Source organism: Myxine glutinosa, chromosome 13 (assembly GCF_964187855.1).
Source record: "Myxine glutinosa chromosome 13, kmMyxGlut1.1, whole genome shotgun sequence".
Taxonomy (NCBI): Eukaryota; Metazoa; Chordata; class Myxini; order Myxiniformes; family Myxinidae; genus Myxine; species Myxine glutinosa.
Genome location: NC_136273.1, coordinates 59491371 through 59563459, shown reverse-complemented (window position 1 = coordinate 59563459; position 72089 = coordinate 59491371). Strand labels below are relative to the sequence as shown.

The following is a 72089-nucleotide window of genomic DNA, read 5'->3' as shown; positions in this document are numbered from 1 at the left end:
AGCTTTGTTACCTTGGCTCGCGTGCCTGGCACATGGGGTCAACCACACTAGCAAAGGAGGAATGTGCTCATTTATTGCAAAGCAAGGGTATGCACCAGGTCTTGCACTAATGGCTGAACACTATTATCCAACTTGCCTGATTTGCCAACGACATAATGCAGGAAAGGTTCCAAAGGTGATACAGGCAGCACATCCTCCTCCCTCAGGGCCTTTCAGCCATTTACAAATAGATTTTATCTGGATGCCCAAATGTTGCATATATGAATGGGTGTTCGTAGTAATTGATATGTTCACCAAGTGGATCGAAGCTTATCCGTGTAGGAACGATGATGCAAGGATGGTTGTGAAACTATTAATGAAGGACTTCATATGTAGGTTTGAGATACCCTGCAAAATCTCAAGTGACTAGGGGACACACTTTACCAAACAGGTGGTCCAAGAACTGTGTAAAGCATTACAGATAAAGCAGCATTTTCACTGCCCGCATCATCCTGAGTCTGCAGGAATCGTCGAAAGGCATAACGGCATTTTGAAAAACAAATTAGCTAAGATCTGTGAGCAAACCACAATTAAATGGCCGTATGCTATACCGCTTGCACTGATGGCTATGCGGTCAACACCGAGCCGAAAGACAGGTCCTTCTCCACATGAGATTCTGATGGGGAGGCCTATGAGGGTGCCTTGCTCTGCCCCACTAACGATAAAGGAGATGGATATACATCAGATGGAAGATGCCATGTATGCTTACTGCATTGCATTAAATAACATTGTGAAAACATTTAACTCGCAGGTAAAAGAAGCTCTGCCAGAAGTGGCTGCCCATGATTGCCATGCCTATAAACCTGGAGATTTTGTCTACATCAAATCCAATAAACGGAAGAACGCTCTACAGCCGAGGTGGATTGGGCCATACCAGGTTTTGTTGACCACTCATACTGCGGTTAAATGTCAAAATCGAGAAACATGGACCCATGCCAGCCAGTGCCGAAGAGATTGTGGGCCAGCTGGCCAAAACAAAGGAATTTGAGCTTTTTGTGCACACTTTCATGGCTGATGCTAATTCTCCTGTGCAGCTTCATCATTTTTGGGACACTAAGGTGGGGAAAATGCTATGCCACAAGCAAATTGGAGTAGACATTGGAGTACGAGGTCAAAGCTTTTGGATGCAGCGGTCGGGCTGCTAACGACAATTGAGAACGATATTGAAAACGCAACTCCCGGACATGTCGGACACCTGCATCCACCGTTTCACACCAGTAACGATCATCTCACACATACACGCAACCACACACGCATGCACCAGCATCTTCACTTACACGCAGGTGTCACTCACACTCACCTGTCACATAGATGTAAGAGACAGCTACCTGTCGACCACAAAGTACACCTACATTCATAGGGCTTACATGGGATTAATACCTATTTAGCCATCTACTTCTTACATGCTAGGAACCTCAACAAAAGTAGCTATTGGGTCTGCACTCATGTTCCACATTGTACATGAAGTGGGGTGCAAGTTTTTGGCCTTCCAATCAATGAGGAGGGTACCTGTAACTTCATTGTTAAAAGGGCAGAAACTTGTGGTGGGGTATATAAAAAGGGACATTGTAATTGGATTGATAATGGAGGTTTAACGAGGTTTAACGATAACGAAGGCAATGCAATGGAGGTTTAACGCTGGGGGATATACAGTAATTGTACTAACCTCTCTGAAGGGTACTACCCTCCATGCAACCAATATGAGCAATCTCCACACCTTGAAATGACAAACACAACACGACTCATATGTTTGTTAGACCCCAAAATATGCTCATTCCTAATCGATACTTGGGGAATTCCACCTGTAAATATTATATCACAACGAAGCCAAAAAACATAACCATCTCAGGATTGCCGGGGAAACCGGGGGTCCAGATAGATGCAAGGAGAACCTATCCTAACGAACCACAAGCAGCTTTGAATAGCACGTATTTCATATGTGGGTGTAAAGCTTATCCTTGGCTCCCATTTAATTGGACAGCTAGCTGCTTCGTCGCATACGTCATCTCACACATACGCCTTCTTACTCATCCCCCATTCCAAGCCCCTAGCAGAGGTAAACAAAGTATCTCTGCGACCGAGTGGGTTTTCATGCCTATAATTCCTCACTATGGCACCTGGAAGACGAGTCGTGAACTTCCATTGCATTCAGAAAGTATTGTTATGGATCTCAGAAACGTCGGCTCTCCCTTTATCAAGAGGGGGTTAATCCTCTTGTCCTCTATCTGGCCGACGCGATCCTGGAAGTTATAACGTCCTTCCCGGGCAGCGTTAGGTCAGGTTTTTCAGCCTAGTGATTCGCTACTACCTAAGTACTAACGCTGACCGGAAACGAGGGAATAACTCCCGCCCGAATCATGGATATTGATGGAAGATTGCCGAGCGGATAGCAAGCCGCGATCCGGGCTGTTAACCAAGACTAGACCCGATTCTAAGTGGTTCCTAATCGTGCCACGTTTACCCCATGGAGAAAAGACTAGGACGATCGGATTAAGAGGAAACCAGAAAGAACAAATAATTTATTAACAAATGCACAAAGAAGAAGAGGAAACGAAAGAATGTACAAGAAAAAAGAGGAAGGAAAAGTACACAGGGCAGTCTTAAACAGTCTTATTTTATTCCCTTGGACTTGGGCCCGCTCACTCTCAGATTCGGTCTCAGACTTCAGACTCATGCGGGGATGTAGAAGGTAGGGTGCAAGGTCCGGCGATGGTGTCCAGGCTCAGGTCCGGCTCCGGTCCTCGACCCGTACCAGGCGATGAAACACGGCAGGCAGCTTTCCGTGTAGCATAGCACGAGCGGACAATTATCGTGACGGGGGAAGGTTAGCTGGGCTATTGGCGTACGTAATATGCATACCGGCGCTTTGCCACGCGCTACCGGTCTTACTCGCTCCAAGCGCCCCCTCCCCAATGTCCTGCACGTTGCAGTTCTTGGCAATGCGTGCCGTGCGCTCGCCCGGTCAGCCCTCTCGTAAAGCACAAATCCTTCCAATACCAATCTTTGGCTTCAGTTCTCTCGTAAAGTGCACGTCCCGGGTCAAGGGCCTCTCTCTCCCCGATGTCCTTTCGCAATGAGCGCTGCTCCGTAACTTCGTATCACACTGCACCTTCCTCACGCGTCCTTTGCAATCGCATCGGTCCTTCCAAGTCCTCTTACCAAGCGCGATTCCTTGCAGTCCTCTCAACCTTCCCCAGCAAGTCCTCTCGAAGGGCTTTGCGTTCGCGCTTTTATAAGCCAAGCCAGCGAACGCTCTGGAAGCCCAAAACCATGCCTGTCAGGCGATCTCACTCCAGCCCTGGTTGGCTGGTTATGGCTTACCGGCCTGCCCTGATGGCTGGTTGACGTGGCCGCACCTCCATCCTGGTGCTCCGCCCCCTTTCCGGGCCTTACCTTGTGGGTTTCTGGGCTGGTTTGGGCGGAAGCCCAGCGAGGTTGCGAACGCTGCTGGCAAAGGTGCGTAACAAATTGGGAGGGCCGATGGGGCTCAGACAGGAGAGCGCTTAATGGCGTCGATGAAGGGAGGCTGCCAAAATGAATGTAAGGGGCCTACTCTTATTTGTTTGACGCAATGCAGATGCAACTATTAGGAATGGCATTATCTAAACACAGACTATGAAATAACTGACATCCTATGGTGACCTACGTGTTGCTTGTGGCCTATCTATGGGGTGCTACCTTTGACCTTTAATGATGTTATATTTTCAAGTGTGGGTTCTCAAAACCGCAACAGTGCACCCCTCCTTTTGCCAGGCTCGGCCCTAGCCGAAACCTGGGTCAGGACTACTTTTACATCTGCATGTGACACTTAGGTGTAGTTTCCCTCTACATTTAACCTCACCCTGAGTGCGACAGTTTTAACACTAGATATGTCCCACCTGCTGCGTTGTGTCCTACCTAACTGACTCACACCCACAACTAACTGAATTACGGAATTATTCTCAAACTAAACATTTAAGCCGGTGGGAGGCATGTTATTTACAAGACACTACTATTTAATTATTTACAACTATAACCCAGGACCTGTCTTTTTTGGGAAAAAGAGAAGAATGTTTTTGATAAGAGGAAATGCCAATTGCAATGCACTGCACCGATACACCATACACCATACACCCATATGTACCACAAATAAACAAAATGCACAAAAAGCACCATCATAAAAAATGCACAGTCATTTCAAAAATAATAAAGGATGATGTCTTGTCCTTGCTTGACTGCTGGGCTGATGGATCTTGGTTGCATCTTGCTTCATCTTCTTCTTACTTGATGGATTAATTAATAAAAAAGGGCACAACCTGCGTCCGCTTTTTAAAATTTGGCCAGCAGGGCCAGCGTAGGTGGTCCGCCTGCATGGCATTGATGCCACTTAAAACACAGTGGTCCACAAGCAAGATGCTGCTGGCAGCAATGGTCTGTCCCAGCAAAGGTGCCAGGCCACAGAACGTGTGGTCCATATGGTGTATCAGTGCAGGCAGGCAGGCAGCAGGGTGCAGGCAGCAAGAGTGCAGTTGCACAATTCAGGACACCTGCACACTCCCCTCGCACAAAAGACCATGGTCCATGAGTGGGGAAGGAAGACAAAGCAGAGGTTAGCGGAGGGCAAGGGCACAAGGGTACACATCAAAACAAGGCAATGCGACATGAAGGGCGCGCTGGAGAGCGAGCTGAGAAAGCTGGTCCCTACTCGTACGTCACCCCCCATGTCAGCCTACACTACCCTTGCCCTCCCCCGTATTTACAGTATTTACAAATCCGTCTCTACTGTCTCGTCCCCCATATCTCCCCTAATTCCGAATTCGTCCCCAATCCCTCCCAAGAAGGAAGGGATGGAATAAACACAATGTCTCACTCCGTCATGATGCGTCTTACATTCTCCAAACAATTCGCAAAACCTGGTGTGGAGTCCTATCACCTCGGTGAGTGGATGCGGATGGTGCGAAGAGACTTTCATCCTAGCTATACTTCTAATTTGACATTAACTCTACTCTACCCGGGGTCTTGCCCTGCCAATCCTTGGCCATCTTTACTCTATGCGGTTCTAAAAACCAATTCCCATTGACCATACTGTGGTGCTCTCCCAATTTGGGGTCTCACTCCCCCAATTTTTCAATCTGTGCCCTCGCACAATTTCGGGGCTGGGTCGTGTGGCCCTACCAGCAGGTCTACTTACCTGCGCACCTCCGCCACTGAAGCCGCCTCCCGAGCCTGCCTGCTCCTGATGACTACCTAACCGGGGAAGGCCCTCCCTGGCTCTTACCCCCTCTAATGCCCCCGCTGGCATTGGGCTACCCGGGTCCTCTCCTCAGGATCCTCGGGCCCCGCTGAACACTACTTGAACTCTAACCTGGCTCCCAGAGCCTACCTGCGGCCTCACCTGTCCGACAGACTACCAGTGGCGGAGTGCTCATTTAACCATACGTACCAATGAAGCCACACGCCCAGCCATTCCACAGTCTCATACACCCTACAAAGCACTACTTTGACCTACCTGCACCACAGGTGTCAATATCCAACAAATTTACCTACTCCCTCTACCTAACTTTCAACTACCCTCCCCGGGTATTCGTGAAGGGGTCCATCCTTCCCCCATTCACTCCTTCGCACCATGCACTCCACACCACTCATTACACACACCATTTACTCCACACCATTTATTCCATACCACTCATTGTTCTCACTTGCACACCATACAAGCCATCACTCAATACTCTTACACTTGTCCACAATACTCCACACATACACTTTCACACACACACACATCATTCACGAGCATTGACTCATTTCATCACCAGCACCACCAAGAATCTCATTCACAATGCCTCATTTCAAGCCCATGCACATGGTGGTTCCCACAATTACACACACACAGCATCATCTGACTATCTCCTTCCCTCTAATACTAGTGCTTCCCCTGTCATCATTTTACACGAGCACATCCCTCGTCGTTATCATCCACCTAATCTCTCTACGGCCCCTCTACCTGTACAAAGTCACTACTTAAACCTCAAGTCTCCTAAAGTCATTTCTAGGTCCCTAACCATTATCCTAACCCTCCTTGGCTAATTTATGCTGCCAATCCCCATAAAACTGCTGCTCATGTGCCCAAAAAATGTGAGGAATGATAGAGCTACCATCCCTCTACATCACTATCGCCATTTGTCCACTATCCTTGAGCCTCCCGGTGCGGCAATACATTTTTACTGCTCGGCTTCGAAAAGCCGGCAATGCATGCGGATGGTCAGTCTCCTGTTGGTTGGGTCCGTCCGGCATTTTCGATTCTGGGGAGGAGGCATACTCGGGCCGAGGTTCCAGGGTCCATCCTGGCGCAGAGCCTTCTGGTCTCCGGCCAGATGACCCAACCTCCTCCGGTCAGAACACCACGCCCGCCAGGGGGCGAAGGTCCGACCTGGCCTTTCTCCCCCAGAATCGTGCCGGTCGCCGTGACGACGCAGCACCGACCATACAGGGCAGAGCCCGGCCCGAATCGTGCAAGGAGCGCCGCGGCAACGATCCCCGCCGGCACCCGCAGCACACAAAGAACACCACGCCCCGAGAGCTCGCGTCGGCTATATGTCGGCCTAAGCGCTGCCCCGGTCAGCATCGATGCTCGAATCGCATGCTCACACCACGCGTTCCTTTTCTCACTCGCACATCCCATACACTGCGTTAATTCCACCACCACATGCTCTCGTGCACACTCTTTCGTTCCACACTCACGCACATTCTTGCGCACTCATTCTACTCGCTCACTCCATTATTACACACTCTCGCGCACATCCTTGTGCACTCCTACCATTCGCACACTCCGTTACATCCTCTGTAACTACCATGCGTGTGCACTCCTGCATACACCCACTCAGCGCACACCTACCCACGGGTGTGCAATCTCTTGTTGCACACCCAATCACGCACTCTGGTGTGCATTCTCACACATGCTCCTCATCCATCCCAGGTGTGCATTCTCGCACACTCCACAATCAACTCTGGTGTGCATTCACGCACACTCTCCACAATAAACTCTGGTGTGCATTCATGCACACTCTCCACAATCAACTCTGGTGTGCATTCACCCTCACTTTCACACTCTGTTGTGCACTCACCCTCACTTTCACACTCTGTTGTGCACTCACCCTCACTTTCACACTCTATCACACTCACTCTTAGGCGCACACTTTTCCTCACACTCGCGCCATTTCCATTCACACAGCGCACCACGGACCTTCCACAAGCGCCAGGGTGATGCCGGGATCCCAATCGCGTGAAAAATCCTCTCGCGCCAAACCTTTTCGTGCCATATACAATCCTGCTCACCTTCGGGATCATCCTCTCCACATGCAGCTGCAACTTTCATTTGGGTTAGGAAGTACGGCATCATGATGCGAACACGGACTTTGCACATATTCCATCTTTTCCTCCCGCGATTGCTTTTCTAAGTCCGCCGTTTCCTTAACCCCAATTTCCACTATAATTATTTCATTCTCTATTTCCTCGACGACCGCTGGCGCTAATAAAAATTTCCCTTCTACTTCGGCGGTCGTAGGCTTTTCTATCCCCCGTGTCGCGATTTCTACCCCAGTCCACCCGGCTGTGCCTTGCTCCCCCTCGCTTAACCCGCGCTCCTCAAGCTGCGCTACCCCGTTGCATACCGATGTGCCTTTCCCGCTCGACCTGCGGTCTATGTCTTTCCCCATCTTCTTTATCTGGCCACCCACTCTGTTTCCAAACCCCGTTAAACCCTCATTTATTTCTCTGGCTTGGCCATTCACGTCCTTCAACTGGCCCCCTAATTTGCTTCCGAATCCCCCCAATTTGCTTTCTAATCCCCCCAATTTGCTGTCTAATCCCCCAAATTTGCTTTCTAATCCCCCCAATTTGCTGTCTAATCCCCCAATCTGATTTCCCAATTGCCTACTATCGGCCCTCATTTCTCCCATCTCCATACTCAATCGCCCAATTTGCTCCTGCGTTTTGTCCAACCCCAATTGTATAGCTGCCTGCAGCTGCGCAATGAGGTCCTGCATATTCATCCCTCCCATTTGCGCAGCGGGCGCGGCCCTCGTCGCCATGTGCGAGGTGCCGCCATTTTGTTCGCCTGCCACCCCTCCTGCTGCATCCTCATTAATTTCCTCCTCCATCTCTCCCAATTGTCCCACTTCTTCCCTGGGGTCCTGGGTTGATTCTAACCCTTCCTCTACCCCCTCATTTCCCCCCAACAGCATCCCATCGCCTTGGCTATCCATGGCACGATTTTATTTGGTTTTCTAATAAAATTTCGGCCGCTCATAATTTTGACCAAATCTGTCCAAAGGATAAAAAATTTGGTTCGAGATCCAAGTCCCACTCCCAGACACCAATTGTTACGGATCTTAGAAACGTCGGCTCTCCCCTTATCAAGAGGGGGTTAATCCCCTTGTCCTTCATCTGGCCGACGCAATCCTGGAAGTTATAACGTCCTTCCCGGGCAGCATTAGGTCAGGTTTTTCAGCCTAGGGATTCGCTACTACCTAAGTACTAACGCTGACCGGAAACGAGGGAATAACTCCCGCCCGAATCATGGATATTGATGGAAGATTGCCGAGCGGATAGCAAGCCGCGATCCGAGCTGTTAACCAAGACTAGACCCGATTCTAAGTGGTTCCTAATCGTGCCACGTTTACCCAATGGAGAAAAGACAAGGACGATCGGATTAAGAGGATACCAGAAAGAACAAATAATTTATTAACAAATGTACAAAGAAGAAGAGGAAACGAAAGAATGTACAAGAAAGAAAGAGGAAGGAAAAGTACACAGGGCAGTCTTAAACAGTCTTATTCTATTCCCTTGAACTCGGGCCCGCTCGCTCTCAGATTCGGTCTCAGACTTCAGACTCACGCGGGGATGTAGAAGGTGGGGTGGAAGGTCCGGTGATGGTGTCCAGGCTCCGGTCCGGCTCCGGTCCTTGACCCGTACCAGGCGATGAAACCCGGCAGGCAGCTCTCCATGTAGCGTAGCGCGAGCGGACAATTATCGTGACGGGGGAAGGTAAGCTGGGCTATTGGCGTACGTAATATGCGTACCGGCCCTTTGCCACGTGCTACCGGTCTTACTCGCTCCAAGCGCGCCCTCCCCAATGTCCTGCATGCTGCAGTTCTTGGCAATGCGTGCCGCGTGCTCGCCCGGTCAGCCTTCTCGTAAAGCACAATTCCTTCCAATACCAATCTTTCGCTTCAGTTCTCTCATAAAGCGCACGTCCCAGGTCAAGCGCCTCTCTCCCCCCGACGTCCTTTCGCAATGAGCGCTGCTCCGTAAGTTCTTATCACACTGCACCTTCCTCACACATCCTTTGCAATCGCATCGGTCCTTCCAAGTCCTCTTACCAAGCGCGATTCCTTGCAGTCCTCTCAACCTTCCCCAGCGAGTCCTCTTGAAGGGCTTTGCGTTCGCGCTTTTATAAGCCAAGCCAGCGAACACTCTGGAAGCCCAAAACCACGCCTGTCAGGCGATCTCACTCCAGCCCTGGTTGGCTCGTTATGGCTTACCGGCCCCGCCCTGACGGCTGGTTGACGTGGCCGCACATCCATCCTGGCGCTCCGCCCCCTTTTCGGGCCTTACCTCGTGGGTTTCTGGGCTGGTTTGGGTGGAAGCCCAGTGAGGTTGCGAACGCTGCTGGCAAAGGCGCGTAACAAATTGGGTGGGCCGATGGGGCTCAGACAGGAGAGTGCTTAATGGCGTCGATGAAGGGAGGCTGCCAAAATGAATGAGAGGGGCCTACTCTTATTTGTTTGACGCAACACAGATGCAACTATTGGGAATGGCCTTATCTAAACACAGACTATGAAATAACTGACGTCCTTTGGTGACCTACGTGTTGCTTGTGGCCTATATATGGGCTGCTACCTTTAACCTTTAATGATGTTATATTTACAAGTGTGGGTTCTCAAAACCGCAACAGTATTCAGACCCCTTCACTTTTTCACATTTGGTTATGTTGCAGCCTTATGCTGAAATCGTTGAAATTCATTTTTTCCCTCATCAATCTACACTAAATACCACATAATGACAAAGACAAAACAGTATTTTAGAAAGTTTTGCAAATTCATTAAAAAGAAAAAACTGAAATATCACATTGACAAAAGTATTCATACCCTTTGCTATGACAGTTGAAATTTAGCTCAGGTGCCTCCCATTTCTCTTGGTCATATTTGAGATGTTTCTACACCTTGATTGGAGTCCACCTGTGGTAAATTCAATTGATTGGACATGATTTGGAAAGGCACACACCTATCGATATAAGGTCCCACAGCTGGCAATGCATATCAGAGCAAAAAGCAAGCCATGAGGTCGAAGGAACTGCCTGCACAGCTCAGAGACAGGATTTTGTCGAGGCACACATCTGGGGAAGCCTACAAAAAAAATTCTGCTGCATTGAACGTTCCCAAGAGCACAGTGGCCTCCATAATTCTTAAATGGAAGAAGTTTGGAACAACCAGGACTCTTCCTAGAGCTGGCCGCCCGGCCAAACTGAGCAATTGTGGGAGAAGGGTCTTGGTAAGAGAGGTGACCAAGAACCCGATGGTCACTATGGCTGAGCTCCAGAGATCCTGTGTGGAGGTGGGAGAAACTTCCAGAAGGGCAACCATCACTGCAACACTCCACCGATCTGGGCTTATTGGCAGAGTGGCCAGACGGAAGCCTCTCCTCAGTGAAAGACACAATAAAGCCCGCTTGGAGTTTGCAAAAAAGCACCTAAAGGACTCTCAGACTTTGAGAAACAAGATTCTGTGGTCTGATGAAACCAAGATTGAACTACCCATTAATATTATTAAGCCCTTGCTAAAATAAAGAAATCCAACTACATTTAAGACCCGATCAATACAACAACAATAACAACAACATGCATTTAAAGGCCATTTTCCCTGCTAGAGCAGGGGTTAGCCTTGTGGTCCCCATGACAATCTTCTCCATTTTGCCCTATTTTCTGCATCTCTCTTTGTTAACCCCCTTGCCCACATTTCTTCTTCCACCATCTTTAGCCAAGTCTTTCTCGGTCTTCCCCATCCTCTACTTCCTTCTACATTCATTTCCATCACTCTTCTCAACCAGTCACTTTCATCCTTCCTCAACACATGACCAAACCATCTCAACCTGTTCCTCTTCACAGCATCAATCACAGGCTCTATTCCCATCATCTTTCGCATTTCATCATTTGTCTTCCTCTCTCTCAACGATACTCCGCACATCCACCGAACCATTCACATTTCCACCCTTTCCAGCCTTCGTTGCTGCTCTATGTTCATTTCCCATGTCTCGCTCCCATAAATCATAACACATCTCACACATGCAGCATACACCTTTCCCTTCAGTTTCAACGACACTCCCCTTCTCATCAGCACGCCACTCAGTTCCCGAAACTTCTTCCATGCACATCTCACTCGAGCAACCGTTGCCGAGTCTGATCCACCTTCTCCATTCAGCATGTCTCCGAGGTAACAAAACGTTTTCACACCTTCCAGGTTCACGCCGTCTCCAAGATCCAACTCAACATTTCCTCCATCTGCAGATCCCTCTGTGCACACCTTACATTTGAATGTAGCTGCCACACTGGTTAATGACCCTCTCAGACCACTACATTTTTGATGAACCCACTCAGCGCACATTGTACATTGAATGGAGTTCACTCCAACACCCTTCCTGCACACAGCACATGGCCACTTCCCATTTCTTTCCACCTCACCACATGCTTTACCACTTGCCATCACCTTCGTTTTTCTGATATTCACCTCCAGACCTTTTGTCTCCATACATTCCTTCCACTTGTTCATCTTTTCCTTCAGTCCATCCATACTTTCCGCAATCAACACCAGATCATCTGCATACAACAACTACTATGGTAAACCCTCATTTACGTTCTGAGCCAGCACCGCCATCACAGCTACAAATAGTAGTGGACTTAGTACCGACCCCCTGATGCACCCCCACCTTCACCTCAAACTCACTACTGTTCCCGTCCTTTGTCCTTACAGCTTTGCGCGCTCTTTTGTACATACAGTCACGTGAAAACGTAAGTACACCCCATGTAAAGTTTTGACTTTTTCAACATATTTCAACATACAGCTATTTGATCTTCATTTCAACAATATTGACAGATAAAGGTGATATAATATAACAAATATCATGAAACATTTACATCTTGTAGTCGATTGTATAATTTAAATAAACATAAATGCAAATTTCGCATGTGGAAAAAGTAAGTACACCTCCACATTTATCACGACTTCAAATACCTAAAATTAGAATCAGGTGCACCAGCTCAGGTGCAAATGATTAGAACATCGTTAGAGAGAAACTTGGAGAACCTGTCTTATTTAAACCTCAGACATTTAGTTTGGTTTGATCTTTGTTGTTGAAGTGTGCGGCATCACCATGCCTAGATCAAAAGAGCTCTCTGAGGCCTTCAGAAAGAAGGTTATAGATGCCTATGAGTCTGGGAAGGGATTTAAAAAGATCTCCAAACAATTTGAAATCAATCATTCGACTGTCCGGAAGATCATCGACAAGTGCAGAAGATTCCAAACAACAGCCAACTTGTTCAGGCGAGGTCGCCCCAGCAAGTTCAGCCCGAGAGCAGACCACAAGATGCTAAAAGAAGTCTCGAAGAACCCCAGAATGTCATCACGGGACCTACAGGTAGCTCTTGCCACTGTTGATGTCAAAGTGCCCGAGTCTACCATTAGAAAGAGGCTGCACAAATTTGATCTACATGGGAGGTGTGCCAGGAGGAAACCTTTGCTGTCCAGAAAGAACATCAGGGCAAGACTAAAGTTTGCCAATGAACACCTAGGCAAAGACCAGCACTTCTGGAACAATGTGGTCTGGACAGATGAGTCAAAGGTAGAGCTATTTGGCCACAGCACCAAAAGACATGTTTGGCGAAAACCAAAGATAGCATTTGACCACAAGAACCTGATACCAACTGTAAAGCATGGTGGTGGAAATATTATGGTTTGGGGCAGCTTTGCTGCATCAGGGCCTGGGCAGCTCACCATCATAGAATCCACTATGAATTCTTCATTGTACCAGAGGGTGCTTGAGGATAATGTGAGGCCATCTGTCTGACCATGTGTCACAATTTCACAGAAGTGGCGTAAATACCTTCCTTTTAACAGTGTTTTGAACATCCAAAATGTTTGCGGAGGAATGATGAAAGCCTATGGGTACAGGTTCATTGTCAAAAAAGAACAGCTTATGAACATGGAGTTTGATGTTGTTGACAACCTCCCTGAAAATGTTTAGCTCGCACACACAGCCATGAAGAGGTGGAAATGTTACACTGTCATTCTGAAAATACCCTTGCTTCAAATGGTTGGTTGGTGGTAAAACAATTATCTTGGAGAAGAGCAACTGCTGTAAAGTTTGACAGATGCTAAATGAAGAAAAGGCAGACCAACATTAACAGACCAACACAAATAAGTCGTAAATTCGGAAGAATACAATAGGGATATTGATTCAATGGTAGGTTGGCCAGAGTAACAATGATTACTGTGAGTGTTGGAAAAGGCACAATGTGACAATGGACAATATGCTTCGAAGACTGAAGGGAAGAGCCTGAGGCTTGTTTTCATTGGTCTGATTCCACGGAAGAGAATAGAGATGAAACCGAGCATCCAGCATAGACATGGGGACGTGAGTGTCACAAACAGTTTGCCATATGGGTCATCACAGTGTGCATCTCACCAATTCGGAATACAAGATGGTTTAAGGCTGGTGCTTTGTGCATCTGCAATTTTACAGCTCTCTCATACAATTGTAGGTCGAAGGTAATAACAGTCTTGCGCCCTTCGCCCATAACAACTGCTGTGATCTGTGCCTGCTTGAGGATAGTGAGCAGTGTACTCCACTCGTGAGCAGGCGCAGCAAGCAATGGCATCATAGCAACAGTTGTTAATCTACGTTGTGGTAAGCCTTTCGCAGAATTGTACGCTGACCATGTAGGTATGCTTTGCTTCTCTGTCCCTGATCGGATAAGTGATTGCCCAACTGCCCATGTCAAATCATCTTTCGACGCAGAGTCCGTTATGTCAGCTGCAGGACTGGTGACAACTGTATCATACTTGATACACGGAGGTTGTGCATTAGCAGGTACATGACATGTCAACATATCAGTAGTCAGTTGTGGGCCAAGTTTCAGCGATTTTGCTGCAGCGGTCTCGCTCATATTCACTGTTACTACGCTTTTAGGTTGAGAGGTGCGCTGGAAAACTACCATTGCAGTAGCATGGAGAGTGTTCTTGCCCTCGGGCGTATCTTCTGAGAAATCAGAGTTATCGGCGGCAAAGAATATGAAATCATTCTTGATGAGACTGGGTGGGATGAAGACGTCATATTTAGCAGAATGACTCAAAACTGCTTGTGCAAGCTGTGTCTCAAGTCGTAATATGCGTGTGTAGTCTACCGATACACCAAGATGGTGAAAGTAATCTACCATCGACCTACTCCGTGTTTTTTGGTGGACAGCGATACCGGTTCCAACTTGTAAGGGATACTCTCGTCGCTTGCGAAACTGTGCAGCCTCCACGGGTGACGATGTGGGCTCATAACGCATTTGCCGATCAGTTTTAACCTGATACATAATTTGTTGGCCAAGAATGCATGCCTTTTCGTCGACATCACTAGTATGCTTTTCCGTCTGAAGTTCAGTTGACACACCTGCCATAATCCAGCAGAGTAAGTTCCCAAGCTTGGAAGGGATTTTCTCTGTCATGTCTGATCCTAGAGTACCATCATATTCCCAAGGGGTTGACTTTAATATGACCTTGCGTACAATCTTTGCACATTGATATATGAGTCTCATGTCACTGTCAACATCAGCTGCACTAACAGCAGCCTCAATTGCCGCTATCTTAGCAGCATTCAAGCAAAAGCGATCCGCCTCATTTCGACGAGGAGCAGGGATAAAGTCTATGTCAACGTTATTGTCATTGATAATTTTCCTTACATATTTGCGAGAAGATGAATCATCTACATTGTGTTGCCATAATATTCTCAAATAAGCTGTATGTGCATCATCAATAGAGAGGATACGTCCAGCCTCAAGTAGATTCTTGATGAGATCCAGGAACTCTATTTTTGCACCAATCTCATTCTCATTCACAGATTGCTCTTTGGTATTTTTTACACTTGTATTTCCCGTACCGCGTACAACATGTTTTGTCCAGCATGTTTGATGGTATCTGACATCAATTGAGAGGGCATCATCAGGTTTAATAGCACTACTAAGATAAACCTTGAAGATGTCTTTGTCACAGTTTATCACGTAATCATGAAGTTGCTTTCCTCGGCTTCCACTCTGGATTGCGTGCACATGTTCTTTTTCTTTGTATGTTTGACAGAAAAAACACATTTGCTTGTCATATCTTGCAGTAGATGAGCGGGAAAGGCGTACTTCATGTGATGGTCCTGGAGCGAGATCTGGCGTTGATGAAGTTGAAGGTCGTCCAGCCTTTGGCAAAAGTACATTGATATTTTTGGAACTTACTGCTTTCTCAAATCTTACTTTTGCTCTTTCCAGCTTTTGAGAATGGACCACATTCTTTCTACAACTAGCATGGACTAACGCACCATAACGTTTGAGCATGTCGTCAGTAACATGTTCCAATCGTTTGCTCACGTCAATAAGGTCACTCTCGCCATATTTAGCTCGGGCTGCCACATAATACAAAATGTTTTTATATGTCCCTTGCTGAACGTTCTTGACCAGTGGCTCACTTGTAAGGGTTTGGCATATAATGCACCTACTATAGTCATTTATAATTTCTATCCGTGGTCTTTTCTCGGGACTTGGCTCCATTGCTTAGTCAGGAAAGGGCAGGGTAACAGATCAATCTTGCTTGTGTCTTGCCTTGTCTAGACTTGGTCATGCCTCTAAGAACAAAACAACAAACAAAAGAACAAAAGTATAAGTGATCTGCAATTTTTGTAATCAATACTAAATTTAAAAAAATCAAACCAGAAATTGTTGTTGCCATGTTTGTGACGAGACTTGATCAGAGCATACTTTTATATGGCGTCATTACGTCACGATTCGTTAGCATGGCACACATGTAAAGTATACTGAAACGCAAAAGAAACTTACCACCTTTGAAACCTTTAAATATCAACAATAACACTGCGTGTAGTAAATGTGTGAACTTATTTGTGGACAATAGTGTCCTCACTGTCAGACAAAACGGTCATGGATGGTCACTTGAACCTTCAATGGTCACTTCATAGCACAGCTGTTGAACAGCCGTTTTGACTGTCAGTGATTAGCCAAGGGGTACGGGATGATTTTAATGAGCTGCACGTGATGTCTTGATATTGGCTTTAAAAAGGCCAGTGCAAAATGGGCATTTTGACCAAAAAATTTGACCATTTTGACCAACTTCAAAAAGACCGAAAACGCAAAAGAAACATCACTTGTTTGAAATGTAATAAAATTGTAACAGTTCAAAATAAAACAAACCAACAATTGATAATTGAAACATTGGCATTTTATTGATGACGTGTCAAGTTTTTGACCAAGATACACCATCTCATCAGTTTGTTCTACAGTACAGAACAGCACAGGGTGCAATGTCAGTCCCCTTTCAATAGCGTGTGTGGCCACCATTGTTTTGGATACAGGCAGTGCATCGTCGGCGTATACTGCCTACCAGTCTTTGGATGGATTGCTGCTGGATTCTGTCCCACTCAGTCCTCAATGTCTGAAGCAGCTCTGCCCATGTCCTGGCCCTGCCAACTACGCGTCTCCCAAGCTCATCCCACAGGTGCTCTATGGGATTCAGGTCAGGGGAGAACGCAGGCCACTGCATGGTGTTGATGTTCTCGCCTTGGAGAAATGCAGTGGTAAAGCGAGCAGCATGGGGACGAGCGTTGTCATGCTGAAGGGTTCTCAGTTCTGGGTGGTCTAGCAGGAATGGCAGCAGATGAGGTCGCAGGATGTTATCCACATACCGCTGGGTGTTGAGATTCCCATCCACAACCACCAGTGGCGTCCTGTACCGGCCTGATATGGCGGCCCACACCATCACACTTGGGCCACCCCACCTGTTGGCTTGAAGCACGCAACAATCGGCATATCGCTCGCCAGTTCTTCTCCAGACACGCTCACGCCCATCAGGACTGTCCACACAGAACCTTGACTCATCGCTGAAAGCGACCTCGTTCCACTGCGCCAAGGTCCACGGCTGATGCTGCTGGCACCATCTCTGTCGGTTGCGGCGATGGGCAGCCATCATCACGGGGCCTCTGTATGGTCTTCTGGCAGTCAGACCATAGTCATGCAGTCGTCTTCGTGCAGTATCATTGGAGATCCATGGTTTGCACGCCCCGGAGTTTCTGCCGCAGTGCGGGATGCTGGAGGGAATCGATCCCGCAGGTGACTTCGGACCATCTGCCTGTCCTGCCTTGCAGTGGTGACTCTTGGCCTCCCTGATCGAGGTCTGTCATCTGCAGAGTTGTGGAGGGTGTCTCTGTCCACCAGGGCCAATATCGTCTGGTGTGAACAGCCAAGGCGACGTGCCACCTCACGGTAGCTCAGTCCGCCTTGCAGCATGCCCAGGGCATGCTGCCGTTTATCCCTTGACAATCGTGGCATGTTGATTGAAATGCCCATTTTGCACTGGCCTTTTTAAAGCCAATATCAAGACATCACGTGCAGCTCATTAAAATCATCCCGTACCCCTTGGCTAATCACTGACAGTCAAAACGGCTGTTCAACAGCTGTGCTATGAAGTGACCATTGAAGGTTCAAGTGACCATCCGTGACCGTTTTGTCTGACAGTGAGGACACTATTGTCCACAAATAAGTTCACACATTTACTACACGCAGTGTTATTGTTGATATTTAAAGGTTTCAAAGGTGGTAAGTTTCTTTTGCGTTTCAGTATATTATTGATCAATAAGATACTGAATACAGACAATGTCCGCTAAAATCTATGCATAGGGTCCACAAAATAAAATATTTATCAGATTTTGCAAAGAAAATTTACATCGTTTAATTTTTATTTACGAATTATGACGTCATACCTAATTTGCATAAAAAAGATGCAAACATACTCGAAAAAATTGGTGCCAAATTTTTTTCCCTTACTCACATCATAAATTAATGATTTCCCGCAAAGAATACAAAATAAACATCAAAATCCCACGGGATTACATACGCTCCCGAACTACCACAAACACACTTGATTAGCTTTTTAAACAGTCACTGATGCTGTTTATAACATTAAACAAATAAATTTGGAGGAATCCCGACATCCGTGAGGTAAGTTTTACTTACAGAACTGAGGGAAGATCTACTGTAATCTAGATTATACCCCACAAGTGTTGGGTACGTACCGTTTTGTTGGAAGAGCCGTAACGCCGATGCTTTCGATATTTGATGGTCATTTTAACAATTGGTTTGTTTGTGTTTTACACAGAATGAAAAACGTAAAGGTAGAGCATGGCGATTGTGATATATGACAGGTTCGACAATATGTTTGGCATGTACGGCATTTAAATCAAAATTGCGGTGTGTGGAGAGTCAGCCGCTGGACTGCCGCCGTAATGACATCAGACGTAATCACATCACCATGTCATGTGACCAGATCCTCAGCTCTGGTTGGTATACGTTTGAGTGGACATACATACATACATACATACAGACGGACAAACACCGTTCTAGAAGGCTTTGTCCTATGGGCTACGCCGTAAAAAGTGGTTTGCTCATGGTGTAAAGGAATCCATTTGGGAAAGAGTTGAATCAGCATCTCTCAAAAAAGGAGCGGTTTGTGATTAAATCTCTCACGTACGTGGGACAAGGCTATAACATCTCTCGCACGCCGTCTGCAATCGTCACGGGACACCTGGATGGGTCAACAGACTAAATCACCATAACAAACTGCTGAGGTCATGTGGCAATTTTCAAGCTTCTTCTTCACGTCAACATCTGCCGTGACTAAGGCGAGTGGATTCTCGCAGAAACACCGACCGGCTCTACCGACTTGCAAGTCCAGCTTTTCAAGCATAAACTTTTACTGGAACTGATGAATATAGTTCACTGATGTACAGGTGAAATCTATTATATTTACAATGCCTTCAGTAAGTATTCACACCCCTTGATATTTTTCACATTTTGTTATGTTACAACCTGAATTAAAAAATGGATTAAAGTGAGATTATTTGTCATTGATCAACACACAAAATGAAAACATTTTGCTACCTCGGAGACGTGCTGAATGGAGAAGGTGGATCAGACTCGGCAACGGTTGCTCGAGTGAGATGTGCATGGAAGAAGTTTCGGGAACTGAGTGGCGTGCTGATGAGGAGGGGAGTGTCATTGAAGCTGAAGGGAAAGGTGTATGCTGCATGTGTGAGAAGTGTTATGATTTATGGGAGCGAGACATGGGTAATGAACGTAGAGCAGCAACGAAGGCTGGAAAGGGTGGAAATGCGAATGGTTCGGTGGATGTGCGGAGTATCGTTGAGAGAGAGGAAGACAAATGATGAATTGCGAAAGATGATGGGAATAGAGCCTGTGATTGATTCTGTGAAGAGGAACAGGTTGAGATGGTTTGGTCATGTGTTGAGGAAGGATGAAAGTGACTGGTTGAGAAGAGTGATGGAAATGAATGTAGGAGGGAGTAGAGGACGGGGAAGACCGAGAAAGACTTGGCTAAAGATAGTGGAAGAAGAAATGCGGGCAAGGGGGTTAACAAGGAGAGATTTCAGAAAATAGGGCAAAATGGAAAAGGTTGGCAAGGCTAACCCCCGCTCTAGTAGGGAAAATGGCCTTAAAATGCATGATGTTGTTGTTGTTGTTGTTGATCAACACAAAATACCTTATAATGTCAAAGTGGAATTTGTTTTTTTAGAAATCTTCGCACATTAATTAAAATTGAAAAGCTGAGATGTCTGCAGTCAGAAAGTATTCAACCACTTTGCTATGACATGCCAAATTGAGCTCAGGTGCATCCAATTTCCTTTGATTACCCTTGAGATGTCTCCACAACTTAATTGAAGTCCATCTGTAGCCAATTCAATTGATTGGGCATGATTTGGAAAGAAACACATTTTTCTATACAAGGTCCCACAGTTGACAGTGCATGTCAGAACAGAAACTCTACCATCATGAAGTTCAAGGAACTGTCTGCAGACCTCCGAGATAGAATTGTGAGGAGCATTCACCTGGGGAAGGGTTTAAAACAATTTCCAAAGTGTTGAAAGTTCCCAAGAGCCCAATGAGCTCCATATTTAAAAAATGGAAAGAATATGGAAAGACACAGACTTCCTTGCGCTGGCTGTCCGACCAAAGTGAGCATTGGACCTTGGCAGAAGATTTGGTTAGGGAGGTGACCAAGAACCCGATGATCACTCTGACAGAAATAGAGTCCCTTCCCTAGGATTGGAGAACCTGCTAGAACGACAACAGTCTCTGCAGCACTTTATGGGAGAGTGGCCAGATGGAAGCCACTCATGAGAAAAAGGTGCATGATAGCACACCTGGAGTTTGCAGAAAGGCACGTGAAAGACTCAGAGCTTGAGGGAAAAGATTCTACGATATGATGAGACGAAAATTGAACTCTTTGGCCTGAATTCAAAGTGCTATTTCTGGCGGAAACCGAGAACAGCTCATCACCCATCTAACATCATCCCTACTGTGAAGCATGCTGGTGGAAACATCATGCAATGGGGATGCTTTTCAGCAGTAGGGACTGCGAGAATTGTAAGGATAAATGGAACAATGAATGGAGCCAAATAAAAGTAAATCCTTGAGGAGAACCTGCCTCACAGTGAAAAAGACCTTAGACTGCGGCAAAGATTTACTTTCCAACAGCACAATAACCCCAAGCATACAACCAAAGCAACACTGTAATGGTCGACTCGAGTTATTTGCTCCCTAATTGTGAGAGACTGAGTGGGGATTCATCCGGCATGAAGATGCTTGGACTTGGGACCAGGCAAAAGTGCAGTTAAAGGGACAATCACATCCAACAGAACACAGAAAAACAATATGATTACAAGTGAGTAGTTCTGCAATTATAGCCACTCGATTGTGATCCATCATGAGTAAATAAATGTAGTCTCGACATTATAGGCACTCGATTGTGATCCACCTTAAATTATTAATGATACCTGCTAGCTTGCTGTACTTCTTCCTAATGCACTCCCTCACCTTGCTTTTCATTCGTTGTTTCACCTGGTGATGGAATCAGACTTTACAATAGCATGGATAGATGCTCCAAATCAGAGCGAAGCTATAATTATTGTCAGCCTCTGAATCAAACATGTGTTCACTCATCAAATCAAATGCAGACACTCCAAATGTACTACGCTGGTACTTCACGTCTGGGCTGCAATGTTCACCTTCATGACATTACCTTTCCACTCAATATGTCTCTTCCTTACTTTGTTCCCGAGCCGTAGAGGGAGCAGGCGGGCAGGGAGGGGGAGTAGTGAGTCAGGGAAGGAGGAGCAGGAAGACGGGGAGAGAGGAGCAGGAGGATGGGGAAAGGAAGAGCATGAGGATGGTGAGGGAGGAGTAGGAGACGGGGTGAGCAGGGAGCAGGAGGAAGGGTGAGTGGGAAGCAGTAGGACGGGGAGAGGGAGGAAAAGGAGGAGGTGGCAGAGCAGGAGGAGGGAGCAGGAGTGTGTTCCTTTACCAATCAGCTTGTGGAGCGTGCACCAAGTGGTTTAAGCATTCAAGCTTGCACTCCAACTAAACAATTGATAAGGAACGGCTGGCTTGGCAAGCGACAGCAAGCTGATTGGTAATGATACCCCAGGAGGATGGGGGTGGTGGAATGAACTTTCCGATGTTAATACTCCCAAGATGAAGTAGCAAGGCGGCGGGGGATTGGAGGCAGGGGATTATACATTCATTATTATTACTAATTAATTATAATTACGAGCATGGATCGGCTCGCTGCACTCGTCTCACCACATTGTGCTGCAGAGGCACGGGCTTGTTTCAACTGAGGATAATGACCTGACTGAATGTGAGTTGTTGTGTTGTCATGATTGAAAGAAATGTTTTCCATGCTCGCTTCTTTCCAATGCCATACATGCTGCTAACTCTATCACAGCCTGTCACTGCATGGAAATAAGGAAGTTTTCTGTGGATAGGCATAGGTAGGTCAATCTCATGACCTTAACAAAATGGTGCTGCTTCCCTGTTCCAGATTGAAACCAAACTTCTTTGTTGAGCTGGCTCACAAAGTGTACAAGTAGCAGCAGGACATCTGTCACTGCAAACGACAACCAGACTCTCAAATTCTCTCTCCAAACATCAGCCAGACCAGAGTCTTGTAGGTGTTGTCCAATCACTCTCATGAAGGTGTGGGCGACATGAAAATCCCTACGCTTGATGACAAGATTCTTAAGCAGTTCTGGACTTGCCCATTGCAGTTCTTTCACTATGCAGTACAACTGCTGGTAAAGAGTTAGTACTGTATCTTGCCCAGGGCATACTTTATCTGCAACATCAATTCACCTTTGAATGACTCCTGAATTCACAGAATTCGGTCATTTCACCAGAAAGAGGAGCGTGAACAAGCAAATACAAGATTCAGTTTAATTTAAATACAAGTTTGTTTATACACAACGTCATGGCATGTAAGTTGCATGGTTTCCATGGCAACTAATTTCCAGATTTGTTTAGACAATCAAGCTCGATATAGGTCATTTCCATAACACCTTTCAAGTATGTGCGCAGCCACCCAGTAGACTATGGCCTACATCGGATGCAGTATTCATGCAAGCAAAGGAATACATATGTAAATATACATGCAAATGTATGCACAAAGGCATTAGGGTGTATATACAGTATTCTTGCAAGCAAAGTAATACATGTAAATATACATGCAAATGTATGTATATAAGGCATTAGTGTGTATATATTGTGATACTGACCTGATTAATGTGCTCTCGTCGTTTCCATGGCAATAGTCAATACTTGGTTGGTAACTGGATGGTATTCATAGAATACTTACCCTGTGCAGTCAACTTGGTGTGAGCCAACTCTTCTATTTTTGAACGTTTCTTTTTTATGATCCAATATGGCTGCCAGACCACGTGAGCGATGACATCATAAATTTATATTTTCTAAATAATTGTTGCATAGATCATGCTCAATAAATTTCAAACTGATCAGACTAAGCATTGTCCCTGTCGAATTATGTCTTCATAATTATGGCAATAATGACGTCATCGTTAACAACACCTATTCCCCATATAGAGTTCTTTACAATGAGCCACGTTTCAATTTTTTAAATGCTGACACAGCACACACTTTACGTTACTAAAATGCAGACACAAATTTTATACCTATATTTTCGTCAAAAATCGTCGGAATTTCGCCAAATCTGTTTTGGTCGTGTGTTAATATACCTCAGCGATTGACAAATCTGAAATCAGAATTTTATTTCAGGTCAAAATGACCCCGTGAGGTCGCTCCGTACTTTGCCTACTCGTCATGTGCAGTGTGATAATTAATTCCATGCCCACTCCAGAAGACTCTTCTTCACGCAATAACAACTTCTAGCTTCCAGACCATACATCCAATCATCTTGAAATCTTGCACACTTGTTACACTTCATTACCTCTACTTACATGTGAAGTTTCACGCCGATCAATGAAGCGGTTCAAGAGTTATAAATTTTTAAATATTTTCGTTTAATTATTTATATCTGCCAAACCACGTCACCTATCGCAAATTCCAAAAGGTAATTTTAGTAGACCGATATGCTGAACACATCTGTAAAGTTTCCCCTCGATAGGATCACAAATGAGGGAGGAGCTAGGTTTTAAAAGTTTATGCTTAAAAACGCCATAACTCTGAAACCATGTGACGCATGATGTCATGTTCAATGACTTTTTTGTTCGTCATGGGTATGCAATTCTGCCTGCAAAGTTTGGGCGAGATCTGTTCAGTCGTTTTGGAGAAAATTGGATTTTAGTGGTTTTTCTGGCTTTTCACTCAAAACAATATGACGGCCGAACCACGTGACCTACGACGTCATTAGAATTTTATTTCTGCATAGATTTATACCAACAAGATGCTCAAGAAATTTCATCCTGATTGGATAAAGTTTTTTATTTGTCGAATTATGATGTCATAACGGCGGCCACTATGACATCATCATTCACATATGTTATTCCACATGGAGAGTTCTTTTCAATGAGACCTGTCTCAATTATTTCTGTCAGCGGTTTTTGAGATATAGAGGTGCTGTAGCGGTTACCGCTGGATGTACATAATCGCCTTGCACCGGCCAGAACACGGCCAGACGCGCCTCTCCCGGGCATGCCCGGACTCACTGTTCCCGGGCACGCCCGAACCTCCCGGGCACGCCCGGTCTCGTCTTTCCCGGGCATGCCCGCTCTCGCCTTTCCAGGGCTCGCCCAGAGCGTCCGGGCATGCCCGCTATCGCCTTTCCAGGGCTCGCCCAGAGCGTCCGGGCATGCCCGCTATCGCCTTTCCAGGGCACGCCCAGAGCGTCTGGGCATGCCCGCTATCGCCTTTCCAGGGCTCGCCCAGAGCGTCTGGGCATGCCCGCTATCGCCTTTCCAGTGCTCGCCCAGAGCGCCCGGGCACGCCCAGCCTCGACTTGCCAGGCCGCAGCCAAACACGCCCGGGCAGGTCCAGACTCGCCTTTCCAAGGCTCGCCCTTGATACCCGGGCATGCCCGGTATAGCTTTTGCCGGGCAAACTTCCCGACATAAATGTGTATATATATTGCTACCCGATAAACGGGCTGGTGAGAATACCTGAGCTGTTTGGTTTCAATAAAGCAACTCGGACGAATTCCGTCTTTGGTCGCGTCAATTCTTTCGACTCGCGTTGGAGCGCAGCTCCTTCATTGGTGACCTACCGACATGGATACAGCAGTGACGCTTAAACTGCCTACCTTCTGGGAGACTCACGCGGCTGTTTGGTTCGCCCAGGCGGACTCCCAGTTCGCCCTGCGAGGCATCACCGCGGACGACACCCGCTTCCACCATGTTGTGGCGGCGCTCGGTTCCACCACCGCGGCCCGCGCCTTGAGCCTCCTCCAGCACCCGCCGGCTGCTGACAAATACGACGCGCTGAAGACGCTCCTCCTCGGCGCTTTCGCCCTCTCACCGGCAGCACGCGCACGGCGCCTGCTTGAGCTGCCCGAGCTCGGCGACACGCGCCCGTCCGAGCGCATGGACTATATGCTCTCGTTGCTCGGCGAGCACTCTCCGGCATTCCTGTTCCGGGAGCTGTTCCTCCGTCAGCTGCCTAACCCGGTACGCCTCGCCCTGGCTGGCACGTTGATCACGGATTCCCGCGCCCTCGCCAGGGAAGCCGATAAGATCTCCTCGGCGGGCCAGCACATCGGCGCGGTTACCTGGAGCCCGCCGCCGTCCGAGGCGACGCCCACGACGCCCGAGCGCCCTGCGCTGTTGGAGGCCGAACTGCCGGTGCAACTGGCGGCCGCCACGCCGCACCGCCCGCTTCCGACACGACGGCCGGGGTCTCCACCTGACCGGGCGTGGTGTTATTACCACGCCAGGTTCGGACACAAGGCTCGGACGTGCCGGCCCCCGTGCACTTTCGGCAGGTCGGGAAACGGCCGGGCCGGCGTTCATTCCCAGACATGAGCGCCGGCCACTCGGGCAACTTGCTGTTTATTCGGGACAAAGCGTCTGGACGGCGTTTCCTGTGCGACCGGGGCCGTGCCGCTGCCGACGCCCAACTGAGCGTCATACCTGCCTCCGAGCAGGACAGGCTGGACGCAGTTTGCGGCCCCTCTTTGGTCGCTGCTAATGGCTCGGCCATACGCACTTTCGGCCCACGCGTCGTCACCCTCTGCTTCGGCAGCCAGCGCTTTGAATGGACTTTCGTTACCGCCAGCGTCCCCGTGGCTTTGCTGGGCGCCGACTTCCTCTGCGCGCACGGGCTGCTGGTCGACGTCAAACGACGTCGCCTTGTCCACGCCGAGACCTTCAGCTCCCTGGCGTGCACAATGAGCAGCTCCGCGCCGACCGAACTGGCGTGCGCCCTCCCGGCAACGAACGAGTTCGCTCGCCTGCTCGTGGAATTCCCGGCCCTCACGCAGCCGACGTTTTCGGCCGTCGCGGTGCGGCACGGGATCGAGCACCACATACCCACTACGGGCCCGCCAGTCTACGCCAGGGCCCGCCGCCTCGACCCAGCCAAGCTCGCCGTGGCAAAGGCCGAATTCGACGCGTTGGAGCACCTCGGCATCGTGCGGCGCTCCGATAGCGCGTGGGCCTCGCCACTGCACATCGTGCCAAAGCCGGGGGGTGGATGGCGCCCGTGTGGTGACTACCGCCGTCTCAATGACGCTACCACCCCCGACAGGTACCCGATCCCGCATATTCAGGACTTTTCCGCCCGTTTGGCGGGACGGGTCATCTTTTCGAAAATTGACCTGATACGGGGCTACCACCAGGTACCTGTCCGGGCGGCCGACGTCCCGAAGACGGCCGTCATCACGCCGTTCGGCCTGTTCGAATTTTTGCGGATGCCGTTTGGCCTCAAGAACGCGGCCCAGGCGTTCCAGCGCTTGATGGACGGCGTGCTGCGCGACCTGCCGTTTCTTTTCGTCTATCTGGATGACATCCTCGTCGCCAGCACGTCCCGCGCCGAGCACCTCCTCCACCTCCGAACACTGTTCGGTCGCCTCAGCGAGCACGGCTTAATTGTCAACCCGGTCAAATGCCACTTCGGCACGACGACCGTTGACTTTTTGGGCCACCGCATCACCAAGACCGGGGCCGTGCCGCTGCCGACCAAGGTCGAGGCCATCACCACGTTCCCGCGTCCCCGTTCCATCAAGGCCCTCCAAGAGTTCCTCGGCATGGTGAATTTTTATCACCGATTCGTGCCCCGCGCTGCTCAGCTCATGCGGCCCCTTTACGAGGCCCTCCGGGGCAAGCCGGCCAAGCATGACATTGTTTGGTCCGCGGCCATGGACGCGGCCTTCGCCAGTGCCAAACGGGCCCTCGCCGACGCAACGCTGCTGGCTCACCCGGTGCTCAACGCGCCCATCGCCCTCACTACGGACGCCTCCAACTACGCGGTGGGCGCCGTCCATGAGCAATGGGTGGACGGGGTTTGGCAGCCACTCGCTTTTTTCAGCCGGCAACTCCGGCCGAACGAGTTAAACTACAGCACGTTCGACCGCGAGCTGCTCGGGCTATTCCTGGCCGTTCGCCATTTCCGACACCTCCTGGAGGGCCGCCCGTTCACGGCTTTCGTCGACCACAAGCCGTTGGTCTACGCAATGGCTAAGGTCACGGAGCCGTGGTCGGCCCGCCAGCAGCGCCACCTCTCCGCCGTGTCGGAGTTCACCACGGACATCCAGCACATCGCCGGCAAAGACAACGCCGTGGCCGACTGCCTTTCGCGGGCCAGTGCGAACGCGGTCCACCTCGGCGTGGACTTCACGCTCATGGCGGCCGACCAGACCACCGACGCCTCGGTGCAGGCACTCCGCGTGGCGGACACGGGCCTCCGCCTGGCCAACATCCCCTTCGCGGGCACCGTCCTGCTCTGCGACGTCTCCCAGGGCCAGCCTCGCCCCATCGTGCCCGTTTCCTGGCAGCGCCGCATCTTCGCCTCCATCCACGGCCTTTCTCACCCGGGCCGGAAAGCTTCTCAGAAGCTGGTGTCGGCGCGTTTCGTCTGGCACGGCCTTCGACGAAACATCCGCGACTGGGCCAATGCCTGCACGGCCTGCCAGCGAGCCAAGGTCCACCGTCACACCCAGGCCCCGCTGGCACCTTTTGCCGTGCCTGAACGGCGTTTCGACCACGTCCACGTGGACCTGGTGGGTCCCCTGCCCCCCTCGCGGGGGTTCACCCACCTGCTCACCATGGTGGACAGGACCACCAGGTGGCCGGAGGCCGTGCCCCTCACCTCCACCACCACCGCCGACGTGGCGCAGGCGTTCATCGCCACCTGGGTCGCACGCTTCGGCGCACCAGCGGACATCTCGTCCGACCGCGGCCCACAGTTCACGTCTGAGCTTTGGGGCGCGGTCGCCCGTTCGTTGGGGGTCACGCTGCACCGCACCACGGCCTACCACCCCCAAGCCAATGGGTTGTGCGAGCGGTTTCACCGCTCCATGAAGGCCGCACTCATGGCCGGCCTTCAGGACGACGGTTGGGCCGACCGGCTGCCGTGGGTCCTTTTGGGCCTTCGCACGGCCCCCAAGGAAGACCTCCAGGCGTCCGCCGCCGAGCTCGTCTACGGCCAGCCACTCCGCGTCCCGGGCGAATTCGTGCCTGACGCTACCAGTCCCTGGTCCGCCGCTCGCCAGCGCTCGGACCTCCAGGAGGCCGCCCGACGATTTGCCCCCGTGCCGACGTCCCGCCACGGTGGCCCCCAGTCCTACGTCCCCCCGGCGCTTCGCACAGCGGAGTACGTCTTTGTGCGTCATGACGCGCACCGGGGGCCACTCCGGCCGCCGTACGACGGGCCCTTCCGGGTCCTGCGACGGGGCGACAAGTCTTTCATCGTCGACTTCGGCGGCCGGCCGGACCGGATTTCTGTGGACCGCCTCAAACCGGCGCACATGGACGTCGACCGACCACCACGGTTGGCCCTTCCTCCGCGGCGAGGCCGCCCCCTGTCCACAGTTCCCCCCGCTCGACCACCCACCACCACGTCAGACCCCTCCCCACGACCCTCCAGGGGTCGCTTCGGCCGGGTCATCCGGACCCCCCTTAAATTGACCCTGCCGGTGCAGGTCGATTCTGGAGGGGCGTGTGTCGCGGTTACCGCTGGATGTACATAATCGCCTTGCACCGGCCAGAACACGGCCAGACGCGCCTCTCCCGGGCATGCCCGGACTCACTGTTCCCGGGCACGCCCGAACCTCCCGGGCACGCCCGGTCTCGTCTTTCCCGGGCATGCCCGCTCTCGCCTTTCCAGGGCTCGCCCAGAGCGTCCGGGCATGCCCGCTATCGCCTTTCCAGGGCTCGCCCAGAGCGTCCGGGCATGCCCGCTATCGCCTTTCCAGGGCACGCCCAGAGCGTCCGGGCATGCCCGCTATCGCCTTTCCAGGGCTCGCCCAGAGCGTCCGGGCATGCCCGCTATCGCCTTTCCAGTGCTCGCCCAGAGCGCCCGGGCACGCCCAGCCTCGACTTGCCAGGCCGCAGCCAAACACGCCCGGGCAGGTCCAGACTCGCCTTTCCAAGGCTCGCCCTTGATACCCGGGCATGCCCGGTATAGCTTTTGCCGGGCAAACTTCCCGACATAAATGTGTATATATATTGCTGCCCGATAAACGGGCTGGTGAGAATACCTGAGCTGTTTGGTTTCAATAAAGCAACTCGGACGAATTCCGTCTTTGGTCGCGTCAATTCTTTCGACTCGCGTTGGAGCGCAGCTCCTTCAGTGCAAAGTTTTTTGGTTTTTCCAAGATGGCGCCCGTACCGCGTGACCTGTGAGTCATAATATTCACTAAAATATTCTGCAGGAGGGGGCCCTCCTATGGTGAAAATTTCATGTCAATCGGACCAACGGTTGCCGAGAAAATTGAATTTTTAAAATGCTGACATGGCACACACTTTACTTTACTGAAATGCAGACACGCGCGTACGTAAGATTTCACTCCCGATTTGGACATTTATTTAGTCTACAGGATCCAATCCTCATATCCGAATCCAGATTTTGATGATACGCTTCAATTATGTAATGATCATCGATCGTGTTTCCAAGGCAAGGCACGTTTGAGTACGTACGCACGTACCTGAATGCTTAACCCTGCATGAGCGCAGGTAGTCAGGCAGATAGGTGTAACAATTGTGGGTTTATATGTACAAGCATGACATTTGGCACAGTCATAGATAATAGTCTAATGAATAATTCCAGATATGGACCCACCGCGAAAACGTCCTATGGTAGCCGAAAATGGCCGCTTTTAGTCTAGTGTGTCTCAAATCAGATCTATTGGTGTGTCTAGAGAGTTGCGCAGAGGTCAGAGGTGATGCTCCAAAACCAGATACTGACGTCACTATCCTTGACGGGGCAGTGTTGGTGAACGTTCTGAAACCAGTTGCTGCCAAAACCTTTGATGATTATGCGCTGAAAGTATTCTTGCCACACATGCAAGGTCACTTGCAAAGAGCCTGTCGTGTGGATATAGTCTGGGACCAGTACCGTGACAACAGCCTGAAATCTCAAGCCAGGGACAAACGTGGGAAAGGCATTCGAAGGAGAGTTGACGGATCCACTGTTCTTCCAGGAAATTGGCAGCAGTTCCTGAGAATTGATGCAAACAAAACAGAACTGTTTGCCTTCTTGACAAAACACATCACACATCTTGTATCAGATAAGCAGATAGTCACCACGGATGGTTCAGATGTGACGTGCATTCCCGCACGCGACACCAGTCATCTTGCCCCATGTGACCATGAGGAGGCTGATACACGAATGATGATACATCTCGCGGATGCAGTCCGTGATGGATTTCAGAAAATTCTTCTGCGTACGGTGGATACAGATATAGTGGTATTGGCTGTGGCAGCAACAACCAACCTCAAAATCCAGGAGCTTTGGGTGGCCTTTGAGACAGGCCAGCACTTCAGGTATATTCCAGCACATGAAATTGCAGCATTCCTCGGACCAGATAAGTCACAGGCCCTCCCGATGTTCCATGCATACACAGGGTGTGACACAGTCTCGTCATTTAATACACGGGGCAAGAATACAGCCTGGGATACCTGGAAAGTATTTGACGAATTGACGCCAGCGTTAGTTCATCTCTCCACGGGGACAGCAGACATCTCTGATGACGTTGTGGCAGTGCTCGAGCGGTTCACCATTCTTCTCTACGATCGCACCAGCAATCTCGTCAACATAGATGAAGCTCGACAGGCACTCTTCACGAAGAAAGGACGAGCCATGCAAGCTATTCCCCCTACCAGAGGAGCCCTGGTACAACAAATCAAGAGGGCTGTGTACACGGGTGGCCACTGCTGGGGAAACATGCTCAAGGTTGTTATGGATCTGCCCTCACCTGGGGATTGGGGATGGATCGATCCCCACAACTGGAAACCCCTGTGGTCCATGCTTCCTGAAGCCAGCATTTCATCAAGGGAGCTGATTTGTTGTAAATGCAAAAAGGGTTGCAAGGGACGATGCAAGTGCAAACAAGCTAGTTTGAAATGTACCGCTTTGTGCCAGTGTGGTGAAGAAAATTGTGACGTATAAACAAGATCAAACTGGAACTATCTAGTAATATAAGTTACCGTTACAGTGCTTGGTGGGTTAATTGACATTGCTGGCAACACAAATGCAAATTGTGGTCATTTGGAGAATACAATTATGGCATATATGTGTATCTAGAGTCATTTCATTAGAACATAAAGAAGCGTTTGTGTCGTCCGGTAAAAAATAATCGCGGTCAAAACGGCCATTTTGTAAAATGGCCGCCATGTCTACCATAGGACGTTTTCGCGGTGGGTCCATATCTGGAATTATTCATTAGATTATTATCTATGACTGTGCCAAATTTCATGCTTGTACGTCTAAACCCACAATTCTTATGATGGATACACCTATCTGCCTGACTAAGGGTAATTATGTTTGGCTCGTGGATCATAAGGTTTATTATGAAAGTGAAATGGAATCCGTAGCGCACAATTTGGCCAATATATTAAAAACAATAAGGAGGAGAAGGGGGAGGGGAAGGGGGGAGGGGAAGAGGGGTGGGGGGGGGGGGGAGAAAGGGAAGGGGGATGGTCAAGGGAAATGGGGGGGGGGAGGGAAATGTGAGGGGGGAAGGACAGGGGAAGGGAAATGGGGAGGGGGATGGGAAAGTGGAAAGGGGAAGGGAAATGGGGAGGGGGAAGGGAAATGGGGAAGAGGAAGGGAAAGTGGATAGGGGAAGGGAAGAGAGAGAAAGGAGGGAGGAGAGAAGAAGGGAGGATATTCAAAAAGATATTTAGATATTCAAAGGGTGTTATAACAACCAAACTTCCCCGGCCTTGTGACTAATTAATTAAGAACCCTCACGAAGTGGCTTAAGCACTCGAGCAAGCGAGTTTGTTTTCCATGTTTGGGAATCCGGGCTATGTACATACCGATGGAGGTGCTGTGTTTTTGTCCCAAGATGTGCGAACCCCTTTTTGCTTCAGCGAAATATCGCCTCTAGTTATACCACTCCGTACAGGCCCCAGGCGAACGGTCAGGTGGAAAGATTTAATGGCATTATATGGAAAGCCTTTACTCTCGGCCTTAAGACCCACGGACTAGGACTAGACCGATGGACTTGGATGGTACACGGGGCGTTAAACTCGATTCGGACTTTATTGTACACCGCTACAAATCAAACTCCTCACGATCGTCTGTTTCGTTACTCGCGCAGTACAGTTGCATTCGGCCTTTGCCGGGCTGGCTTGCCGAGCCCGGACCGGCTTTTCTCAAACGCACGGTTCGCCCGAGTAAATATGACCCGCTTGTTGACAAGGTTCATATTCTCCAAGCCAATCCCGAACACGCTCGAGTGCTGCTGACCGACGGACGCGAGTCTACTGTTTCGGTGCGTCATCTTGCTCCGTGCGGGGATGCCGCTCGGCCGGAGCTCAGTCCGGGGAATCCGATGATGGGGGATTCGCCGTCAACCCCGCCCCCTCATGCGCCCGATCCGATCGACATTGATGGTTCCGCCGCCATCACCCGAGATAGGCGGTTATCCCGGCGAGGGTGGATTCGGACACGCGGTTGAATCCCCTGACGTGTATCGAACGCGCACCGGGAGAGAAACCCGCCGTCTCGATCGCTTCGGCTGGGATTAACATGGCTCGCTGCTTTACGTAATCATCTGCTCTCTAAAGTATTTTCCACACTGCTATATAGCTTGCTTGCTTGGTTCTAACCTTTGGGAGAAGTGTAGTTTTACCGCTGGGTTGAATGTCGTGAAATTGTGTCGAAGTTCAAAGCGCAGGTGACATGCTACTTTCGGCCGCTGCGCGTTCATTATAAAGAACTTGGACGTGAAGCGCAGCGACCACTCCAGGGACATATATTGTGTGCATGTCTGGATTGGTACGTAGAATCGCTTTGCTCAGCGCTTGCTTGTGCTTGGATGTTATACCCATTATTAATTCAGATGCATGCTGAGTACTGATGTTATACTTGTTGATTTCTTCCCCAGGTATTGCTAGGGATTGATTTCGATTAAACTCGTGATCTGAGACATTGTTGTATCTTTGATTTCCACAACACGGGCGTACATCAACTTTTTCTTTCCGTCAATTTCAAGGAGAACGGCTTGTCCGATTAAATCCATTTTCGCAGTGTGTGTTGGGATTGGGTAGAGGAAGGTTCCTTTCGAAAATGGGCGCGCTGCGATTTTCAATATGGCCGCCACGGTAGCTAACTTGAAATTGGTTTCCGTCAATTTCGAGCAGAATGGCTTCACCGATTAAATTCGTTTTTGCAGTGTGTGTTGGGGTTTGGTAGAGGAAGGTTCCTTTCGAAAATGGGCACGCAGCGATTTTCAATATGGCCGCCACGGCAGCCATCTTGAAATTGGTTTCCGTCAATTTCGAGCAGAATGGCTTGACCGATTAAATTCGTTTTTGCAATGTGTGTTGAGGTTGGGTAGAGGAAGGTTCCTTTCGAAAATGGGCACGCAGCGATTTTCAATATGGCCGCCACGGTAGCCATCTTGAAATTGGTTTCTGTCAATTTCTAGCAGAACGGCTTGTCTGATTACATCCATGTTTGCAGTGTGTGTTGGGGTTGCGAAGAGGAAGGTGCCTTTCGAAAATAGGCGTGCTGCGATTTTCAATATGGCCGCCACGGCAGCCATCTTGAAATTGGTTTCCGTCAATTTCGAGCAGAACGGCTTGTCCGATGAAATCAATTTTTGCAGTGTGTGTTGGGGTTGAGTTGACGAAGGTTCATGTGCGCACGGGATTTTCAATATGGCCGCCACGGCAGCCATCTTGAAATTGGTTTCCACCATGCATGGGCTGAGGGGTTATGCCTGCTTTGCGGTGCTATTTATTTTTCCTATGAGCACTTTGGTAATCATCTTCAAAAAGGGTGTTATAACACACCCAAACACCCAGTTTTCATCATTGCAATATGTTGGAAGTCCACGTGTATGCATGCAATGTTTGGGGCCGCTAGGTTTCATGGTTTTGGAGTATAGTATAGCGGGCCACTATATTGGTAAGCCACCACATTGGGTTTTCACCCCTCAGCCCAAATTGGGCTAAGGGGTATTGTCATCACGGGCATCGTCCAGGCGGGCGTCCAGGCGTCCGGGCGTCCGTCAACTTTTGGTTTCCGTCAATTTCAAGGAGAACGGCTTGTCCGATTAAATCCATTTTTGCAGTGTGTGTTGGGGTTGAGTAGCGGAAGGTCCCTTTCGAAAATGGGCGCACTGCAATTTTCAATATGGCCGCCACGGCAGCCATCTGGGCGTCCATCAACTTTTGGTTTCCGTCAATTTCGAGCAGAACAGCTTGTCTGATTAAATCCATTTTTGCAGTGTATGTTGGGGTTGGGCAGAGGAAGGTTCCTTTCGAAAATTGGCGCGCTGCCATTTTCAATATGGCCGCCACGGTAGCCATCTTGAAATTGGTTTCCGTCAATTTCGAGCAGAACGGCTTGTCCGATTAAATCCATCTTTGCAGTGTGTGTTGGGGTTGAGTAGAGGAAGGTTCCTTTCGAAAATTGGCGCGCTGCGATTTTCAATATGGCCGCCACGGTAGCTATCTTGAAATTGGTTTCCGTCAATTTCGAGCAGAACGGCTTGTCCGATTAAATCCATTTTTGCAGTGTGTGTTGGGGTTGAGTAGAGGAAGGTTCATGGGCGCGCTGCGATTTTCAATATGGCCGCCACGGCAGCCATCTTGAAATTGGTTTCCGTCAATTTCAAGCAAAACGGCTTGTCCGATTAAATTCATTTTTGCAGTGTGTGTTGGGGTTGAGTCGAGGGAGGTTCCTTTCGAAAATGGGCGCGCTGCGATTTTCAATATGGCCGCCACGGCAGCCATCTTGAAATTGGTTTCCACCATGCATGGGCTGAGGGGTTACGCCCTCTTTGCGGTGCTATTTTTTTCTTCTTCTATGAGCACCTGGGTAATCATCTTCAAAAAGGGCGTGATAACACACCGAAACACCCAGTTTTCATCTTTGCAATATGTTGGAGGTCCAGGTGTATGCATGCAAAGGTTGGGGCCGCTAGGTTTCATGGTTTTGGAGTTATGGAGGAGACAGACAGACAGACAGACGGACGGACAGACAGACAAATGGACACTGACTTTTTTATTATAGATTGAATTCAGCTGATCGATGGTATGAGAGAACATATGATTAAACATTTAAATCTGCTATTTAGTCTTCCAAATAAGTGTCTTAAATGTTTTGTTGATTTGATAAGATTTTTTGAGGTGGTTGCCATGGCAACCAAATATCTCCTCTACAAGACATTTTCAAAACTGCCAACAAGCATTTTCATAAATCTGAGAGTGTATACTTTCCAAAAAATACTTGTTGGCAGCTTCTAACACGCGGTTCTCCCTAAACCCAATTTTTCAGATTTTGCCAACAGACTATAACAGGGAGGGTGCTTTGCACCTCCCTTGATATAAAGTGCGTCACAAATTTTAGCTCGTGTAACTTTACATATAATTGGACATATGTTCAGTTTTTTTTAACAGCTGACTGTGTGTTGTTCGTTACAGCTTTGTGTTCGTTACTGTTCGTTACAGCTGTGTGTTGTTCGTTACAGTTGTTCGTTACAGCTTTAATCGTGTTTTTCAAGTTAAATCTATCCGCACAGTAAATATTGGGATTGTGACTCCATTAAAGACGTCACGATAATGGGCTGGCCGATCAGGTATGTTTTCGTCTGCGTGGCAGTGAAGCTCTTAAAGGCGAGCAATTGCTTCAAAGGAGACATTGAGTTTGAGAGTCCAAGACCAACAAGTGATAGAAGCATTTCGCGCAGAAAAGAAAGCTTCACAAAGAAAGTGTAATAACAACGTTTTGGATATACAGGTGAGTTACAGGATGTACAGTTACATAATATGTAATGGGATATCTATATTATAAATAATATAGCCATTTCTCTGTGTGATTTTTGCCATCTTTGTGATTTTTATCAGAGATGGCTGAACGGATCTTCATCAAATTTTCAGAGGTTCATCAGTGAGTGCTGGGGACTGTTTTAGGCAAAAAAATATTTTTTTTTTTTTTTTTTAAAGTTTGAAAAAAAAAATCGATAAAAAAAATCGTTCTATATTGCCTGAACCTTTGTAGCTATGTGAAATGTGATATTAAATTATCCCCAATTAGTGTGTTTGTACGCGTATGTGTGGTATTGTAATATTAAATATAAATTTTCCTTGGTCGGTGCAGAGAAGTGTTTTAGGCATCCACAAAAAAATAGGAAAAAAACAAAACAAATTGATGCTGGCCATGACAGGCACTCCTGCTAGTATTACATAACTTACAGGTCATTAAAAGCTTCATTTTGCATAATATGAATAATCATCATCGCTTTTCTTAAAATGTAAGAGATATTTATGTTGACGTATGTGGAAATACAATATCGTTGGGTTGTTTATTTAGAGGGTGGCTTTTCATTCAAAAGGTCAAACAAAGAAACTTGTTTTTCCACAAGATTTATTTCCTTTTCTACCGAGTTCTTTTACAATAGATCCAACATTTTATCTGAACAATCACCAGAATTTATTTGTTACCTCCACCACCATAGGTGGATGGAGGTGCATGGAGGTTATCTCACTGTGAGCAGGATATCTCAGAAAGTAAAGGACAGATTCAGATGAAATTTGGTGGACAGGTTGAGTGTGTGACAAAATTTTGTAGAAGAACCGGATACAGATACTGTAATTTTAAAGTGATTCGTCACCATTGAGAGATAGGGCCAAAAATGATACCATATAAAACACAATGTCAGTTTGTGTGTTTGTACAGATGTCTGTCCCTCTTCATAAGGGCAGGTTTTAAAGGCCAATCTTTTAACAAGAATGTGTGTTCACTACGGTCTATTTTTGAGGATAAAGCAAACTCGAAAAAAAAATTCCATAAAAAAGTAATTATGTCTTCCATTGGAATTGTAGACTGTAGCTTGCAAACTAAGCCTCAAGGGCGGTGTGCAGAGGCGTTTTAAAAAACAATATAAAGGTGAACAAGCGTTACGCCTAGGTCCCCCGTCGGTGAAGTGATGTGAGTTGACAAAGTGGAAGACGCAAGACGGCCATCTTGGATTTTGACGTGGCGACCCAATTTTCAATAGCGTTCTCCCTTATGCGTAGATACACCCACACACCAGATTAGAAGTTAGTAGTTCGTTTATTTTTCAAGATATTTCGCTCACAAGGTTCAGACATATATATGGTGGCGGCCATCTTGGGTTTTGACGTGGCGCCCCAATTTTCAATAGCGTTCTTCGATATGCGTAGATACACCCACACACCAGATTAGAAGTTAGTAGTTCGTTTATTTTTCAAGATATTTCGCTCACAAATTTCAGACATATATATGGTGGCGGCCGTCTTTGATTTTGACGTGGCGACCCAATTTTCAATAGTTTTCTTCCTTATGCCTAGATACACCCACACACCAGATTAAAAGTTGGTACTTCGCTTATTTTTCAAGATATTCCGCTCACAAGGTTCAGACCTACATGGCGGCGGCCATCTTGGATTTTGAGGTGGCGACCCAATTTTCAATAGCGTTCTTCCTTATGCTTAGATACACCCACACACCAGATTAGAAGTTGGTACTTTGCTTATTTTTCAAGATATTCCGCTCACAATGTTCAGACATACATGGCGTCAGACATACATGGCGGCGGCCATCTTGGCTTTTGACGTGGGTTGCACCCTCACACCAAATTATAATTCGGGTCTTCGCTTACGTACACACACATGCACGTACGCACGCACGCACGCACACACGGACGGAGGGGAAAACCATAGTCCCCCTTTCGCTCCGCGGTGCGACGGGGGACAACAAGGTGCATGGAGGTGAAATTCGCTGCACATGATGTGAAATGTGTGTGGAGTAAAACGAGTGTTCATTTACGTTTGTAGGATGTCTTATAAATAAAGAAGATATAAGCACACTTGACAATAGGCCGAGGCTTCAGACTTTGGCACGCTCACGAGGCTGCACTGTCGAATAAACTGTTCAAAGCCGTCATTTTTGACCGTTTATTTAAACTAGTATTTTTAATAACCGTGATACTGTGATTTATCATGTATAAAGTCGATCTGCATATGAACTCGCACATAGACCTATTAAAATGGAATGTACCACAATTACCAAAACAATGAGGCCAACAACATTATTTTCAGGGCTTTTGTGAGGGTATTTATGAATATTTACTCCCCGAGGTGTCCATCTCCAGAATCATTGGTGATCTCTTTCCCTAAATTCATCCATCTTCTGCTTTTCTGTCCACTTCTTCCACACCCCATACATATCCCTCTTTCTGCCCCCCTATCTCTTTTTCCCTCCATCTCACACTCTCTCTGTGCATATGATGGGAGTATGGTCAGTACCTTTTCAAGAACAAACCCAATTACAATTTGATAGACTGTTTACTGCCCTTTTTATGTGCAGCATGGAGGAACCAGGTCCCAGGTATGCATGTCCCTCTTTCTGTCCCCCTATCTCTTTTTCCCTCCATCTCACACTCTCTCTGTACATATTACGGGGTATGGTCAGTACCTTTTCAAGAACAAACCCAATTACAATTTGATAGACTGTTTACTGCCCTTTTTACGTGCAGCATGGAGGAACCAGGTCCCAGGTATGCATGTCCCTCTTTCTGTCCCCCTATCTCTTTTTCCCTCCATCTCACACTCTCTCTGTACATATTACGGGGTATGGTCAGTACCTTTTCAAGAACAAACCCAATTACAATTTGATAGACTGTTTACTGCCCTTTTTACGTGCAGCATGGAGGAACCAGGTCCCAGGTATGCCTAGAGAACCCTGTTTCCTGGAAGCACAGCAACAAGTGAGTTATATTTATAGACCAAGAATAGGACAGCCTTCAGAAGGAAAAACAGATATTAAAGGGAAAGAAAGAATTGAATTGAGTTCTCACAATAATTATAAAAAGCCCCACAAGGGAAAAGGGCTACCCCTTTGCTATGACACTCCACATTGAGCTCAAGTGCATCCAATTTCTTTTGATCATCCTTGAGATGTCTCTACAACTTGATTGGAGTCCACCTGTGGCCAATTTAATTGTCAACTGTGGGACCTTAAATAGAAAGGTGTGTTTCTAAATCATGTCCAGACAGGACTTGTCTCCCATGAAGTCCAAGGAACTGGAATGGAATGAATATTGAGAGCTGGTCGTTTGACCAAACTGAGCAACCCGGCAAGGACCATGGTCAGGGAGGTGACCAAGCACCCAATGATCACTCTGACAGAACTACAGAATTCCTTGACTGACATCGGACAACCTGCAGGAAAGACAACAGACAAGCACTTTACAAATATAAGCCAGACGAAAGCCACACCTAAGAAAAAGACACATGACAGCATTCCTGGAGTTTGCAAAAAGACAAGTGAAAGACTGAGATCTTGAGGCAAAATATTCTGTAGTCTGATGAGATATAAATTGAACTATTTAGTCAGGCAGCTTAGAAAATGGATGTGGACGTTCTGGACAAAAACACTAAATCGTCCCCACATGCTACCTATAGCTTTAGCTTTCCATTTGTGGTAGTAGTGTAGCAGCATAGCAAACCTGTTGTGCATTTTGTGATACAAGCACCAAATTTGGCACAAATGTACATTAATATGTTGCGAACATTTTCAGATATTGGGCCACTTGAAATTCCGTAAGTTTTTTTTTCAAATTTTTTCAAATTTCGTAATTTCAAATTTTTCGGGTGACACCGTCACAATTTCGGTCTTCGAGGCCGACCGATATAGTGGGGCGGCTTAGCCCAAATATTCAAAAGAATTGTGCATTTTGTGATACAAGCACCAAATTTGGCACAAATGTACATTAATATGTTGCGAACATTGTGTGGTCAGCAATGAAGACGAGAGTCTGAATTACATGTATGCAAAAGACCTTGTGAACCAGTGAAGCAAATACACGGGTAAGCATGAATTAAATCTAGGGCATGATATAATTTCCATGATGTTTACCTCTACACTCAATGGTGGAAGGAGGTAATGTTTTGATCCCAGCTTGTCTGTATGTCTGTTTGTCTGTTAGTCCACAAAATTCCAGACAAAGCTTGTAGTAGTGGTAGTTGTAGTGGTAGTGGTGATAACAGAAATTGTTATATAGAACTGAACTTATATTATTATTATATGCAGAAAATAACTTCATTTCTATATGCCCTGCAGTGGACAGGTTAATTGGTTTATGCACTGAAGGGGTCACGCTGGTGTGCACTGCTGTGTTCTGCCTCACTGAGTTGTTCAGGTATGATGTACTCAGCACAAGCTTCCGGTCGGCCCGGAGGTGGGGGTGCGGGGCCTGTCACGGAACGTCAAAACAAACGGCCTGCCGGGGCCGCCCAAAAGTCGGGCGTGAGGGGCGCGTCCACTAATGGAACGCCTCTCGCTTCCCAGATCGAGGGCCACGTGGTCAGGAGAACCTCGTCCCTTCCGGTCACACTTTGCCTATCGGCCGGCCTCGAAGACCGAAATTGTGACGGTGTCACCCGAAAAATTTGAAATTACGAAATTTGAAAAAATTTGAAAAAAAAAATTACGGAATTTCAAGTGGCCCAATATCTGAAAATGTTCGCAACATATTAATGTACATTTGTGCCAAATTTGGTGCTTGTATCACAAAATGCACAATTCTTTTGAATATTTGGGCTAAGCCGCCCCACTATAGGAACCACTTCCTCGGAATACATTATGGCGGCCATCTTGGATTTTCAAAATGGACGCCATGTAAAAACTTATATCTCTCAATAGCTTAGCTTCTAAGCCTCTTAGCATCATAATCTTGCTGTCTAAACATACATTTTCAGGGTCAAAGAATACAACTATAACATTTAGGATAGTGTCAGATTGGATATTTGGTCAAAAATAAACGAGGCTTTTTTTTTCTTTCTTTTTTTTCAGGTGGAACAGTTGCATCACATAGAGGAAAGAAAAATAAGTAAATCAGATGGAGAAGTTAAGTGACATGTTTTATAGGATGATTATTTCATAAGAAATTAATAATTTCATTTATTTTCAGGTTGACTCGCATGATGGATTGGAGCATGTGTTTGATCTGTCAAGAAAAGACTACAGAACTTCTGAAATGCCCACCCAATGCACAAAGAAGCGGGGACAAGTCAGAACCATACAGCTCCTTCCTGAATAACGTTAATTCTTTCAGAGCCCTGGGCACATTGCCAGTGGTGCTTAACTTTGGAGAAGACATAACTGTAGGTGAGCTGATCCAAAGCCGGGGTGCATGGCACAAATCTTGCTATTAGTCCGGCAGCTAAGCTAAATATAGCATAACAATTGTGCATTTTGTGAGGAAAGCACCAAATTTGGCACACTAGTAGACTATCATATTATGAAAAGATCTGGATATTGGGCCATCTCAGATTCAGAGATTTGATTTTTACAAGATTTGCAGATTTTGCAGATTTTCAAGCTGAGATTGCAACGCCAGGGACGGCTGACTCCTTCATGCGAGCTGCCCACATCACCCGCACAAGAAGAGCTCATCAAATCACTGCAGCGGCACTGCACATCCTGCAACACCGTGCGTATGAACGCCACTGTATGACATATGCTGATGATGCAGAAGACCTGCCTGAGTTCGAAGACTGGTGTCACCAGAGAGGAGAAGACATTCCCAACTTTCAGTACTGGGCAACTGTGCTGGAACTAGAGATGTTGGGACTGGTCCACGTGCGTTCTCTGCGGCAGGCTTCATTCACGATGTACCTTGATGCCCTGACGGAACTGGTCCCATGGTTCCATGCCTTAGACCACACACACTATGCCAGGTGGATGGATCCCTGTTCACCTGAGGGACATGGTTGCACTCCCATTGAAGCACCCAGATGTAGCCAGAGAATTCAGGGCTGGCAACTTCACTGTACAGAAGACGAAGAAGGTGTTCTCTTCGATCCCAATCGAATCGAAATCTTGCAAAAATCAAATCTCTGAATCTGAGATGGCCCAATATCCAGATCGTTTCATAATATGATACTCTACTAGTGTGCCAAATTTGGTGCTTCCCTCACAAAATGCACAATTGTTATGCTAAGTTGCCCCACTATATGTCAAGTTCAGCAAAGAGAAGTTGGAGAGAGCTACCAAAAAGCGTGACAAGGATGATGCTGCAGAGAGCAGCACTTCTGGGGTTTAACGGTCTTGGCGCCAGTGGATTGACAAAATGGTCTGTCTGTTTTGTCACGAGAGGATGGACACCTATATGAATTTAGAACACTTGGAGCTGATGAGACCATAAGACAGATGGCTACCGAGCTGCAGGAAACAGAGTTAATGGCTAGAATAGAAGGTGGCGATCTCATAGCACTCGAGGCTAAATATCATCTGCAGTGCTTAACAGAACTACGGAATCGCTACAGATCATTGATGCGGCAAAATAAGCAGGAATCGGGAGGCTCTTCTGAGGAAAAGAAGATAAAGACAAGAGCACTTGTGGAGCTCTTTACTGATGTAGAAAACAGTGTGGAAGATGGGACCTTCTACTTCTTATTTTCGGTCTTGCATCAGCTGTATGAAAACCGTGTACGATACCTTGGTGTTGATAAGGAGACTAACAGAACCCGATTCAAGGAGAAAGTTGTAGCAAACTTCCTGCAAGCACAAGAGCAAAGTGATGGCAAAAATAAGATTCTGGTATTTGAACATGGTATGCAGCAAATGCTAAAGCAAGCCATGGCATGAGATTATGAAGGTGATGCACTACTGCTGGCTAAGGCTGCCAAGATAGTGAGCAAAGATATTGTCAGCTACAAAGGTTTCCACTTTGATGGCAAATTTCCTTCTGGTTGTGAGCATAAGGTTGTTATGTGTTCAACAATAATCCGTGCCATCTACTCTCAAGACCCTTGTGTCTACGGCTCTACGCTGTTGAATGGTGCTGACACGAAAGACCAAGATTCCACAGACTTGCAGGCAAACCTCACAGTCCCTCAGACCATTCTCTTCAACACTTCCGGTCCGGTCTGTGAGAGGACGCTGGCGCTGCTTGTTCGCTGCTTCTCCGACTGGATAGATGTACAGGGTCTACTTCTTCTACTTTTCCGACCTGACATCTCACACCTGGCCTGCCTTTTGTTGATTGTGGATTGGATTGTGGACTTTGTGGATTGTGGACTTTGATTTGTGGATTGTGGATGCCGCCACGTGCGCCGCGTATGGGGACGCTGGCGCAGTTTGTTCTCCGACGGAAGGCGCACATGCCGCGCGTTCTCCGGCTGGATAAAGGTACGGAATCTGCTTTTCTAGTACTCTTGGCGGCTTTTTGGCCGACGGGTCTGCTCTCTGCTTGATCCTCCCGGCTTCACCTGCCCGGCTCTTCCGCCGCTGCCTCCTGCCCACTCCCGGGCATCTCGCACCTGTCCTGCCTTTTGTTTTCTTGGGTTGCTCTCTGGTGGGTTGCCTGGACGGCTGGCTGGCTCCCTGTTGGCCACCGCTGCAGTCGTCGAGCTGCAAGACACTCGCTGGCTGTTGACGCTGGCTGTTGCCCGGCTGCCTCCTCGGCTCCTCGGCTCTCGGCCTGCACGTCCTCGGCTCTCTATTGGTCCTCGGGCTGCTCATCTTCATTCCTCGACCCTCCTCGCGTGTCGTGCTCTGGACCAGCCTGTTGTGCTGGGCGCTTTGGTCAGCCAGCCTGCGGCTGCCGGCTGACCTCTCCGGGCTCTGTGCACCTTAGCTCCTGCCTGGCATGGCACTGAGGTACTCCGCCGCTAGGCTTCTTCAACTCAACAACCACTCCACTCCGCCATGCATCTCTGTCATCAAAAACCACGGACTCCTACGACGACCCAGATACATCCATAGAGGCTCCGGTCGCAAGTTTGTTTACTCCCAGACAGGTCACTCCATCCCCTCACTCTGGTCAGCTGAGCGCACTCTCACCCGTCGATTACGTCAACACAACAACATACACGAACGCGCCCCCTGTCTGCAAGCCCTGGCAAAATCACCCGAAGCAATCCACACCGTACAAAGCAATATGAAGCTTACTCTGTTCAATACCAGGTCCCTCAACAATAAAAGCCACATCCTGAACGACTTCAATCTGGACAATAAACTGGACTTTCTCTGTCTGACTGAAACCTGGCAACAACCTCTGGACTACCTCTCACTCAACCTCACAACACCCAATGGTTACTCATGCATCAATAAACCACGCTCGGAGGGCCGAGGTGGTGGAATTGCTGTAATACAACGACAGGACATCAAGACCAGCCTCATCTCCATCTCATCTGCTCCATCATTTGAACACCTGGCTTTTAAACTTTCTGGTCACACACAGTTAGTCATGGCAGTTGTCTACCGCCCTCCCAAACCTCACCCAACATTCCTGTCTGACTTCTCTTACTTTCTGACCCAGCTCTGTTCCTTCTCCCCCTCAACCCTCCTCCTTGGTGATTTCAATATCCACAAGGACTCCACTGACTCCACAATAACCGCTGACTTCATTGATATTCTTAATTGCTTTAACCTCACTCAACATGTCAACTTTCCCACCCATAACCGTGGTCACATTCTGGACCTTGTCTGTTCTATTGGACTAAATATACATCATCTCTCTGGCTCTGACCTCACCCTCTCCGATCACTTAGCCATCACTATGACCATCAACATTCCCACCCCAGCACCAAGGCAAAAACGCAGAATAAACTTCCGTAAGCTAAAATCTTTCACCTACCTCATTCTCATATTCCCTCTCCAAAAAAATGTCCACCTCTCCCTTTGTTGATTTGCACAGCCCCTCTGACCTCACTGACTACTACAACCACACTCTCTCCTCCTGCCTCGACCAGCTTGCGCCTATAAAAACCAAAACAGTTTCCTTCACCCATTATGCTCCCTGGTTTACCCCTGAGCTCCGTCTGATGAAAACCCGTGCCCACCAACTTGAAAGACTCCGTAATATAACAGGTCTCACAATCCACTCCAAAGCCTACAAAGACACCTGCAGCACTACAAAGATGCCCTCTCCCACGCCCGCTCCACCTACTACTCTCAAATAAACCACTCTGGGTCCGGAAACCCAAAAGCACTCTTCTCCACAATAAAAAACTCCTCAGCCCCCTGGATACCACCACCCAGTCAGTCACAGTCGACAACTGCATTTCTTTCCTTTCATTCTTCCAAAGCAAGATAGTCAACATCTACAGCAGCTTAACCACCACCGCACCTGCTCCCCCTCAAACCATCCGCCCCCCCCTTATCCTGCCAACCCCTATCTCAGTTTTCCCCAGTCTCCCCTACTGACCTCTCTGAACTCCTCACAGGAATGAAAACTGCCACCTGCACGCTGGACCCCATCCCCTCCAGCTTTGTTAAGGCTTGCCTTCCTGCTCTCTCTCCACTTATCACTGCAACGATAAACTCCTCCCTGTCTACTGGCATCGGCCCACCATCCCTCAAAATCGCTGCTGTCACCCCATTCTGAAAAAACCTGGACTCAACCCTGACACCCCAAATAACTTCAGACCCATCTCCAACCTACCCTTTCTGTCAAAAGTTTTGGAACGCGCTGTAGCCACTCAACTCAAACATCACCTCTCTGCCAATAACCTGTATGAAACATTCCAATCCGGATTCCGCCTCAACCACAGAACGGAAACTGCACTCCTCAAAATCACCAACGACCTTCTCCTTTCCTCCGACGCCGGTGACCTCAACATTCTCATCCTTCTCGACCTCAGCGCCGCCTTTGACACCATCAATCACATCATCCTCCTTTTTTATTTTTATTTTTTTGTATACTGAATCGAGGCTCGTGAAAGAGCTAACATTTACTTCACAAACAAATCAACCAGACAAACAAAATATATAAAAAGAGGGAGCGGAAGACAAGATGGGGAGAGAAGGGGAAGCACACAAACACAACATTTGAGAGCAGGGAGATGTGTGGAAAGGAGAGGGCTTGGGGGGAGGAGGCGTGGGAAGGGGGGGGGGGGGGGGGAGGGAGAAGTATAAAACACAAGGACACCAAGGACGTCCAGGACAGAAGTTGGTATTTCAAAAAAGTGGAGTTGGATGAAATTAGCGGGGGTGGAAAAGATCAAGGTTTTGGATGGGGGAAGATAAGAGATGGTGGTGAACAGCTGTTTTAAAGACCTGGAGGGTGGAGTGGGATTGAAGAGAGTGAGGGAGTTTGTTCCAGAGGCGGGAGAAAAGAGGAATGAAGGAGTGAAGGTGGGCAGAGAGTCTTGATTTTGGCAGTTTAACCATAAGCGGGTTGCAGGCAGATCTTGTGCGACCTGTAGGAATATTTGCGGGACTGAGCCCAGAGAGAGCTGGGGGGGGCAAGGCCAGAGAGGAGTCGGTAGAAGACGGAAAGACCACCAACCTGCCTGTGGTGAGTGAGTGAGAGGCCTGTGGAGTTAGCTTCATCGCGGGAGATTCCAATGATTCTGAATGCTTTGGTTTCAACAGCGTGAAGACGAGCTAGGTGTGAGGGAGGAGCACCAGCCCAGAGGGGAGAGCAGTATTCCATTGAGCTGCGGATGAAAGCCTTGTATGTGGTGAGGAGCTCAGGTGTGCCAAGGAAGGACTTCGCACAACGGAGGATGCCCAGTCGGCGACTGGCTTTGGAGGCCAGATTTGAAATGTGGTTTTCCCAGGAAAGATCATGGCAGATAGTGAGACCCAAAAGCTTGAGTGACAGAACTTCTTGGAGAGGATTATTCAGAAAGTGGATGGGAGGGATGTCTAGTCGGTCTTTTTGGAGAGACATTGTAAGAGTGTGAGATTTGTCAGGATTGAAAGACATGTTCCACTTGCTTGCCGAGTCTGTGAATTTGTCCAGGTCTGCAGAGAGTGAGGAGGCTGCAGACTGCTGATCTGAGGGATGAAGAATGGAGCGACAGAGAGTAGAGTCATCAGCAAAGAGATAGAAAGGATTTTCAAGAGAGTCAGAGAGATCATTGATGAAGACCAGAAAAAGCACAGGGCCCAGAACACTGCCTTGGGGAACTCCAGCCTGAAGAGGAAGAGGAGACGAGAGAAACCCATTCAGGGCCACACGTTGACTATGACTAGAGAGGAAGTCCGCCAGCCATGCATGGAGATTTCCATGGATACCAAAAGAGGAGAGTTTGGTGAGCAGAGCGGGGTGCCAGACCGTATCGAAGGCACGTGATATGTCAAGGGAGACTGCTCTAATTTCCTGTTTGGCATTGAGGACCTCCATCCATTGTTGAGAAAGCAGAAGCAGCATGTCCAGAGTCGAGTGTCCAGGTCTGAAACCAAATTGATGATCAGAGATCAAGCCATTGGAGAAGAGGACGATTTCATATCTGAAGCAATGATGGATTCCATGACTTTGCTGATAATTGGAAGAAGGCTGATTGGTATGTTGTTGCTGGGATCTGTTTTGCACCTTTTTTGTGCAAAGCGGTGATGTTGGCTGATTTCCAAGCAGATGGAAGATGACCTTGAGCAAAAGAGAGGGTGAAGAGAACAGAGAGAGGGAGCGAAAGATTGGAAGAACAGGATTTTAGGACCCGTGGGCTGATGCCGTCAGGTCCAGTTGCAGAATCAGAGTCGAGGGTTGACAGAAACTTTTCAACCTTGTCAGGAGGAAATGACACAGAGTCCAGGAGCAGCTGGGTATGACTGGGTACCGTGGGTACAGAGAGGGATGGGTTTGGGACACAAGATTTAGAGGCAAACACAGAGTTGAGGCATTCAGCTTTTTCACGTGCGGAGTCAGCCGTGTGGCCATTTGAGGTGAGGGAGGGGATGGAGGGGGAACAAACACCAGAAACAGATTTGACCAGACGCCACCAGGATTTGGAAGAGGGAGACAGATAAGAGAGTTCGGTCCTGAGAACGGAGAGACATTGTTTCCTGGTTCTCCTGAGGGTGGACACACACTTGTTTCGGGCTTTGTGAAAGGAAATGAGATTTCCTTCTGTTGGATTTGCTTTCCAGGAGACGATAGCAAGTTGTTTCTGGGCAATAGCCCCACCACAAGATTCCGTGTACCATGGACGGGAGGAAGGGTATGACAACTGAAGACGAGATGGGATAAATCTGTGCATGAGATAGAGCAATTTACTTTGGAAGAATTCCCAGGATGAGTTGATGTCAGAGGCGGTAGAGATGGGAGACAAGTCCAGATGATTGATGGCTGCTTGAAGACCGTGCCAGTTGGCCTGAGTGAAATGCCAGAATCGTCGACGCTGAGGAGGCTCTCTGAGAATGGTCAGAGAGATGTCCACTTTAACAAGCACATGATCAGAAGAGCCGATTGGAGCAGAAGAAGAGCAGCAGACATTTTCAGGGAAGTTAGTCATAACCAAGTCCAGAAGAGAAGATGCTCCATTAACTGAGATCCGGGTCAGGAAATTGACAGATTGTGTCAGTCCCAGTGAGTCACAGAAGTCCTTTGCTGAAGAGCCATGGCTGGTGAGAGAGGTACCCACACCCAGCCAACTGGCATGGTGACAGTTGAAATCACCACATATGAGGAAGAGAGAGTTGGGATGGGTCGATAGAAGTTGGTCCATATTATCAGACAGCGAGATGTAGATGGAGTCATCACTGTTTGGTGGACGGTACAACACACATATGAACAAAAGGTGGGAGCGAAGGGGAAGCCGTAGCCAAAGGTATTCCTGGGGGTGAGGTGGAGAGAGGGTAGTGTAGGGCGAGTGAGGAAGAGAGTTTTTTTTAATAAAGGTAGCAACCTCACCTCCAGGACGAGGCTCAGGTCTATCATACCGGAGGAGGGAGTAACCTGGGAGAGATACCAAGGAATCAGAGACATCATGAAGGAGGAAAGTTTCTGTTAAGCAGATCACATCTGGTTTGTCAGAAGCAACCTGTATGGAGAGATCAGTCAAGTTTGAGCGAAGGCCCCGGATGTTTGAGGTCCATACTGTGAAGGAAGAGGAAGGCGGAGCATCGGATACTGAACAGGGGGGGTGGGGGGGGGGAGGGGGGAGCAGTAGGGTAAGATGTGGAAGAGGAGGAAGAGGTAGGGAGAGCTGTTGAAGGTGTGTCAGAGATTTCAGAATAGCTTGGAGAAAGGGAAGAATGGGGCGGACAAAAGGTTTGATTGTGATTGGGTGAGGTGCAGTGAGGTGTTATTTGAGGAGGGGGAAGAGTGAGGCAGAAGGTTGAGGGAGATGAAGGTGAAAGTTGGAAGGGGGAAGAAGCGGGGATGACGCTTTGAGGAGGAGGGGTGAGAGGGGTGTCTAGGAGGGGAGGAGCGAGGGAGAGTCTTGGAGGGGAGGGGTGTGGGGGGAGTTTAGGAGGGAAGGGGCAAAGGGGAAAATTTGAAAGGGATGGGTGATGGGGAAGATTTGGAGGGGAGGGGCAAGGGGGAAGATTTGAAAGGGATGGGTGATGGGGAAGATTTGGAGGGGAGGGGCAAGGGGGTAGATTTGGAGGGGAGGGGTGATGGGGAAGTTTTGAAGGGGAGGGGTGATGGGGAGGATTTGGAGGGGAAGGGGTGATGGGGAAGATTTGGAGGGGAGGGGTGAGATTGGATTTTGAAAAGTGTACGATTATTCGGAAATGAACATTTATTGCAAAATGAGTTTCTTGAGACATTCGAGTCAAAAATACGTTTGAGGACGCTGAAGGATGGGTGGAGTGCTGGAGAGTTTAGGGAATGAATGAAAGATGCACTATAAGAGATGGATTTTTTTTTTGGAATTAATAGATTTGGTGAGCAAGTCGAAAGCATCCTTTTATAGAAGAAGAAGAAAAAGGTGTTATAGAATACAACAGAATACAGTTCTTCAGGGGACAGATTAAACATTTTTTAACAATGTGATCACGTGATCACAAACAACGTGGTCGAAGAACGAACGAACAAATAAAAACGAACAAACGGATAAGAACAGAGAAGGAAAATATTTTTTTTGATTTTTTTTCTTAGGAGATTTTAAAACAAGGAAGTATGGGGTGAAAAGACCGGGAAAACCAGAGACCGAAAGTAATTGCAGCGCGATCAAAGAACCGCTGAGACAAAAACAAAGCCTCAAGCCAAGGTCAGACACGGTAGCCTAGGCCTCAGAATACGCGATACGAAAGAACCGACGATTCTGTACACAGGTATGAAAAACCAACACCGAGAATCCTATTAAAGACACCACAATGGGTACATACACCGAAAGAAAGATACAGTTTCGATAAAAACACAATTGTGAAAAATTACTTAACTTCGAAAGCGTGCGAGCAGGGACAGCTTTGAATAGACATGACCTCCAATCTTGCGCATGCGCGGGTTCAATATCCGACTTACCCGACTTACCCGACTTGAAACCACCTTTAACATCACTGGCACTGCCCTTTCTTGGATCAAATCATACCTCTCCGACAGGCACCAGTTCATCTACATCAATAACTGCAAATCCCCCACCGCTCCCCTCCCCCAAGGTTCAGTTCTCGGTCCCCTCCTCTTCATCCTGTACCTGTTCCCCCTTGGTCACTTAATCCGTCGTCATGGTCTCCAATTCCACTGCTTTGCCGATGACATCCAGCTTTTCATTTCCGCCAAGTCAATTTCCACCGTCACCCACTCTATCCTGACAAACTGCATCACTGAAATAAAATCCTGGCTTCAAATCAACTTCCTCAAACTAAACTGTGATAAATCCGAAATAATCATTATTGGACCAAAAACGCTCACCAAATCCACCCACAACTTCACCCTCAACATCGACGGTACCCCAGTATCCACCTCCCCTCACATCCAGAATCTTGGCATCATCTTTGACCAAACCCTCTCCTTCGACAAACACACTAAACAGATCACCAAGACAGCCTTCTTTCATCTGAAAAACATCGCCCGTCTCCGTCCATTCCTCTCCTCCACAGCTGCAGAAACCCTCATCCACGCCTTCATCACCTCCCGTCTGGACTACTGCAACAGCCTCCTCTATGGTTCACCCTCAAATATCGTCAATAAACTTCAATACATTCAGAACTCCGCTGCCCGTCTACTCACCCACTCCCGGGCCCGGGACCACATCACCCCCGTCCTTCACAAGCTCCACTGGCTCCCCATCTCCCAGAGAATCCAGTACAAAATCCTCCTCCTGACCTACAAAGCCCTCCATAACCTGGCCCCATCCTACCTGACTGACCTCCTCCCCAGACACACTCCCACCCGCACCCTCCGCTCTGCTGCTGCCAACCTCCTGTCCCCCCCCCTTCCGGACCAAACTCAGATCATGGGGGGACAGGGCCTTCTCCATCGCTGCTCCCACACTCTGGAACTCACTACCTCAAACCATCAGAGACTCCTCCTCACTAACCACATTCAAATCATCACTCAAGACCCACCTGTTCAACACCGCATTCAACCCCTGACCGTCGCTCCTCCTTCTCCTTCCTTTCTGTTTGGTTATTTAATTATGTATTTTTGTCTTTTTTGTCTTTGTTTTACGTACTATGTCAAAGCGTCTTTGGGTTTCTTGAAAAGCGCTATACAAAATAAATGTATTATTATTATTATTATTATTATTATTATTATTATTATCTTCAAGAAACATGCGTCGACTTCTGCTAAGTGTCGGCATTCCCTGGATAGGGAACCACCATTGCCGCTGTACATCAGAATGAAGAATCACACAGAGACTAGGTCGAAAAAGATAATCACACAGCTATATGACTTGGGTCTCAGCGTAAACTATGACAGAGTTCTTCAGCTTGGGAGCCAGCTTGTGCCTGCTGTCTGTGAAAACTTTCAGGACAAAGTAGCTGTGGTTCCTGCTCAGCTGTAACGTGGACTGTTTACTGTTGGTGCGCTTGACAACTGGGATTACAATCCTTCAAGTACACCTGCTAAGGGGTCATTTCATGACACAGGCATCAGTCAGTTTCAGTTTCCCACTTCATCTAATTTGGGAGAGAAGCAGAATGACATCAGACTGCCTTTGGCTGATACCAAGAAGAATCACCAGTTGCCAGACAGCTTCACCACAGTGTCAGTTGTGGCTTTGAAGACAGCAAAAGTGTCAGTCCCACAACTGTCAAATGCGTCAGCGCCAAAAGACGGACAACTGGTAGTCGCACAATTGAAAGAGAAGAGCCGGCTGGAGCATGCTAGACAACAGATGGAGAAAGATGAAGTTTAAAAAGGTGACACTATTATCTGGTCAGCATTCCATGCCTCCATGCAAGATGCATCAGCAGATCAGCACACCACCCTTACACAGCTCTTGCCCCTTTCTGTGAGAAGGCAGCTACTGCAGCTATGCTTAAGCATGGAATTAATGTGCTGCATTGGGCTACAGAATTTCTCAATCCTGGACAGATACCAGTTATAGCCTTTGATGCACCACTCTATGCACATGCCGAGTTCACTCAGTGGAACTGGCCTGACTCACACGGAGAGGATAAGTTCATAGCGGCCTGCACATAAAGATGGTGATGTGGAAAATGTATGGTGACTACTTGGCGGGATCCGGATGGACCAATACGCTGACACAAGCTGCCATTGCATCATCAGACACCGCCGACTCGTTTCTGAAGGCCTCACATCTAACCAGAACAAGGCATACTCACCAGGTGACTACTTTGGCACTGGCAAAGCTCCACGAGTATGCTTTTCTGCACACTGAGGGAACACACAGTGATGAAGCCAATGAGGTGTGGAGGCAGGAAATGGTACAGAAGAGTCCAACATTCCAGTACTCGGACACAGTTCTCAACATCGACGTCCTGGGACTCATCTTCATCAGATAACACCATGAGGGGAATTTTCCTCTTTATGTTGAAAGCCTCAATGCCTTGGTTCCATGGTTCTTCGCTCAAAACCACCACAATTATGCACGGTGGATTACAATACACATCTGAGACATGGAGAGTCTGCCAGCACCCATTCTCAAAGAGTTTGAGGAGCACAGTCACTGCGTCATCCACAAAACCACCAACAGATTTTCGACCATCCTAATCGACCAAGCCCATGAACAAAATAATGAAGTGGTCAAGGGTTCTGGGGTGCAGTCGGTCTGACTGAAAATCCTTCAGCCATCAGGAAATGGATGGCCTCAGGGCCTGAACAAGCAAGGTTACTGAAGGAGTTTGAAGAGGACTACCTCCCAAAAGATAAAGACTCAGATTGTGGTTATCATCATGAAGAGGGATTTTCCACACAGAGAAGTTTCAAGGGCCTGTGAGTCTGGTTCAGGTCATCAATGAGCTGGGAAACCCTTTCCTTGATGACAGTGATGAGTTACTGGCATTAGACACACGGAATGCTTTGGATGAATCTGTGGTGAACACGGTGCAAATAGTACATAGTCTAGGAAAGGATCAGTATGCCAAATATTGCAAAGAAGTTATTATTGATTGCACATCCTCCATTCATGAGCCGATTAAGAAGAATGCCCTTCCTCTCTTCAGTTACCCACGGCCAAAAGCCAAGACCAAACAAGTGGGAAAGATCTCCCTACTCAAGGATGATGTTGTTCTGTTCTCTCACTTGTACATCGCGATGCAGCACAGGGTTTGTGATATGAGTACATTCTTCAGCCATGAGAATCCCATCCTTTCCCCCCTTCACTATGTGATGATGGAAAATTGCGCTTAGGAAAGAAATCTGATCTGATGAACATTCTGTCCAAAGACACCCACAATGATCCTCCTGATTCCATTGACGTGAAGCTTGTTGATGGAGCTGCTGTGGTACACTTGCTCCCCACGACCAACATTGTGACATTTGATGAGTATGCTGATTGGGTCTTTGTTCCATACATCATAAAACAACTAGAAATCTCCAAAAGAGTTGATATAGTATGGGACACATACATCCCCAGCAGCATCAAATAATCCACTAGAGAAAAGCGAGGAAAGGGTGTTCAGAGAAAGGTTGCGGGCAAGAACAAGCTCCCAGGAAACTGGGCCGACTTCTTACGTGACCCAGCCAACAAACAGGAACTGTTTGCATTCCTGTCCAACAAGATTGCCACTGTGGATTGCCCCAAAGAGAAGGAAATCATCTTCACATCTGGTGTCACAGCTATTCTTCGAGGAACCGAATGATTCATGGCACCATGTGATCATGAGGAAGCGGACACCAGGCTGCCGATCCACTTACAGGATGCTCTTCAGAATGGCTGCACCAACTGTCTGGTGCACACTGTTGACACGCATGTAGTGGTGATTCTCATTGGCAAGTTCCATCACCTGTGCCAAGATGTGAGCATTTGGGTTGCCTTTGGTACAGGCAAGAACTTTACATATCATCACATCAATGATATCTACGAAGACCTGGGAAGGGAGAAATCCCTGGCCCTCCCTATCTTTCACAGTTTCATGGGATGCGATACTACATCTGCATTCTTTGGAAGACGAAAGAAGTCAGCATGGGAGGCTTGGAACTGTTATCACGATGTGACATGTCACTTCATCCTTACACAGAAGTAGAGGTTGGTGCTCAACATTTCCAGCTGCTGGAATGCTCCACTGTTATCCGGTATGATAAGACAAGTGACCTGCAACATGTGGATGAAGCTAGAAAGGAGCTGTTTTGCCAGAAGGCGAAGACAATGGAGAGATTTCCCCCAACACAGGATGCACTATTGCAGCACACAAAGCGAGTTGCACATTAGACAGGAATATGGTGCACCAGTGAGCAGATTGAACAACACGCACCTAATTCAGAAGGTTGGGACTAGACTCTCGATGAGGACAGTAATTGTTGGGTTCCTATGTGGAACATGTTACCTGTGGTCTCCAAGGCCTGCAGTGAAGTAGTCAAATATAGCTGCAAGATTCAAAGTGAATGTGGCGCTAGGTGCGCATGCAGAAAGGCATGTTGGAAGTGCCCTGAACACTACAGTTGTCGCTGTGAGAAGTAGGCTGGGAATAAAATGCATGTACAGTGGTGTGTGATGACAATATACCATCACATTTACAGTTGATACAGTTACAGCCCTTAGAGCATTTTCAGTGACTATGGTACATTAACAGTATTCCGTTTTTGTTTTTTTCAAGTTTTATGTTCAGTTTCTTTTTTGTGTAAATAAAAATAGTTTGTTGCTTTTTTAAATGGTATAGTTGTATTCCTTGATCCAGAAAATGTATGTTTAGACACCAAGATTGTGATCCAAAAATGTATTCGGAGGAAATGGTTCCTATCAAAAATGGAAAGCTATGGTAACGGGTAACATGTGGGAAAAATTGGCGCTTTTGTCCGGAAAGTCCACATCCATGTCAAATCCAGTCCTTAGCTGCCTGCCTAATTTGGCCTGCATGCAAAGCACCACGTCTGGAGGAAACTGAGCACAGCTCATCACACATCTAACACCATCCCTACCGTAAAGCAAGGTGGTGGCAGCATTATGCTATGGGGATGCTTTTCAGCGGCACAGTGTTAAACAGCAGGAGCGATTTTCAAAAGGCCACCACGGAAAACGCTACATTAGCGGCAGGAAGGGTCATGTTATTAACCCAACCCTTGTGGGGTATATAGAGTACCGTAGATCTTCGCTCAGTTCTGTAAGAAAAACTTTCCTCACGGATGGTGGGATTCCTCCAAATTTCTTTGTTTCGTGTTATAAATAGCATTGGCGACTGTTTAAAAGCTAATCATGAGTGTTTGTGTTTATAATATTTTTACCGCTGGTCGAGGCTGTTGGGTCGTTGCTCCCACGGAAATGCCGTAAGCTATTTCTAAACGTTGACTCGACGTTTGTTCAAGGAGGAAAAACACCTTGGGGAGGTGGGATATTAATGGTATCAATATTGTTTTGTAATAACATGATTATGCTATTATCCTTAGTTTTGTATACGAAGCGGCCTTGGAAAGCACCACGATAAAGCTAACTTAACATGGATATACACCTCAACATGCAACCCCATTGACGGCAATGGCCGGGAAAACCCGCTCAGGGGAGAAAACCACCTTGGGGAGGGGGAAAATGAATGTGCTACAACCTTTATTGTGTCATCCCTAGTCATCTTGTCAAGTTTGGTTGAGATTGGATGAGTAATGATGGAATGTATCGTGGTCAAAAATTCATCAGAGAAACAGACAGACAGGGACACTAAATGGTGTATATTAGTTTGATTGACTCAGGGGCCTGAATACTTATGTAAATTATAGAGAGCTTCGTAAGCGAACCTCTATGGCAATTGCATGTAAATGTAAATCCATTCAAAATTTCACTGTCATTCCCCATTCCCTTGGGAACAAAATTTCATGTTGTCATTTCAAATGTCCTTTACATGATCCGCCATCTTGTATTCGCAGTATGGTGATATATCTATTTCTGGTGACGTCAAACGTTTTATATACACTAGAATCCCACATTCTCTGATGTTGAGTTTTTATTTAATTATAATAATAGGTATTGTTTTTAATGTTTACTTCATCTCTTGGCCTTGCTGTGTTTTAATTTGTTGGGTGTAGTGACTAAGGTAGTGTAGCTGGTGGTACCTCATGAGGTGGTTCATAGAGAACTTCGTAAGCGAACCTCGATAGCAATTGCATGTTTATGTAACTCCATTCAAAATTTCACTGTCATTCCCCATTCCCTAGGGAACAAAATTTCATGTTGTCATTGCAAATGTCCCTTCCATGATCCGCCATATTGTCCCTTCAATGATCCGCCATCTTGCTCACGTGATCTTGCTTTGGTCTGGCGCGACCGATAAATTATTTTCACCTGGTGATTAAAATCAATAAATTATAATACAGTACTGTACAGAACGGATTTTGAATTTGAAACCGCTCATCATTTACGCCAACTACTTTTCTTTTTCCCACCAGCTACACCGGCTTCAGTTTTCCGCCAGATACACCGACTTCAGTTTTCCGCTTCGTAAGCGAACCTCTATGGCAATTGCATGTATATGTAAATCCATTCAAAATTTCACTGTCATTCCCCATTCCCTTGGGAACAAAATTTCATGTCATTTCAAATGTCCCTTCCATGATCCGCCATCTTGTCCCTTCCATGATCCGCCATCTTGTCCCTTCCATGATCCGCCATCTTGCTCACGTGATGTTGCTTTGGTCTGGCACGACCGATAAATTATTTTCACCTGGTGATTAAAATCAATAAATTACAATACCAAGATCTAATCAATAAATTCTAAGCCCAAGATCAAACAACCTAGACTAGCTAGGCCTAGGCCTACAGATGTTTGCGAGGGCTGCGTACTCGATCGACTGACCATTGTCGACGAAGCTCTCACTCTACGCAATGCGTATTTTCATATTATATTTCTGTATTTCAAAAATTTGTACAAATTTCTAAAAATATATTTTCACTTTGTCATTATGGGGTATGTTGTATAGATTAGTGACAATTTCTTTTTAATTTAATCTATTTAAAATCCAGGCTGTAACACAAAATGTGAAAAAAGTCAATGGGGTATGAATACATTTGAAAGGCACTCCACATTATTGAGAAAATAATTATGTGGTGGAACTTGGAATTAATCATCTTTTTGTAACACCACAGATCCACCATGCTGCGTTCATCAATCAGGATACCAGCCTTGTACATGTTTTTGGGGATGGCATCCATCAGCGTGATCATGTTTATTATGCAGAAGTTTTCCACAAGCACCATGCCATGCCGCTTTCACTATGGCAAGGTGTCTGACCCTAAGCAAAGCCACCTTCTGGTTCTTTCCACGTGGCGTTCTGGATCTTCACTTTTTGGACAAATCTTCGGCCAACATCCGGATGTTTTCTATCTCATTGAACCTTGCTGGCACACCTGGAAGTGCTTGCGGGGAGTTGGTGCAACAGGCATGCAACCATGTTGCCGTGACATGCTACGTTCAATTTACCAATGTGATACTTCCATTTACAACTACTACGAACAATCTCCACCCCCAAAAACAGGGCGAACAATCTCATCGATTTTCATGTACGGAGTGAGTCGCGCCCTCTGCTCACCACCTGCATGCAACGCCTTCACGGCTGGGACCATCACGGAAGAGAACGTCTGTCGTGCCAAATGTTCCAAACGTCCTTTTGAGGCAGCCTCTCTCGCTTGCAAGGCCAGCAAACATATTGTGTTGAAAGAAGTTCGATTTATGGATTTAGAACCATTGAAGCCCTTGCTAACCGATCCGAACATTGACCTTCGTATAATCCATCTTGTGCGTGACCCCAGGGCGATAGCGTTTTCCAGAATTAAATCTGCATCCAATTTTAAAAGAGATAACGGTATTGTCATGAATATGAGTGGTACCAACATCAATGATGATAAACAAAAAGTTCTTGAAGTTATTTGCAAAAGCATAGAGCGGATGCGAAGTGTAGCCAGGGAAGACAACATGCCATCTTGGTTGCAAGGTCATTACATGCTGGTACGTTATGAAGATTTCGTTGAGAATGTCGAGAGCACGCTCACTCGTATGTTTAACTTCGCGAGGATCCCCGAGAATGTCAACGTCTCCCACTGGATCATGAAAAACACACACGGCAAGAGTGTATCAGGGGGTGCATTTGGAGTAGTCTTGAAGGATGCCACAGCAATTTCACAGAAGTGGCGTAAATACCTTCCTTTTAACCGTGTTTTGAACATCCAAAATGTTTGCGGAGGAATGATGAAAGCCTACGGGTACAGGTTCATTGTCAAAAAAGAACAGCTTATGAACATGGAGTTTGATGTTGTTGACAACCTCCCTGAAAATGTTAACTCGCACACACAGCCATGAAGAGGTGGAAATGTTACACTGTCATTCTGAAAATACCCTTGCTTCAAATGGTTGGTCGGTGGTAAAACAATGATCTTGGAGAAGAGCAACTGCTGTAAAGTTTGACAGATGCTAAATGAAGAAAAGGCAGACTGTGATGAAATATGAAGAAGAGGATTTGAATGGAATAGCCTTGAGAAGGGAATATAACGGGTTGTCGGGGGAAAGGAGGAGTTTTGGTTTCGTATTTGTCTTTTATGGGCGGACGCTCGAGAAAGGTATGACGGGGAATTAATTATTTGCTTGCTTATGGACAATGAAATGCGAGTAGATTCTTTGCTGTAGTTCTGATATTATTCCTTGTTCTGTGCGTATCGGGTATGTGGAGATAGATTTCAATAAAGCCTCATATCTGGGAAACGAGGTGTCGACTTTATTTCATAATTTATTGAAATCAACCTCACCACTCGAGTGCTATGGACAAGTTTCTCAAACCGGAGAGGTTCGACAGCGATCCCAATGCCAGCAATGCTGGACGACGCTGGACCCACTTAGTCAGGTTCACTATGATTTTTCGTTCCAAATTTTTGGAGATTTGCAAAACTATACATTTTAGGAACATTCAGAGCATGAGGAATCCAAAAGTTAATGTTGGCATTTGCTTAGACACCTTTGCGAAAACGACACTCAGGACAGTGATGAAGATCTGTAAAAGCATATTCCTGAACGGTATAGACCGAGTAGATCCTGTGTATCGGATTTATAGTTCAATCTGATACGAACAAGGCTGCTTTCTTGCTTTATAAACCCATACCTATAACTTCAAAGGACTTGCAATATCATGTATTATGTAATACAGTTATAGGGTAGGTGGGGGTAATATGGACCCCCTCAGTCAAAGTCCCGCTAGAGACTATACAAATAGATAAGGAATATTTCCAAATAATGGTTTATTTAGACAACCAGACAGACTACATCCCCGTGCAGTTTGGGTTGAATAAAATCAAAGACATATGATTGAGGGGACAAATAAAAATATGCCATCAGTGCCCATATTCCAAACAACGTGGGGAATATGGACCCCCCCCCCCCTATGGGGTAATATGGACCTCGGGTCCATATTACCTCAATGTGGTAAGTCTAGTTTATTTTCGACAAATGTTCCCTGGGACAAATGTTACTTTCCGATTTTTCAGTGAACAACATCCTTAGCGACACTCGTCACAGACGAAAGCACCTATACCCTCATAGTCAGTTTCGTTTTCGCAGGCCCATTGCTTGCATTCACTGCATTGGATCCAAGAAAATTCAGGTGGATCAACAAATAACTCATTGCAATATATGCAGTAGAAATGACTCATGCAGTTTTCAGGTCCTTTTCTGTGTTGCTTAGCAGACTTAGTAACCTGCTTTCGAACTGGAGGACCGTGCTTTGTTTGTGGTCTGTTGCCTTTTTTCGCTTTCAAATTAGTTGGGGATATAGGATTCTGCTTCTCGCTTGTTGGCCCTTTCTTCAATGCCCTTCTCTCTTGTTCTTGATGTTCCACGATCAAACGTCTTTTAGAAGGAGAGGATGTGATGATTACGCTTTTTCGGGGCGAGTTAAATCTCCGACAGTGCATAGTCACTGTCGGATTTTTATACAGAATCAAGTGTGCATGTTATCGGCTGTTAACAAACAGCCAATACTTGACGGCTACTTGGACCATGCCTAGTTTTGCTTCGCCACATATTTCGGTGCAGAAAAATTTATTTGATTCAAATTTTGACAGTGAACATGCTGTTTTGTGGACTTATTCTATTAGCTTCCTGTGTGGGGATTATGGACATCGACCACGGGGAATATGGACATGGGTCCATATTCCCCACACCATGCCTCTCGATCATGTCAGCATGCCCAGTACATATGGGCTGGGATGGAGTTTTCTACACACAGTGGTGCTGTAGACAGCTCTCACGTGTACTCAGCCAGGGACACCACTCATCAAACAAGCTAGTCACTACATGTACATACACAGTACTGCATGCTTATGAATTGTAAAATTTGAGATGAAAACTTTTGGAAGGTTGCACTTACCGTCATTAAAGAGTTTGAATCAACTGCAGTTGGTCATTTGCTGGTCGGCCATACTTGTTTATCCCGTGATATGGAGACGAGGCTTGATGCAGTGCATCATGGGAAATTCAGTGGGGTCCATATTCCGCCGGGGTCCATATTACCCCCACCCACTATATCACAAATATAAAGACAATGGTTTTCAATTACCTTTGTTTGTTGCTTTTCTATAAACCAGAGCACGATTTTTCGGCCTTTATTGGATTCCTTGACCCAGAAAACATAGGATTAGCATCTTTAATTACGTTTCTAGGTTGACTAGAAGCCGAGATAGCACAACATATGCATTTTATGGCGGCCATTTTGAAAATCCAAAATGGCGGCCATGCAGGTGTCTGTGCAAATGCCAACATTGATTTTCGGATTCTCCATGCTCTGATGATTCCAAAAATGTACAGGTTTGCTTATCTCCCAAAATTTTGAACGAAATTATATTTGTTAACCAAGTGAACCTGACTATCTTCAGCACTGTCCTGAGTGTCATTTTCGCAAAGGTGTCTACGCAAATGCCTAATTAATTTTTGGATTCCTCATGCTCTGAATATTCCAAAAATGTATAGTTTTGCTAATCTACCAAAATTTTGAACGAAATTATATTTGTTGACATAGTGAACCTGACTAACTTGCTAAAGTCCTTTATTTTATTTTTTTATTTTTTTTTTGTATACAAGATCGAGGCTCGTGAAAGAGCGAACATTAATCACACAGAAAGACAAACAGACACACAAAACAAATAACATCGGGAGCGGTAGACAAGATGGGGAGAGAGGGGGAAGGACACAAACACAACATTTGAGAGCAGGGACCGAGAGACATGGAGACATCGAGAGAACTGTGGGAGGGAGAGGGCTTTGGGGGGGAGGCATGGGAAGGGGGGGGGGGGGGTGGGAGAGGTATAAAACATATGGACACTGCCAAGACTTCCAGGAAAGAAGTTGGAATTTCAAACAAGGTGGATCTGGGGTGAATTAGTGGGGGTAGAAAAGATCAAGGTTTTGGATGGGGGAAGATAAGAGATGGTGGTGAACAGCTGTTTTGAAGACCTGGAGGGAGGAGTGTGATTGAAGTGAGTGTGGGAGTTTGTTCCAGAGGCGGGAGAAAAGAGGAATGAAAGAGTGAAGGTGAGCAGAGAGCCGAGATTTCGGCAGTTTAACCATCAGAGGGTGGCTGGCAGATCTTGTGCGACCTGTAGGAATATTTGGGGGACAGAGCACAGAGAGAGCTGGGGGAGCAAGGCCGGAGAGGAGTCGGTAGAAGACAGAAAGACCACCTACCTGCCTGCGGTGAGTGAGTGAAAGGCCCTCAGAGATAGCTTCATCGCGGGAGATTCCAATGATTCTGAAAGCTTTGGATTCAACAGCGTGAAGCCGAGCCAGGTGTGAGGCAGGAGCACCAGCCAATAGGGGAGAACAGTATTCCATTGAGCTGCAGATGAAAGCCTTGTATGTGGTGAGGAGCTCAGGTGTGCCGAGGAAGGACTTCGCACGACGGAGGATGCCCAGTCGGCGACTGGCTTTGGAGGCCAGCTTGGAAATGTGGTTTTCCCAAGAAAGATCATGGCAGATGGTGAGACCCAAAAGCTTGAGCGACAGAACTTCTTGGAGAGGATTGTTGAGAAAGTAGATGGGAGGGTTGTCCAGTCGATCTTTTTGGAGAGACATAGTAAGAGTGTGAGATTTGTCAGGATTGAAAGACATGTTCCACATGTTTGACCAGTCTGTGATTTTGTCCAGGTCTTCAGAGAGTGAGGAGGCTGCAGACTGCCGATCTGAGGGAAGAGGAATGGAGCGGCAGAGAGTGGAGTCATCAGCAAAGAGATACAGAGGATTTTCCAGAGAGTCGGAGAGATCATTGATAAAGACCAGAAAAAGCACAGGGCCCAGCACACTGCCTTGGGGAACTCCAGCCTGAACGGGAAGGGGAGATGAGAGAAATCCATTCAGGGCCACACGTTGACTACGACCAGAGAGGAAGTCCGCAAGCCATGCATGGAGATTTCCATGGATACCATAGGAGGAGAGTTTGGTGAGCAGAGCTGGGTGCCAGACCGTATCGAAGGCACGTGATATGTCAAGGGAGACAGCTCTGATTTCCTGTTTGGCATTGAGGACCTCCATCCATTGTTGAGACAGCAGAAGCAGCATGTCCAGAGTAGAGTGACCTGGTCTGAAACCAAATTGATGATCAGAGATCAAGCCATTGGAGAAGAGGAAAGATTTCATATCCGAAGCAATGATGGATTCCATGACTTTGCTGATAATTGGGAGCAGGCTGATTGGTCTGTAGTTGCAAGGATCTGTTTTTGCACCTTTTTTGTGTAAAGCGGTAATGTTTGCTGATTTCCAGGATGCTGGCAGATGACCTTGAGCAAAAGATAGGGTGAAAAGAACAGAGAGAGGGTGAGATAGAGCGGCAGAGCAGGATTTTAGGACCCGTGGGCTGATGCTATCTGGTCCAGTTGCAGAATCAGAGTCGAGGTTTGACAAAAACTCCTCCACCTTGTCAGGAGAGAAGGTCACAGAGTCCAGGAGCAGTTTGGTTCGACTGGGAAAGGTGGGAACAGAGAGAGATGGGTTTGGGACTAAGGATTTTGAGGCAAACACAGAGTTGAGGCATTCGGCTTTGTCACGTGCGATGTCAACTGTGTGGCCATTTGAGGTAAGGGAGGGGATGGAGGGGGAACAAACACCAGAAACGGATTTGACCAGACGCCACCAGGATTTGGAGGAAGGAGACAGGTTTGAGAGTTCATTCTTGAGTGAGGAGAGATAGTGCTTCCTGGCACTCCTGAGGGTAGACACACACTTGTTCCGAGCTTGGTGGAAGGAACTGAGATTTCCTTCAGTTGGATTAGCCTTCCAAGAGGCAAAGGCAAGTTGTTTCAGGGCAACTGCCTCACCACAAGATTCAGTGTACCATGGACGGGAGGAAGGGTAAGACAACTGAAGGCGAGATGGGATAAATCTGTGCATGAGAGAGATCAGTTTGCTTTGGAAGAATTCCCAGGAAGAATTGATGTCAGAGGCAGTGGAGATGGGAGACCAATCCAGACGATTGAAGGCTGCTTGAAGACCGTCCCAGTCGGCCTGAGTGAAATGCCAGACTCGTCGACGCTGAGGAGGCTCTCTGAGAATGGCCAGAGAGATGTCCACTTTGACAAGCACATGATCAGAAGAACCGATTGGAGCAGAAGAAGAGCAGCAGACATTAGCAGGGAAGTTAGTCATAACCAAGTCTAGAAGAGAAGATACTCCATTGGCTGAGATCCGGGTCGGGAAATTGACAGATTGTGTCAATCCCAGTGAGTCACAGAAGTCCTTTGCTGAGGTGCCATGACTGGTGAGAGAGGAACCCACACCCAACCAGGTGGCATGATGACAATTGATGTCACCACATATGAGGAAGAGAGAGTTGGGATGAGTGGATAGAAGTTGGTCCATGTTGTCAGACAGTGAAATGTAGATGGAGTCATCACTGTTTGGGGGACGGTACAGAACACATATGAACAAAAGGTGGGAGCGGAGAGGAAGCCGTAGCCAGAGGTACTCCTGGGGGTGAGGAGGAGAGAGGGCAGTGCAAGGAGAGTGAGGAAGAGAGTTTTTGATAAAGATAGCTACCCCGCCACCAGGCCGAGGCTCAGGTCTATCATACCGGAGGAGGGAGTAACCAGGAAGAGATATTAAGGAATCAGAGACATCTTGAAGGAGGAAAGTCTCTGTTAAGCAGATCAAGTCTGGATTGTCAGAAGCAACCTGTATGGAGAGATCAGTCAGGTTTGAGCGAAGGCCCTGGATGTTTGAGGTCCATACCGTTAATGAAGAGAGAGGGGGAGCATCGGGTACAGGACAGGGGAGGGGAGGAGTAGGGTAAGATGAAGGATGAGAGGGGGAGGTAGGGAGAGCAGTTGTTAGTGTATCAGCGATTGCAGAAGAGTTCCAAGAAAGGGAAGGATGAGGAGGATGAAAGGTTTGAAGGTGAAGGGATGAGGCACAGAGAGGGGTTGTTTGAGGGGGTGCAGAGGAAAGAAGAAGGTTGGGGGGGGGGGGGTGGAGGTATGAGATAGAAGGGAGACGAAGTGGGGAGGAGGCAGCTTTGAGGAGGAGGGGGGAGGAGGGAGAATTGGAGAGGAATGGTATGGGGGGAGATTTGAATGGGAGGGGTTGGGGGGGAGTTTTGAAGGGGAGGAGTGAGGGGGGAGTTTAGGAGGGGAAGGGCAAGGGGGTAGTTCAGGAGTGGAAGGGCAAGGGGGGAGTTCAGGAGTGGAGGGGTAGGGGGGGAGTTTAAGAGTGGCGGGGCAAGGGGGGAGTTTAGGAGTGTAGGTGCAAGGGGAGGGATTTGGATGGGAGGGGCAAGAGGGGAGTTTAGAAAGTGGATGATTAATGAAAGACGAACATTGAAAATAAATTGGGTTTGTTGTGATTTTCAAGTTAGCAATCCGGTTCAGAATGATGGAGGAGGGATGGAATGAATGTGAATTTAGACCATGTAGTGAGGGAGACGTATAAGATATTGAATTTCTTTTTTTTGAGGTGGAATGAGTTGGAGAGGAAATTGAGAAAAGCCTTTTAAATAGGAAGAAAAACAGCGTGTTGTAAAATACCACTGAGTAAAACACTGAAGGGGAAAGGTTATACATATTTAAATAATATTTAAACAGAACCGTGAACAATCTTATGAGCACAAAAATACCAACGGGGGGAGAGCCGAGAGGGACCACCACGAGTCCACATGCGAGCCTTGCCCAAAGCCGCGGACCAACAGAAGATTGAGGCTCTCACCTGCAACGTGTCCAACGATGTCTGACTATTTCTCCCACTGTGAAACCTACGCCGATTCTGTAGCGGCCCTGCGAACTTTCTACGTAAAACCACAAAGCACTATTTACGCTCAACATTTGCTCGCTACACACAGGCAAGAGGCTACTGAGACTTTGGAGCAGCATACGCAGGAGTTACGACAACTGGGCAAAGACTGTGGAGTGCTGGATCAGACGGCCCTCGATGATCTAATGCGGGATGCTTTCATTACTGGTCTCCTTTCTCCGACCATACGTCAGCGGCTGCTAGAGACCGAGACGATGACATTCCAGGCTGCGTACGAAGAGGCCCGAGTTTTGCAGCTGGCCCAGACTCGATTGGAGACATACGGACGACCTTATGTGTCAGCGTCCGCTGCCACCGCCGAGAAACGCTCGGACGCGGTGTCCGCTACAGGGTCAAGCTGTCCGTCACACGCCGCTTGACTGGATATCTCGACGAGAATCCAGATGCCGAGAAGAGCGGTTTGGTTACTCAAAATATCTCAAAAGTGGCATACTGATGAGGAAGATTCTCTTTGTGAATCCGGGGACCCTGGAACTGAGGGGATTTATCGAACTCGTGCTGGAAGATTGTGCCAACCGCCAACTTGTCTCGGTTGGTAGAGCTTTGCTTTGTTATTGTTGGGTTGCTTACTTGTTTGTTCACTTGTATTTTAAAGGAGGGTGAATATGACGAAATATGAAGAAAAGGATTCAAATGGAATAGCCCTGAGAAGGGAATATAACGGGTTGTCGGGGAAAGGAGGAGTTTTGGTTTCGTATCTGCCTTTGTGAGCGGACGCTCGAGAAAGGTATTAGTCTAGTAGGAAGAGGGGGGTATCATGCACTCCCCGGAAATATACTTCTAATCAGTGTTACTAGATTGGAAAAATTGTGTAGAAAATGATGAGCTATGTTAAAAAGTTGTCAAAATTCCAAGAAGTTCTGTCACTCAAGCTTTTGGGTCTCACTATCTGCAATGATTTTTCCTGGGAAAACCACATTTCCAAGCTGGCCTCCAAAGCCAGTCGCCGACTGGGCATCCTCCGTCGTGCGAAGTCCTTCCTTGGCACACCTGAGCTCCTCACCACATACAAGGCTTTCATCCGCAGCTCAATGGAGTACTGCTCTCCCCACTGGGCTGGTGCTCCTGCCTCACACCTAGCTCGTCTTCACGCCTTTTGAAACCAAAGCTTTCAGAATCATTGGAATCTCCCGCGATGACGCTATCTCCGAGGGCCTTTCACTTACTCACCGCAGGCAGGTTGGTGGTCTTTCCGTCTTCTACCGGCTCCTCTCCGGCCTTGCTCCCCCAGCTCTCTCTGGGCTCTGTCCCCCAAATATTCCTACAGGTCGCACAAGATCTGCCTGCAACCTTCCTATGGTTAAACTGCCAAATCAAGACTCTCTGCTCACCTCCACTCCTTCATTCCTCTTTTCTCCCGCCTCTGGAACAAACTCCCTCACTCTCTTCAATCCCACTCCTCCCTCCAGGTCTTTAAAACGGCTGTTCACCACCATCTCTTATCTTCCCCAATCGAAAACCTTGATCTTTTCTACCCCCGCTAATTTCACCCCAAATCCACTTTTTTGAGGTGCCGACTTCTTTCCTGGAAGTCCTTGGTGTCCTTGCGTTTATACCTATCCTGCCTCCCCCCAGGCCCTCTCCCTCCCACACATCTCCCGATATCCCTGCTCTCAAAGGTTGTGTTTGTGTGCTTCCTCCCCTTCTCTCCCCATCTTGTCGACCGCTTCCCTTTTTATATACTTTGTTTGGTTGTTTGTTTGATTTGTTTGTTTGATAAATGTTAGCTCTTTCACGAGCCTCGATTCTGTATACAAAAAAGATATTAAAAAAAAAAAAATGTCCCACGTATTATTTTTATGTAAATTAGTGCCGCCATTATCGAAAAATCTAGTTTTACTATATCTCAGCCAATATTGCAGATAACTGAACAAATAAGGTGTCTAGACCCATGTTTTGAGGATCAAAGATCATAATAAAACTATTCTTAAAGTGATCACATGTGTCTGTGTCATGCTAGTATGCAAATTAGTGCCACCATTACAAAATAATCACATTTTTACCAATTAAGAGACTCCAGTATTGCAAATAACTGAATAAATAAGGTATCTAGACCCATGCTTTGAGGGTCAAAGATCATAATAAAACTATTCCTGAAGTGGCCACATGTATCTCTGGCATGCTATTATGCAAATTAGTCCTGCCATTACTGCCATTTCCTATTTTCATAAATGTATTCAATACCTCCGTTAATAGTTCTGCATCTTCGTCGATGCCAACTGATGTTGCTGGATATTCAACCTCCAAACCAACAAGGTAAGAAGTTAATTCAGCTACACACACACAGATGTGGATGTCAGTTTCTGCATGGAATCAGAAACAGGCAGCATCACAGCTGAGCTAGCTAGCACCATGTTAGATATAGCTAGCCTCTTAAAATCTACATAGGTTTCTTGCTTAATTGTTGTTATCATTGCTGGTATAACTAAAACATTTGTTAGTGCCAAACATTGCTTAATGGAATCTGCATGGATTCAGAAACAAGCAGCATCACAGCTGAGCTAGCTAGCACCATGTTAGATAGAGCTAGCCTCTTAAAATCTACATAGGTTTCTTGCTTAATTGTTGTTATCATTGCTGGTATAACTAAAACATTTGTTAGTGCCAAACATTGCTTAATGGAATCTGCATGGATTCAGAAACAAGCAGCATCACAGCTGAGCTAGCTAGCACCATGTTAGATATAGCTAGCCTCTTAAAATCTACGTAGGTTTCTTGCTTAATTGTTGTTATCATTGCTGGTATCACTAAAACATTTGTTAGTGCCAAACATTGCTTAATGGAATCTGCATGGATTCAGAAACAAGCAGCATCACAGCTGAGTAAAATCTACGTAGGTTTCTTGCTTAATTGTTGTTATCATTGCTGGTATCACTAATAGTGGGGCAACTTAGCATAACAATTGTGCATTTTGTGAGGAAAGCACCAAATTTGGCACACTAGTAGACTATCATATTATGAAAAGATCTGGATATTGGGCCATCTCAGATTCAGAGATGTGATTTTTGCAAGATTTCGATTCGATTGGGATCTAAGAGAACACCTTCTTCGTCTTCCGTACAGTGAAGTTGCCAGCCCTGAATTCTCTGGCTACATCTGGGTGCTTCATTGGGAGTGCAACCATGTCCCTCAGGTGAACAGGGACCCACCTGGCATAGTGTGTGTGGTCTAAGGCATGGAACCATGGGACCCGTTCCGTCAGGGCATCAAGGTACATCGTGAATGAAGCCTGCCGCAGAGAACGCACGTGGACCAGTCCCAACATCTCTAGTTCCAGCACAGTTGCCCAGTACTGAAAGTTGGGAATGTCTTCTCCTCTCTGGTGACACCAGTCTTCGAACTCAGGCAGGTCTTCTGCATCATCAGCATATGTCATACAGTGGCGTTCATACGCACGGTGTTGCAGTATGTGCAGTGCCGCTGCAGTGATTTGATGAGCTCTTCTTTACTTGTGCGGGTGACGTGGGCAGCTCGCAGGAAGGAGTCGGCCGTCCCTGGCGTTGCAATCTCAGCTTGCAAATCTGCAAAATCTGCAAATCTTGCAAAAATCAAATCTCTGAATCTGAGATGGCCCAATATCCAGATCTTTTCATAATATGATAGTCTACTAGTGTGCCAAATTTGGTGCTTTCCTCACAAAATGCACAATTGTTATGCTACATTTAGCTTAGCTGCCGGACTATAAAACATTTGTTAGTGCCAAACATTAGCTACACACACATGTGGGCGTCAGTTTCTGCATGGAACCAGAAACAGGCAACATCACAGCTGAGCTAGCTAGCACCATGTTAGCTATAGCTAGCCTCTTAAAATCTACGTAGGTTTCCAGCTTAATTGTTGTTCTCATTGCTGGTATCACTAAAACATTTGTTAGTGCCAAACATTAGGCTACTGTAGAACATGATTCTCATCATCATGTTCATCAGCTCATCCAATAAATGTTTCTACGTGTAATCACTGCCTCTCCTTATCCGCAGATATCTGACCTGGCTGGAGGTCCACCTGACAAATATGGAGAACACACACCCAGGGGCCAAGGACCTGCTCACCAAGGGTGCCATTGCGGTGGCCTGCTCAATGATACCGGGGGCACTCAGTGCAGTCGATAAGACAATGGAAGAAACGTTTATGCGCTTTGCCAAATCATCAGGTAAATCATTAATTTCATCCAGTAACATTGTATGCATCTGAAAAGGTAGAAGGAAGGTATAATGAAAAGTGTAAACTGCTATCACAAAACCTTTTTTTTTATGATTGGGGTATGTAACTGATTATGTGGGAGCAGGTCACATATTTGTTTCATATTTTTCAGGTGGCTTTGCTGGACTGTACAGCCAGTTTGGGGCATACCAGAGATGGTGTCGTACAACCTCCGCACGAGCACAGTTTTATGAAAAGACCCTTGAGATGGTCGACCTCATCGATGATCCAGACTGCCCCAGGGCCGGGAGACATCGTGAGCTGGAGAAGGCAGAGGTCAAAAAGGGTGAGGAGGCCGTTCAGCGAACCCTCACTACTATGAGGAACGTCACAAATCCATTCACCATCGCAGATAAGGAGAGGCTCTACTCCCTGGCTTCTGGTGCTCCTGTCCCCATGGATGTCGAGATGGACGTGTTAGGAGCAGAAGCTGTGGGCAAGGCTGCTAAAGCTGACTTCGTCAGATGCATCCAGAGTGGAGAGCCAGGAAGCTTCTTCGACCCAATCAAGAAGAAAAAAACTCAAGACCATGGAGACTTGCAACAAGAAGGTCACCCTCACATCCTCACAGGGAAAGGTAATGAGGTGTTCCAATACCCGAGGGCAATTGTATTTTTAAAATGTTGTATTTTTAAATGGTAATCTTTATTTTTACATTTTTAAATGTGAACACGTATTTTTTTATGTTGCACGCCATATCAACATGTTAACCATTTATCATTCCAGGTCATACAGTTTCAGGAGCAAAGCAACCTTGCATTCGTGCTCCTCATCAAGTCTCACAGTCAAGATGAGCCATTGGACTTGGAAGAACTCATGAAGTACTGCCTGATGCCTGTGCCTCCCAGCCTTGGAACACCGGATGGATTTTTCTCCAAGACCAACAAAGCCTCTATTCTGCACGACCTTCTGGAGAACACCACTCCAGAAGATCTGCCATACCCCAAGGATGCCCTGTTCATCCAGGATGGCATGGCGCTGCTACATACCCTTGCCAACCTTCCTTCAACCTGTGGTGAGAAATGCCTACAGGTACTCGATCAAATGGTGGCCAAGAAGCACTTCTTGTTCTCGACTGACAGTTACCATCCGGAATCTATCAAAGCGCAGGAGAGGTTGAGGCGCGGCAGCTCAGAGAAGATCATTTTGGCTGGACCAGTGACCAGGAAGCCATATGACTTCAAGATGTTCCTTGCAAATGACGACAACAAAAAGCAGATCTGCCAGCTCCTGCTGTGAGTATGGAGTGATCAACAGGCAGCTTCAAAGCTGGAGAGAACAGAGATGGCACTGCTGATCGTGGAGGGGAGAGCCCATCAACTTGTCTCATCAAATGGCAAGGTAAATTGAAAACCCATATTATTATTAATTATTATTACCAGGATTAACTTAAATAATATTGCCAAAGTGCTTCTTTGTGATTGGTGAATAATAGTATAAAATTTTGGTGATTGGTGATGCGATTTTTTCTTTCAGTCTTATATTTAAATATTGGTAAAATTGGTAAATTATAAGTGACTATCTGTGATTTTTGTCTAGATCTAGAATTGGTTGTGACTGAAGTACAATGCCCCTTTGTGTTTCAGGTTGAGGTACGTGAGCTCCCCACAATCTACAGCAACCAGGAAGAGACTGATACAAGGGTGGTACTGTACCTCCATCATGCTGCTGCCCTCGGATACAAGAATGCTGTGGTTAGAACACCTGACACAGATATCTTCATGATCTTCTCTACCATGCTCATGCCATCAAGCTGACTGTATACCTGGATACGGGGTCAGGGAAACATTGACAACTTCTCAACCTCTCTGAGCTTGCAGAATCCCTGGGAGAAGACTACTGCGCCACTCTTCTTGGGTTCTATGTGTTCAGCGGAGAAGACTGTACCAGTGCCTTCAAAGGTAAGGGGAAGGTGGGGCCCTTGAAAAAGCTGGAGAAGAACCACAGGTTTCACAAGGCGATTAGTCAACTCGGTGACTACTGGACTCTCAAGCCTGAGGTGCTGAGGCAGTTGGAGCAATTCACCTGTCTGATGTATGGA

General features: G+C 47.2%; 1 protein-coding gene across 2 annotated transcripts; it reads left to right on the top strand.

Moving 5' to 3' along the window:
* Positions 1 to 35924: 35924 nt before the first annotated feature.
* LOC137438934 (carbohydrate sulfotransferase 5-like) lies at positions 35925 to 59259 on the top strand. 2 transcript variants are annotated; one of them, XM_068134419.2, is made up of 3 exons: positions 35925 to 36055; positions 41253 to 41449; positions 57661 to 59259. In XM_068134419.2, exon 3 carries the CDS (start codon positions 57668 to 57670, stop codon positions 58868 to 58870), a length of 1203 nt encoding a protein of 400 aa, XP_067990520.2. In that variant the 5' UTR covers positions 35925 to 36055; positions 41253 to 41449; positions 57661 to 57667; the 3' UTR covers positions 58871 to 59259. The 2 variants fall into 2 exon arrangements, with proteins under 2 accessions (XP_067990520.2, XP_067990519.2); XM_068134418.2 differs by lacking the exon at positions 41253 to 41449 and having other exon boundaries at positions 35926 to 36055.
* The last annotated feature ends 12830 nt before the right edge of the window (positions 59260 to 72089 follow it).

What these genes read in the sequence shown, in the direction of transcription:
- LOC137438934 (XM_068134419.2), top strand. Translation starts at nt 57,668, where the DNA reads ATGCTGCGTTCATCAATCAGGATACCAGCCTTGTACATGTTTTTGGGG.